Source organism: Neovison vison, chromosome 4, assembly GCF_020171115.1.
Source record: "Neovison vison isolate M4711 chromosome 4, ASM_NN_V1, whole genome shotgun sequence".
Taxonomy (NCBI): Eukaryota; Metazoa; Chordata; class Mammalia; order Carnivora; family Mustelidae; genus Neogale; species Neogale vison.
The window spans coordinates 64,062,330-64,134,418 of record NC_058094.1 but is presented as its reverse complement, the minus strand read 5'-3'; the positions used below and the strand labels follow the sequence as shown (position 1 = coordinate 64,134,418).

The window sequence follows — 72,089 nt, the reverse complement described above, 5'->3', positions numbered from 1 at the left end:
GTTAAGCAGCAGTTACAGAAAGCACAGGAAGGCTGGAGAACACGAATGAACTCAACCAAATCTTGACACTTTTCTAACAGATAAAATGCCCACAGCATTTACAGTGTTTCCAGTTGCAAAAAAAAAAAAAAAAAAAAAAAGAGAGGGAGAGAGAGAGAAAGAGAGAAGTTAACGAGTTCCTGATGGCCTTTTTAAATTTTTAGTCCACAAACCAGATACAACGATTGAATTGGGGGGTCATAAATAATTTTCCAGAGAAGGAAGATACATGAAGTTTGATTTCAGGATATTCTGAAGTCAATAGTTCAGAGCCAAATAATAAATGCAAAGGAGACATTGGCCAGAGCTGGGGTCTCTGAGAAGTTGGCTCTCTGAACCCTTACTTGAAAGCATGCTAAACTGGTCATGCCCTGCCCTTGGTACAGGAGCTAGGATGATGCAACTTTTAAATAGCATCTTACGGAGGTCTTATTTTGCCACAATAGCTTCCAGAGCATTCTACAGTACAGCACAAATGTTCCCAGATTCTCTGCTAAGTTTTATTTTCCCCTTCAAAATTTACAACACCAAACATCTGGATTATATTCTAGTCTGAGCAATGGGCAGAGGAGAGTCCAGAACCAAACTAAAAGTAGGGATAACTGTTTCTGGCTGGCATTGGAGATCAAAGGGAGACTCTGGATTTTAAGTACAACTCTTTAGGGTCCTCTGGAAAAGCAACATGAAGGACATTATCACATTTGTTTTATCCAACACTCTAATTGTGTCTGGCATAGAGTCTGTTCTATAGAAAACATGTAATAAATATTTTTGAGTGAAAGAGTGAGCGGACTGACTAGTTTCTTTCTCCACTCAAAATAACCTTCCTCATTTGTGCAGCAATAAAATGCAGTTTATTGAGTGGATAAAAATGGAAAATTTTATGATATGTTGGTGATGTAACAAGATGAGGATGGTGGTCCTTCCATTACAAGGCTACCAATATGGGTGGAGGTGTGACTTATGCGACCATTCAAATTATATCTCAGTTTTAAAAATGAACTTAGAATTCCTTAAAAACAATGTTACAGGTTAGATGGATGCCTCTGAGGCAGGGACAAATCCTAAATATAGCTGTTTGGGCATACAGGATAATTGGGTCTCTCCTTCCTATTAGGAGCACAGTCTGGTGGGAAGTTAAGGACTGTCCAGGCAAAAAAATTGTTTTGATACAGATGCAGTCTCACAGACATCCTGAGATTTACCCTAGATAGCTGAGAACCAGACAAAAATTCTCAATTTTCCTATGATTACTGTACTTTTTTCTTTGGCAAATCTTAGAATAATGTCACAATTGAGCAAAAGCAGCCCAGTGAGAATGCTGGTTTATGTTTCCAACACTTCAGTCCTAATACTCACAAAGAACAAAGTCTGTATTCCACAAAGAAAAAGTGACTGTTCTATTAAACTACATTGATATATAATGTAGTCTAACGAGAAACAGAAACATTTAACAGGATTTTTATATTCCAAATCTACTTGGGACTGCAGATAATCCTCTCCAAGCTAGCTGTCAAATTAGCTTTTTAGACATACATTTTTTATAAGAAAGGCCATTAAGAGATAATTGGGATCTTGCCTAGAATCCATGGCTGATAAAACTAGACTTGGACATGATTTCTAGTGATAATGGAAAATATTCAGAAATGCCAAGACTAAAAGGATGACTGCATAATCAATTATTTTATTATCATGTGCAACAGCCCAATAGAGGGAAGTATTAGTAATTATGAACAAAGTTCTGTGTTAGATACCAAACCTTTTCTTTCTAATACAACAAATATTGCTGTAGTTAGAGTAAATCACTATAATAAAATAGAATATAAATTAATATGTGGCATTTTATTTCAACCCTATAGAGACCATGGGGTTTTTTTCATTGCTGGGTTGACTCAGGGTACCATTCTGATCACTCATGAGTGTGGAGTCTGGAGTACATGAACAACTAAGGGGTCAATGTCACCCATTGGGACTCCAAAGAAAACAACAGATGCAGAATAACTTAAGTACTAAAGCTGTCCTGCCCGTGTAAGTCCCCCATACTTAATGTGGTCTGATTTAGGGAGCTCGCATAAGATTAAGATATCTAGGGATTAAAAAAGAAATATAGCAGAATATATTACTTGATCAGAGAGTAGATATCAAAGAATAGGAATTAGGCAAGACATCATTGGATGTTGACATTCCCTCTAGCCCAAAAGTAGTTACAAGAGAAGGCTTTCTGAGAAGAAAGCTGGCTCAGCTTTGAGGGGATGTGTGATTTTAGCCTGCTCAGGATGGTGGAGTGTCCAGAGAGAATCTATTTATGAAGTTGCCATATACACATATCTGTATACATTTTATAAATGCTGCATGAATAATAATCTATTCTAGAAATCTACGTTATTTTTGAAATGACCTTAGAAGCAAGTGAAATAGTAAGTGGCATCATAACAAAGAAAGAAAAAAACCTTTTATTTTATTTTTATTTTTGAGAAAAAAAATTAAAAGCATGCTGTATGTAATACAACCAGTCAACTAAATTATCTCTGACCCCTGAAGTCATTAGAACTTTTGTACAAAATTTTCAGTGGTAGATTGAAAGATCATTCTAAAAGTAGATACATGTAGAATAAATGTAACATAAATAATATCTAAAAGCCTATACTCCATCCATCTTCTCAGAATGATATCCTTAGGAATGGCTAAATGGAATGAGTTTTTAAAGTTATTTTGGAAAAAAAAAAGGCTAGGAAGGTTATCTCATGTATGGACATATTTTCATATATATTTTAAGCTTTTCTGCCACTAATTTGTTTAAACAGTTAATGAGCTTATAGTGCTGTTTAAAGAAACATTGATTAAAATCATTTGTACTTTTGCTATACAATGAAATTCATGCAACACTGTGAGTTTTATGTTTGGTCTCAGCTTGCAAAAAGTTTATAATTAAATTTTATATATAGTTGCAATCATTTTCTTAACATATAATTTTTTATTAGTGGAAAGAAGGCAAAATTAATTAAGCTTTGATTTTATACATATTAGACCTTATTATAGCTCTAAGTTTACTATAAGCTGCTTATCTTCAAGTAATTTTTTGAATATCAAGTGTGTATATCAATAAATATGTGTGTGTTCTATCAGGCTATGTAAGTAAAGCGAAAGTTACTCACTGACCTATCAGTGGATACGTACTGCATTTATTTCTTCAGGCAGTGGTGATCTAAATGTTAAGCCCTCTTTTTTGACACATTTGTCAAGTAACTTGCCTAAGTTATGGGGCAATTTGAGACCACACAACAAAAAGTAGGAATCATAAGGTCAATGAGTGATCAAACTTTGAACTAGACTCTGTTATTGACTGATCCCAACAAACCAATGTAGTGGGGCTCTGTGAATGTTTGACGACAAGAAGGAGAGTATCTGTATTTTGTGCTAGAGAAAACAGGCTTTGGATACTTCATTTTCTCCAAATAAAACAAAAATGGCCTGAATAACATGGTTTCATAGACATTTACAAAGTTCTTATAAAATGTCTCAACCTGGATTTTGAACTAGAAAAGTTTTGACATTTTTTTTTTCTTTTTAAGTTACAGAACAGTTGAAGTTTGGTACTTCCAAGTCCTTAAGAATCACATCAAAGAAGATTTATGATTAAACCACTCAGTAGGTCATCTTATCCTTTGATGATTTGTATTTATTTTAGACCTGAAATCACAATTGTCTATTAAATGCATGATGGAGACTGCCGTTGTCCTCCAAGCAAAACTGCAGCACAAATTATTCCACTTATTCTTGATGCCCAGAGAACTATTACTCAGAACATGATCCAAAAAGAGAAAAGAAGAGTTGAATATCTTTGTGAAAAAAACACAAAAAATAAAAAACGAAATGACAACAACAACCACAACAAAAAACTAAGAGGCATAGTTACACACACAATAAAATTAGGAGAAATTGCTATCAAGAACTCCAGATGGAGGGTATGTTTCTATTAAAAGAACAACACCTGCTCATCTGAAGCCAGGTTTCATTAGCAGCTGGCATGAGCTAACTTCATGCAGACATTGACATAAGAGAAACCCCCATCCAAGAGCTCATCTCCACTCCGATATTGAGAGGTAAGATCAAACGAGCCAACTGCTGAATGCGCTGTCTCCACAGGAATTAAGCTTACCTCATGCAAGCTTACTTGTCAAAAAATGAAAAACTCACCAAGTTATGTCATTAGGGATTTAATTTATACTCTACAACATTCACCACCACAAGCTCTTTTTCTAGTTTCATTTATGTTTTTCCACTCCGCAAAACCTAAGCCAGATACCTTTGCACACACCATGCTTTCAAAGAAAAACAAATAGTGTAAGTAAAATGAACAGACATTTCTGCCACTAACTGTTAAGATTTATAGTATTTGTAGGCAGATTACAAATTGAAATCTTTCGATGGTACCGCTCTTCGTATTCTAGAAAACATTTTTTAGCACGCATTACGATAATGGGAAACTACACATAGATTTCGATTTGTACTCGTAGTCCACGAGAAAAAGTTCGTTTTTTTTCTTTGTAACGTTTCACACATTTCTAGAAAGAAAGGCAAACCATTCAATATTGCCAAATCCATTCTAATGCTCAAAATCGTATTGCAGGACAGTCTAGTCTAGTCTAGAGACTAAAACAGAGGGTCTATGTGTGATGCTGCTCTGAAATCCTCCAGAACGAGCCAAGCAAATGGCTCTGAAACTACAGCAAAGAAAGCAACGAAGACGTTTCTGCGTTGTGTAGAGGTCGCATTGCTCTCTAACTGGCAGGCTTTCTAATGGAAACACGTTAACCTTAGTGACAGTTAATTACTAAAGTAAGCAGTTTGATTTTCTAAGTTGTGAATTCCCACCAGGCTAGCAAGCCTACATGATGCTTTCCTTCACTGAGGATACTATTAAAGCTTAGAGTTCTTATTAAATTATCACAGGTTATTATTAAAGCATAGAATTTTTATAAAATTATAAAACTGTTACTTTGAGAAAAAATGATAACTTTTCCTACATTAAAGATATGTCTTTTTTTTTTTTTTTTTTTACTATTGTTGAAGCTGTCATTTTACTGGTGACTAATTTGGAACAACTTTTATAAACAAAATATTACTCTGATGCTTTCTTTTTCTTGTTAACTTTTATGCTAGAAGTAAAGTGTCTCTGTCTTGATTTGTAAAGGAAATAGGTAAGAGAAATGTCTGTAACTCTGGGTATTTTTCTATTAGAGTTGTAAAAAAAGTTCTTTAGTAAGTGAATAGATACAGGAATGAAACCGTAAGAAACAGACACTCTCTTTTATTGACTGATTGATTTTTAATTTTTAAAAAATTTTTGACTGAATGCAAGTATTTTATGGGAAAGAGTTTGGATTTGAAGTCTGGGGAATGGTCTTTAGTATCTTGTTACCAAAAGGGAAGTGGTTGTTGATAAGTCATCTCATTTTATTCCCATTAAAGCAGTATCTTTAATGTAGAAATGAAATGTGTTTACATTCCCTGTCTTTGTGGCACTTACAAATGATGGCAGCATTACACAGGTGTCTCCGTTCAGAAGATAAAATATCAGAAGCACTTTTATGTAGAAGATCATTTTGGAATCAAGCAACTGTATGTCACCTTCAGATTTCAATGGAAATAAATATCTGACTTTGAAATTTTTTTTTCCTTGAGATAGAAGTAAATATAAAAGTACTTTACCTGTTGCCAATCAGCTGGAAGTTTCTTACCATGGGTTTACTTCAAAAATCTTTTCATGAGCTAAAAGATTAGCTAAAAGGTTCTCTGGATATTCTCCAGTTATTTGAAATATCATAACCAGTTTTTAACGCAACTTTGAAAGAGTCCTTTTAGGACAAGTTCTAAATGCAAGCACCTACTTTTTCAGCTTGTTTTTTGGGGTATTGAAAATATAACTGTCATTAGATATCTTTAAAAATTCCTGTGATTATAATGGTAGGGCACTTTGTAGTCTAGCAGACATTGACACTGCTTTCTACTCTTCTTCCTTTCAATTCTTTCAAGCTTCTTTTCAAGGCTGGAGGGAATCAGATGAAGTCAGATTTTATTTTCTTATAAGCCTATTTGTTCATTACTTTCCTTCTTCATTTGCCTTATTAAGAAGTTTCATTATTAGATTTCTGACCTTTGATAAACACCTGTTGAGCTGTAACTAAGCTCCAGGTAGTGTGGTCATCGTCCCATTAGTTCAGATGAATGTTTTCTGAGCATAACATATATCTGGGCTACTAACATTACTAAGACTTCCAGTTCTGTCTTCTGAATTCCTTATAGAACACGTCAGCAGCAGCTATCCCCTTTCACCATTCTACTTACCATATGTTTTCTTTGGGGGGCGGGGAGAAACATTGATTAAGTCTCAACATTGATCCATTGGACACAGCCAACCTGTGACTGTTAGTTGGCTGAGTTTGCAGACCTTTCTTAATTTCTACACTTTAATCATTTTGATATGATAACGATCTGAAGGGTCAAACTGAACCCTAGTTACGGTAATGACCCTTAACCTGGGTCCTTGGCATTTATAGTTGGGAGCACAGGGTGGGTGTGGGGGTACAGAGACTGGAAGTCCATGGAGAAGATTAGGAGGTTTCATGAACTTGAATATAGGCAACAAACCATCTGACCATTAGCAATGGTTTGTTGTTGTTGCTGCTGTTATTATTTTTATCATTTCCATTGTTGTTATTAATATAATGTTACAGATCTTTTGAAATACTTGGGAATTATTTGACCTCACACGACCTCTTGTGATTTAATATGTTAATAAGAAGCCCATAGATTACCAAATCTCAAAGGTGCTTGGTGATGTTTTGATAATTGCATTTCAGTGTAACTTGTTTCATTTTATAGTACTAGGTATTTTATTTTGGGAATTTAGCAACTTACTCTGAGAAAACACTTGTAGTTTTCACCAGCCAGCCAAAGAGATCCACAGCATAAAAGTGAAAAGCCACCTCAGTTAGAGGATCATTTAACTGAAAAATATGGGAGTTTGATTCCTGAGGATTTCTCATTGCTGTTAAGAATAGTGTCAGGGCGCCTGGGTGGCTCAGTGGGTCATGATCCCAGGGTCCTGGGATCGAGCCCCACATCGGGCTCTCTGCTCAGTGGGAAGCCTGTTTCTTCCTCTCTCTCTCTGACTGCCTCTCTGCCTACTTGTGATCTCTGTCTGTCAAATGAATAAATAAACTCTTTAAAAAAATTTAAAAAAAAAGAAAAGAAGAATAGTGTCAACAAATGTATATCAGGGTCCTACCAACCAGACATTTCCTTCATGCACAGCACACTGAAATTACAAAGTTATACTCACAACAATCCAACCTTAAACTAAACATCAGTGACTAAAAGCCTGAAGACCAAAGAAATTAGGGGACAGTACCCCCCTTTATCTGTGGGGGTACATCTGAAGACCCCTAGTGGATATCCAAAACAGGCATTACTAAACCCTATCTATATATACTATGTTTTTTTTCTATACATACATACCTATGATCTAGTTTAACTTATACATAAAGCATGGCAAGAGAGTAACAACAGTACAATAATAACAAAAATAGAACAATTATGAAAACATACTATAATAAAAATTAAACGAATGTGGTCTCTCTCTTTCATAATATCTTATTGTACTCTACTCCCCTTTCTTGTGATGATGTGAGATGATGAAATGCCTGCCCGATGGCATGAAGAGAAGAGAATGACATAGGCATTGAGACCTGGTGTGAGGCTACTACTGACCTGACAAAGCATTAGAAAGAGACTCATCTCCTTCCAGACAGTGGTTGACTCCAAGTAACTGAAACCACAGATAAGGGGGACTACTGTGTCAAAAAGTTGGCTGAAATGATGGACAATGGGTTCTTTCCTGAAGAAAGAAAGAAGTGAAGAAGTGGGAAGGCTAAAGGATTTGGAAGAAAGGAGGACTTTTTAGCTAAAGATCTAAATATCCTCATAGAAAATTAGTTACAGGACAGGTAAACAAAAGAGCTCTACATAAGGTTTTGCTGTGAAGCAGTTACATGCTGAGGTGTGACTGGGAATGTTTGGCAAATGTGGTGCAGTGAAGGGACAAAGACTGAGTGTTGGGGTGGGTCATCTGTGTGGAGATTGAGTCACATCGGATGACCAAAGTGTGTGGAGACAAAGATATGGGCAAATACCCTCGGACAGGGGAAACAGGGAGAGGGAGTAGAGTCCAATGGCATGAGCTTCAAAAAGATGGCTTTTAAAAGAGGATAGGATATAAAAATTATATTTTCAAGGAAATATTCTGAAACGAAATTTCCCTAGACTTACAGAAGGTTCAAAGAGGCAGGAGAAGCACAGTGGGTGCTTTTTAAAGGCCCTGGAAAGGCCAGTTGAGGGGATCATTTCTTTAATAAGAATGGCCACCTGGGCTCAGGAAAGGAGAAAAAGAGAAAAACAGTATGAGCTCCACCTCCCAGAGAAGCCTCATATAAGAGGCTACAAGTAATAACTAGAGTTCCTGAAGAAAAAACACTTCTCACATCTTCAAAATCTGGATTTTTTTTCTGAGATATCATAAGGAATAACATTGTGGCAAGAATATTGAAGAGAATATCAACATAAAAATCTTGAAACTTTCAAATGTCATGTGTGTCAGGAGTCAAAATTATTTACAAATGTCATGAACACTGCTGACAAATCCACCTACTACCCATTAAGTATTTTCTTTCACAAGAGATCAGCTTCACACCATGTCTATTTATGCAAAGTATTCTACATTTTACTCTCTTTAGTTGGAGGAATGATCAGTTTTGACAGCACTTTTTTTTTTTTTCACTTTTTCTGGCTCTCTTTTTTATTTATTTTCTTACCATAGCACATACCCTCCCCCATGTCCATCACTCGGCCACTCCATCTCTTCCAACCCCCTTGACAGCATGTTTTATAACTAACCAGGGAACTTGGGACTTGGAGGTAAATACGTTATATAGGTCAGGGGAGGCCTGTTTTGTCTAAAGGAAAGAGGGTGAAAAGAATACCCCTTAGTGGCCCCCAAACTTCTACTAGTGTTTGATCACTGTATTCCTAGCCTAGGAAGAAGAGCTAAATGATCTCAACTTTCAGCTCTCAGAACACTAACAGGCTTAACACTCACTGGGGAACTAAGAAGACAATTTTATGTATGTTTATGGTTTAAGATGCTTATATTTCCTACACACTATTACAATTACATAAAACCATTACTAGCAAGAACCATATCTTATAATTCTTTTGTCACCTGCGTCAGCATCTCAGTGCTAAAAACATACCCAGAACTCATTAAACCACTGACCAATTAAAACTTACAAAGTTCCAGGTTAGAAAAGCATTGATCATGCTTGCTTTGTATGGCTAGGACTCACAGCACCTCTTGGCTTACATTGGATCTCCTGTTCTCTAGTAAGGACTGCCTATCAAAGCTATCCAAATGCACATAGGAACCCCATTATTCCAGCAAGGTTTTCCATTGCCTAATTAATTCAATCCTACTCTTTCAAGATTGCCCTGAGTAGCACTATTGAATCCCAGTGACTTAAGAAGCTGGCTCTCTCAGCAAGTAGTTTTATGAACTGAGTGTGAACTAGAAGCAGTGATAAAATATTACCTGCCCCTTGCTCTGTTTGTACAAAAGCTCTTATTTTGAAATGGACTATTTCTGTCTAAATACCATTCACATCGAACCAGGTTTTAAAAGGGGTAGATTTTCTAAGAAGCCAGACATGTTAGATGGAAGAAGGGCAGTGAAATGATGAAACAGAAACTGATACTAAAATATGCACAAGGCTCTTAACCCCTGCCCCAAATAAGCTTTAAGGGTTGATTCTGTTCAAAATATTCAATTTTTGTGGTTCAGATGAATTGAATTATTGAAAGGCAAGCTGAAGTTTCCTCGCATAATAAAGATGCAAACAAGACTTCTGTTAGCTCATGATCTATGTCAGGATCATCTCCAGATTCAGAACCCAACACTCTGCCTGACCAATGGTGAGTGTTGTACACTTACTACTTACTGATCCAATCCTCTAGATAGTTTCAAAAGACTTCTCTGAGATGATATTAATTTCTTGTTTCTCTTACTTTCCCCTTCATGATAGGTTGGTTATTTGTCTTCCTGTCTCAAACATAAAGATTGTAAGTACTTGGAAAACTACCCCTCTTTCCTGATGGTTTTATTATGTCTCCCACTGTTAATGTGAGAAAGAGTAAACCCACACCATAGCCATTTACAGATCTGAAACGGTCTGGAGCCCCTCACGTGTAGGCTCTTATGTAGAAAGTTTCTCAGTAAAAAAGTAGTAGAATAACCCAGACCTGTAGAATATACTGACACATAAAGACATTTGAGAGGTAAAGAACAACCTCTGTCTTAAATCTGGAAGCTGAGTAGCACTTTCCAAAGCTCAAAACCAAATCCATTTCAATCTTACTGCCTGTTGAATGAGGACTTTCATTCAAAAACCCACTCAGTCATTCACCATTCACCTCATGATTGTTTTCTCCTCTTGTCCTACCACTAGGCCATTTTTAAATAAACTTCATTGAAGTATAATCTACATCCAATAAATGACATCCATTTAAAGAGCTTTGACGGATACATACACCACAATCAAAATACAAAATCCCCGTATCCATTACCCAAAAAGTTTTCTCATATTCCTTTGCCATCCATCCTTTTTATGCCCCTGCACTTGGGCTTTTTTTTTTTTTTTTGGCCACTTTAGCCTGCATTTTCAGTATTTTATATTAATGGAACTATACAATATGTACATTTTTGTTTCTTTATTTTTTTAAGATTTTATTTATTTATTTGACAGACAGAGATCACAAGTAGACAGAGAGGCAGGCAGAGAGAGAGAGGGAGAAGCAGGCTCCCTGCTGAGCAGAGAACCTTATGCGGGGCTCAATCCCAGGACCCTGAGATCATGACCTGAGCTGAAGGCAGAGGCCTTAAACTACTAAGCCACCCAGACACCCCTACATTTTTGTTTCTGACTTCTTTCAACTTAAAAATTTTAGATTCAGGGCGCCTGGGTGGCTCAGTGGGTTAAGCCACTGCCTTTGGCTCGGGTCATGATCTCAGGGTCCTGGGATCGAGTCCCACATCAGGTTCTCTGCTCAGCAGGGAGCCTGCTTCCTCCTCTCTCTCTGTCTCTCTGCCTACTTGTGATCTCTGTCAAATAAATAAATAAAATCTTTAAAAAAAATTTTTTTTTAGATTCACCTAATTTTGTGTTTGTCCATACTTTGCTATTTTTTTTTTTTTTTATGACTGGATAGTATTGTATCCTGTGGATATACTACTTTTGTTCATCCATTCACTTGTGGATGATCACTTTTGAGTTATGTCTAACTTTTGACTATTCGAAACAAAGGTTTGTGTAGATATATTTTTATTTTTATTGATTAACTACCTAAAAGTGAGATTGCATTTTTATATATCTTGGTTAACTACCCGAAAGTGAGATTGCTGGTTCATGGGGTAAATACATGTTTTCTTTTTTGAAAATCTGCAAAAGATTACCCAAGTTCCCATATAATGTTATATTCCCACTATCAACGTGTGCTCCATATCCTAATCATCACTTGGTGTATTCTTAATCTTTTTAATTTAATTTAATTTTACTATTTTTTAAAATAGTTATTGATTTACTTTAGAGAAAGAGAGAGAGCCCAGCAGGGGGTAGAGGGAGGAGGGAGAGAGCAAATCTTGAGCAGCCTCCATGCCTAGCAGAAACCCTGAGGCCAGGCTTGATCTCATAAGCTGAGATCATGACCTGAGCTGAAACCAAGAGCTAGATGCTTAACCAACTGAGCCACCCAAGCACCCCTTTGTCTTATTTTCAACATTCTAATGAGTGTGAAATGACATTTCATGTGGATATCATATGTAGTTCCCCAATGACTACACTTGTTAAGCATCTTTTCATGTGCTTATATGCCATTAATATATCTTCTTTTGAGAAGTGCTCAAATCTTTTAACAATCTTTTTTTATTGGGTTATTAGTCTCCTAATGACTGAGTTGTAAGAATTCTTTCTATACGCTGACGATCAGTCCTTTATCAGAAATATATATTGTGGGGCGCCTGGGTGGCTCAGTGGGTTAAGCCGCTGCCTTTGGCTCAGGTCATGATCTCAGGGTCCTGGGATCGAGTCCCACATCGGGCTCTCTGCTCAGCTCTCAAATGAGTAATTTTTTAAAATATTTTATTTATTTATTTGATAGAGAGAGACCACAAGTAGGCAGACAGGCAGGCAGAGAGAGAGAGAGAGAGGAGGAAGCAGGCTCCCTGCTGAGCACAGAGCCTGATGCGGGACTCGATCACAGGACCCTGAGATCATGACCCGAGCTGAAGGCAGCGGCTTAACCCACTGAGCCACCCAGGCACCCCTGATCCAAGCTTCTTAAGTACACCTTCTCAAGCATGCATGCTGTGTAAGCATTTTTGTTCTAAGAACATGAGGATTTTCTCCTATGTGTAATTTTTTCCAGGTCTTGTTAGAAGTAACCTCCTCTTACTCTGAAACACAATCTGAGGGGTTTGAAGTGGCGGTGGGTGGGAGGTTGGGGGAACCAGGTGGTGGGTATTATAGAGGGCACAGATTGCTTGGAGCACTGGGTGTGGCGCAAAAACAATAAATACTGTTATGCTGAAAATAAATAAATAAATAAATAAATAAATAGAACTAACCTCCTCTTTAGAATGATCTGGTTTTGGTAATCTAATATATCATTTATCCAATTTATGGATTTTTATATTTTTATTCAGTTATTCCAAGGAAGATTCAGAATTCCCAAGGGTAATAAAAGATCCATAGGGAAATACTGTACAGAAAATTAGGTCTTTGGTATAAGTTTAATTTAATTTTCTCTTTCTTTATTTCTCTCTTTCTTTCTTTCTTTCTTTCTCTTTCTTCTTTCTTTCTTTTGGGGAGGGTGGGGCAGTGACTCTAGAAGCAGTCAAGTTTTGTCTGTAGAATCTAAACCTAGAAGGAGCCTTAGAGATAGTCTAGTCCAGTTGCTCTCTTTTGTAACATAAGAGAACTGAAGCTTTTAAAAAGTAAGCAATTTTTCCATTAACATGTGGTTACTTCTTTGTTCTCTCTATACATTTTATCTTCCTTCTCTGAGGCATAATCTGAACTCTCATATGGAATTCTAAAGTAACAGTCTTATTGCCACTAATATTAATAAAATCACTGAGAATCTACCATAGTTTAAATTCCAATTTCAAATATATATCAAAAAGCTATCTGAAATTTCCCAATTTGAATGAAGAATTTGGTTGTCCACCCACCAGATAGTTTCTTTCTAAATTATGGGATGTCAGAAAAACTCTACTTATCAGAATGTTCTCTATGCACCCACTGGATTAGTTATTTATTGTTATATAACAAATTACTCTGAAACTTAGCAGCAACATTTATTTATTATCTCCTAACTTGTTAGGTCAAAATCCAGCTAAGTCCTCTACTTTAGGGTTCCTCAAAAAGCCATAGTCAAGGCCTTGGACAAATCTGTATTTGATCTCAAGGCTTGATGGGGAAAGGATCAGCTTCCAAGTTCACTCATGAGGTATTGGTTGGATTCAGTTCTGTGTTGGATGTTGGACTGAGGGTTTCAGTTCTTCACTGACTATTGGCCAGAGGCAGCCCTCTGTTCCTTGGCAAGTGGTCCTTTCCATCAGGACAAGCACCTAAGCTGAGCCAAAGAGAGAAAAGCCACAGTCATTTATAAGCTAACTCAGTAGGTCCAATCCACACTCAAGGGGAGATCACACTATGGTGAGAATACCAGAGACAGGGATTATTGGGAACTATTTTAGAAAGATACCTATTATACCCATATATAACAATATTTCCCACATCAGAGATTCATTTTCTTAAGTCTTAACTTTAAAGAATTGGCACTTCAAAATTGGCACTATCCAAAATGATTCAACTATGGGAGTGATAACATCTTGGTTCTTACGACAGATCCTTTATATGGATTTGTTATATAATTAGTAAATTGGGAAAGTAGATCCTGGTACATGGGACAATATGCATCTTGGATTGGGGCGCCTGGGTGGCTCAGTGGGTTAAGCCTCTGCCTTCGGCTCAGGTCATGATCTTAGGGTCCTGGGATTGAGCCCCACATCAGGCTCTCTGCTCAGCCAGGAGCCTGCTTCCCCCTTCCCTCTCTGCCTGCCTCTCTGTCTCTCTCTGCCAAATAAATAAAAATAAAATCTTAAAAAATAAATAAATAAAATAAAATAAAATATGGATCTTGGATTATCAAGAAGGGAGTAAAAAGTCCCATTTAAGTCCCAATTTCTGACCAGTGGAAAAATTCAAAGAGCCAAGCAGCCTCATGGACTAAAGAAAAGAGAAGGGTAAAATAGGGGGGTGATGGGAGAGCCATTATCTGGGAACCCTTGTCTAGACACAGCTTCAGCCTCAAGAAATATTCCTTCACTTGAAACAAAAATCAAACACACTGAATTTGTGCCATTAAGTTTAATCTGTAGAATGGTCATATCACTGACAAGTTGGCATGAGCTATGTATCAGCGGCTCTACCTACCTTGGAAGTTTCCACTCAGGTGGGATTTTTTAACCAGGGTATATTTTAGTCTATGCAGTTCCTCTGATAAGGAAAACTACTACTAATAATAATACAACCCCATTGGGAAAAAGATGTCTCTGGGGTCATGGCTGGGAGAGCAGAGGGCACATGCTGAGAAGAAACAGGTACCCTTTTCTTTGATCGATGTAGTCCTCTTTGCCAATATAAGGCACAGGGTGCAGACAGGAGAGCATGGACTACACATTCAGAAAGATTTATCTCCTCAACCAAGAATCTTTGCTCAGTGCATATACTCCACCACCAGCTTCAGCAGCCTGAATTTCTGATAAGAGGAAATCCAGCATTTTCCTTTTCCTTTGCAGTTGAAAGTTGAATTTGGGATTTAGAAGACCTGTGTTTGGTTTCAGTTTTGCTACATACTTCTATGGTGACCTAAGACACTCACCTCCTGAAGTTTCAGTTTCCTATCTTTAGATGAGAGTCAATGTGATATAGGAGAGTCTACATGACATAATCGTTGTGGTAATTAGGCGAAGCTGTATTTGGACATTTTGTAAGCTCTGAGTCTTATGTGGCCGAGTCATTTGGATTATCTTTTGGATAAGCCAGTGGGATCTGGGTCTGGTGCCATGTTTTCCCTATACACTCCAAAAGAGCTGGAGAGGCTAAAGTCCATTTGGCCCGCAGACTAAAACTGTGGGCTAGGAGGTCTTCAAACCTGTGTGTGTCTGCCATTCCTGGCCACAGCCTACACAGATGCTCATTATCATAAACGTACTGACAGGCATAAGTGTCCCAGGGCTCACAAGAAGGCCCATTTCTTCCGTGTTTCAGAAAAGCTCACATTTTTGAAAAAGAACTAACAGAAAGAAACAAAAGGATTGCAAATGTAAGTTACAGCATTTTGAAAATCACAGATATTTGATCTCTGTCTAAACATCTACAAATCCTGAAAAACAGGAACTACGAAAGTAATTAAGCACCCCCTTCTCTAGCTCAGAGCAGAGGGGTTGTAAGAGTATTAAATGACGGGACTCCTTCTGGGATCAGTTTTCTCGCACAAATAAGTCCACACCCTCAGTTATCTCGGTTATTTCCTTTTAAATACCTCCCCCCAGTCTTATCAATATCTTCAAGGCTGAAAAAAAAGCAGGTGGAGAGGGAAGTTATGGTACTAATGGCAATGACATGAAAGGGAAACCAGACAGAAAGAAAGATTACAAAGGAAAAATTTAGTTTAGATAAAAGATTAGATTAAATACTTAAGTATTTGACAAATTTGGCCTTGTCTCTGACCCTTAAAAAATCTGTGTGCTGGATCTTAATGGGAGAGGGAGGACAACACAAGGATGGCATGTTTTGCAGAGCAAGAAGGTCCTCCATGAAGAGGCAGCTGAGGTGGGACAGCCTTTGGGCTGTCCTCCCCAGTTCCCACAGGCCCAGAGTTGGACCAAGCAGGGAACCTTCCTAAGAGTTTCTGTAAATAAGCCAGCCAGTCGCTGGGGACTCTGGTCTCCCTCCCTATCCAAAAAAAAGATGTGAGAAAATCCATTTCAACCTACTACACCACCAACAAGATTAGTATTAAAAAAAGAAAAAAAAAATTCCGAGGGAACATAAAACAAAAAGCCCATAAAAGCTTGTCACACTGACTTTATCTTGGAAAACTTGAATGAAATAGAGACTCAGTTTAAGGGAAAAATATTTTGGCCCTGTCCCAGAGCATGTCTGGGTCATTTTTTTCTACTATCAAGGCTCCTCAGACCCCAGAAACACTGACTTAAGAAAAGGTGGATTCCACAGAAATGGCTTTCAGATGTGAATTCTTATTACAGTCAGTATTTATAATTCATATGTTGTTGAATTCTCAGAATACGTCTCTGGACTCCCACGCTTGAGAATAAACAACTAGTTATGCCTGGTGTTGAATTTCAGCACAAATATCTATTGGATCTATGACATTTTTAAAGTTATTTAAATATTCTGAGCTTAGTGGGATTAATACAGGAACTGGCATATGGTAGGTGCTAAATAAATTTTTCCATTTTGCTAAGTGCATTTTTACTATTCACAAATGACTTCATATTCTATCTTGCACTATAATCTAGGCAAGAACATTGGCTGTTTCAGTTTATATTTATTCCTTTGTTGCTTCCTTTTAAATGTTCTTCCCACTTTTTGTTTTGTGATTAAAAATCAGATTTCTGGGGCACCTGGGTGGTTCAGTTGGTTAAGCAACTCCCTTCAGCTCAGGTCATGATCCTGGAGTCCCAAGATCGAATCCCACATTGGGGGTCCCTGCTCTGTGGGGAGTCTGCTTCTCCCTCTACTTCTCCCTCTAAACCTTCCCCTTTCATGCTCTTTCTCTCTCTCTCTTTTGCAATTAAATAAATAAAATCTTAATAAAAATAAAAATGAAAATCAGATTCAGGAAAACATACTCACTTTTCTGTTTTAAGAAAGACTAAGTGTTAGCACTTCCAGATCTTGAAACATCTTTATCTCAGTGATTGATTTCTAGATACTGTGGAAGATAGACATCATCTATATGGCACCCCTTCAAAACACACAAAAATGTTGGATAAAATAGAATAAGAAAATAATTTTAAGTATATAATCAAGGTCAAAAGAAGGAAAGAAAAATCTCTTTATGACAAAAATGAAGAGTTACTACAAGCCAAAGGCTATAGCCACAAAGGAAGTAGACCTGGATAAAAGCCTTTGAGGAGTAGGGTTTAGGACCTAAGCTGGAATAGAAGAATAGGTCTCGACTGTAAAAAAGGGGATAGGATAGATCACAGGGTGCCCTGAGGAAAATTGGCAGCTTAAGGAATGTACCTTCCATGAAACTGGGACTCGAAAATTCTGCCTACTGCCTAAGGAATTTGATATTTTTAGGAACTGCTGAGAGGTACAGAGGGAAATTAAAGAAATTAGGCAGTAACGTATGCAAGAGTAAGGTGTGGATTTATACTATGCTAGGGCTTAGGATACTAAAATGAGCCGAATAAATAGTACCTGGTTTGGTCTTAGGACCCGGGAAGAATGCAGAAAGTATGTAGGAACGCTTTAGTGACTCATACATGTCAGTCCCACAATAAAATTAACTACACCAAAGATAAGTTCACTTAAAAAAAAAAGGTAGGAGGAGGAGTCAAGATGGCGGAGAAGTAGCAGGCTGAGACTACTTCAGCTAGCAGGAGATCAGCTAGAGAGCTTATCTAAGATTGCAAACACCTGCAAATCCATCAGCAGATTGAAGAGAAGAACAGCTATTCTAGAAACCGAAAAACAACCACTTTCTGAAAGGTAGGACTGGCGGAGAAGTGAATCCAAAGCGTCGGGAAGATAGACCCTGGGGGGAGGGGCCGGCTCCTGGCAAGCCGCAGAACAACGGAGCACAAAATCAGGCTTTTAAACGTCTGTTCCGCTGAGGGACGCCTGGGTGGCTCAGTTGGTTAAGCGGCTGCCTTTGGCTAAGGTCATGATCCCAGGGTTCTGGGATCAAGTCCCACATCGGGCTCCTTGCTCGGCAGGGAGCCTGCTTCTCCCTCTGCCTCTGCCTGCCTCTTTGTCTGCCTGTGCTCGCTCACTCTCTCCGTCTCTGACAAATAAATAAATAAACTCTTAAAAAAAAAAAAAAAAAAGTCTGTTCCACTGAGGGACATCGCTCCAGAGTCTAAACTGGGGCGAAGCCCACGTGGGGTCAGTGGGGCCTCAGGTCCCACAGGGTCACAGAAGGATCGGCACTGTCTGAGTGTCACAGAGCTTGCGGGTATTGGAACAGGAAAGCCGGCTAAAGAGAGAGAGCTGACAGTAAGCTCACAGCTCGGTGTTACCTTGAACCAGCCACAGGCTCGGTGAGCTCAGAGCGCAGCCGGCAGAGGGGAGGGCGCACTGAAGTGTGGGGCCCCGGGCTCTCGGCTCCTCTGGGCCGGAGACCAGGAGGCCGCCATTTGTATTCCCATCCTCCGGAACTCTACGGAAAGCGCTCAGGGAACAAAAGCTCCTAAAAGCAAACCCAAGCGGATTACTCAGCCCCGCCCCTGGTAAGGGCGGTACAATTCCGCCTGGGGCAAAGACACTTGAGAATCACTACACCAGGCCCCTCCCCCAGAAGATCAACAAGAAATCCAGCCAAGACCAAGTTCACCTACCAGGGAGTGCAGTTTCAATACCAAGGAGAGAAGCAGAATTCCAGAGGAGGATAAAGCAAAGCACGGAACTCATGGCTTTCTCCCTGTGATTTTTTAGTCTTGCAGTAAATTTAATTTTTTTCTTTTTCATTTTTTTCTCTTCTTCTGCTAAAATTTTTTAAACTTTTACCCTTTTCTTTTTTAACGTTTTTTAACTAGTTTATCTAATATATATATATTTTCTTTTTTATACTTTTCTTTATTCGTTTTCTTTTTAAAATTCTTTTCTTTGTTTTTTTTTTTTTCTTTTTCTTTATTTCTGAACCTCTTTTTATCCCCTTTCTCCCCCCCTCACGATATGGGAACTCTTCAAATTTGGTTAAAGCATAGTTTCCTGGGGTCTTTGCCACACTTTTAGTATTTTACTTCTCCTTCATATACTCTTATCTGGACAAAATGACAAGGCGGAAAATTCACCACAAAAAAAAGAACAAGGGGCAGTACCAAAGGCTAGGGACCTAATCAATACAGACATTGGTAATATGTCAGATCTAGAGTTCAGAATGACAATTCTCAAGGTTCTAGCCAGGCTTGAAAAAGGCATGGAAGATATTAGAGAAACCCTCTTGGGAGATATTAAAGCCCTTTCTGGAGAAATAAAAGAACTAAAATCTAACCAAGTTGAAATCAAAAAAGCTATTAATGAGGTGCAAACAAAAATGGAGGCTCTCACTGCTAGGATAAATGAGGCAGAAGAAAGAATTAGCGATATAGAAGACCAAAGGACAGAGAATAAAGAAGCTGAGCAAAAGAGGGACAAACAGCTACTGGATCACGAGGGGAGAATTCGAGAGATAAGTGACACCATAAGACGAAACAACATTAGAATAATTGGGATTCCAGAAGAAGAAGAAAGAGAGAGGGGAGCAGAAGGTATACTGGAAAGAATTATTGGGGAGAATTTCCCCAATATGGCAAAGGGAACAAGCATCAAAATTCAGGAGGTTCAGAGAACGCCTCTCAAAATGAATAAGAATAGGTCCACACCCCGTCACCTAATAGTAAAATTTACAAGCCTTAGTGACAAAGAGAAAATCCTGAAAGCAGCCCGGGTAAAGAAGTCTGTAACACACAATGGTAAAAATATTAGATTGGCAGCAGACTTATCAACAGAGACCTGACAGGCCAGAAAGAGCTGGCATGATATCTTAGAGCACTAAACGAGAAAAACATGCAGCCAAGAATACTATATCCAGCTAGGCTATCATTGGAAATAGAAGGAGAGATTAAAAGCTTCCAGGACAAACAAAAACTGAAAGAATTTGCATTGTTCATAGAACAAATAATCCTAAAATTTATATGGAGCCAGAAAAGACCTCGAATAGCCAAAGGGATATTGAAAAAGAAAGCCAAAGTTGGTGGCATCACAATCCCGGACTTCAAGCTCTATTACAAAGCTGTCATCATCAAGACAGCATGGTACTGGCACAAAAACAGACACATAGATCAATGGAAAGATTAGAGAGCCCAGAAATAGACCCTCAACTCTATGGTCAACTAATCTTCGACAAAGCAGGAAAGAATGTCCAATGGAAAAAAGACAGCCTCTTCAATAAATGGTGTTGGGAAAATTGGACAACCACATGCAGAAAAATGAAATTGGGCCATTTACTTACACCACACATGAAAATAGACTCAAAATGGATGTAGGACCTCAATATAAAAAAGGAATCCATCAAAATCCTTGAGGAGAACACAAGCAGCAACCTTTTTGACCTCAGCCGCAGCCACATCTTCCTAGGAACATCGCCAAAGGCAAGGGAAGCAAGGGCAAAAATGAACTATTGGGATTTCATCAAGATCAAAAGCTTTTGCACAGCAAAGGAAACAGTTAACAAAACCAAAAGACAGCTGACAGAATGGGAGAAGATATTTGTAAATGACATATCAGATAAAGGGCTAGTGTCCAAAATCTATAAAGAACTTAACAAACTCAACACCCAAAGAACAAATAATCCAATCAGGAAATGGGCAGAAGACACGAACAGACATTTCTGCAAAGACATCCAGATGGCCAACAGACACATGAAAAAGTGCTCCATATCACTCAGCATCAGGGAAATACAAATCAAAACCACAATGAGATATCACCTCACACCAGTCAGAATGGCTAAAATGAACAAGTCAGGAAATGACAGATGCTGGCGAGGATGCGGAGAAAGGGGAACCCTCCTACACTGTTGGTGGGAATGCAAGCTGGTGCAACCACTCTGGAAAACAGCATGGAGGTTCCTCAAAATGTTAAGAATAGAACTACCCTATGATCCAACGATTGCACTACTGGGTATTTACCCTAAAGGTACAAATGCAGTGATCCGAAGGGGCATGTGCACCTGAATGTTTATAGCAGCAGTGTCTACAATAGCCAAACTATGGAAAGAACCTAGATGCCCATCAACAGATGAATGGATAAAGAAGAGGTGGTATATATACACAATGGAATACTATGCAGCCATCAAAAGAAATGAAATCTTGCCATTTGTGATGACGTGGATGGAACTAGAGGATATCATGCTTAGTGAAATAAGTCAATTGGAGAAAGACAACTATCATATGATCTCCCTGATATGAGGAAGGGGAGATGCAACATGGGAGCTTAAGGGGGGTAGGAGAAGAATAAATAAAACAAGATGGGATTGGGAAGGAGACAAACCATAAGTGACTCTTAATCTCACAAAACAAACTGAGGGTTGCTGGGGGGAAGGGGGTTGGGAGAAGGGGAGTGGGGTTATGGACATTGGGGAGGGTATGTGCTATGGTAAGTGCTGTGAAGTCTGTAAACCTGGTGATTCACTGACCTGTACCCCTGGGGGTAAAAATATATGTTTATAAAAAATAATTAAAAAATTTTAAAAAATAATAATATTTTTTTAAAAATTGCACATCATCTGTTAAATTATCTTGAATAAAGACTAGAAAAGATTAAAGGTCAAATATCTCTGTTTTAGAAATAAAATAATAAAATAAAATAATATCTTAATGTTTAAGCACTGAGAGAATTTTTTTCCCTCAGATTTATGTTCTTTCTGATTCATTACAATAGAGGAGCTGTAAGAGATGTGAAGTGAGGACAGGAGAGATGGGGCAACACTTGGGATAATGTTCAACAACAAGGGATGAAACTTATTTTAATATCCATTATGGATTTCTTGACATGTGGCTTTACTTAGGGGTAAAACAAACTATATCTATTTTCAAATATCAGGTGATTGCTTTGTCACACCCATCATCAAATGATGTTTTCATTATCTTTATTTTGGTTTTAACTAGCCAAGATCCATTGAAATTCAGTTCAACTCTGTGTCAGCAGAGATTTTTAGACAGTGTTTAGAGGGAGAAGATAGGACATTTTATTCTGTGTTTAATGTACATCTTGCGCCGGTTTAAAAAAAAAAAAAATTGTACTAGCACCAGGAAAGCTTTTGCCAGCATGTATTCCAGTCAAAATGAAACAAAACCAACCAACCAAACAAAAAACAAGGCATAGTTTCCCTGTGAAAATGTTTCAGTTTTGAGATACAACCTGATAGAAGTTGTAGGGTTAAGAGAAATAAAGCAAGGGATCATCATTTCTAGAGTCTCTGTCTAAAGGTTCAGATTAGGTTATGTTCGCATATGAAAGCTGTGTCTTAAAATAGCAATAGTATTCAAATGCTATGGAAAATACCGACTTTGCCATAGAGTCAGTCCCCAGACTGGAGGAAACTAGGTATTGTTTCCTTGGGAATGTATATAAGCTAAAGTTGAAAGCTAAGAAGTACAATCCTGTGAGGTTTTAAAAGATTTTATTTATTTATTTTTGAGACAGAGAGAATTCACCAGCGAGGGGAGGGGCAGAAGGAGAGGGAGAGAAACAGTCTCTGTGCTGAGTATGTAGCTGGACTTGATCTCACAACTCTGAGATCATAACCTGAGCCAAAACGAAGAGTGGGCACCTACCCAACTGAGCCACCCAGGCACCCCAATCCTACAGGGTTTTTAATATTACCAGTTTTCGTTTTTTCACGATGGTGTTTAAAATTGACACAAGATTTTGTTTGTAAAGTTATTCTTTATTTCTCTAGAGACTATTGGAGAAATGATGATCACCTTCATCATTTTCCTTTTGACTATCATTTTCAATGAAAACTTATGTTAGAATATGGACTTATTATTGAAGTTGTCATCATAATTACATTATTATCACATGGTTAGAAGGGTATGTCTGTGATAAACTGTTTTAAGTAATTAACTCTATTAACTGTTAATAATGACTTTGTCATTTAAATTCCATATTTCTTCTTAGATTCCTAAAATGAGTTGCCTACATCTTAATTTCTCATGTAGCTAAAGAGCATATCGTGTGAAACTAAGAGTTTCCAAGTTTTCAAAGACATCTCTATGCCTCTTCTCTTCATTTTTTTACTAAATCAATTTAATTGATTTTTACTTTCAACATAAGAAGAATTATATTAAGCATAAAACTTGAGAGAAACTTTGCCTGGTATTTATAATATGAATAAACTCATTTGTTTTAGGTTTTTCCTATTGCATTCTTCTACTTGGTTCTTATAAATCAGCCTGCAAAAGAACATATTACTTACTTACTCGCACATTAACAAATTTAAAGTTACAAATTACAGGTAGGTTAGTCCACGTTGTACAGAAACAATTTTAATTATAATTAAGAAAACATTGTCATTCCTGCCAAAATTTCTCCCAAACATTCCTTGCCAGATTGAAACATTCATGAGGGCTCATGACATCCGAGGAAGAGAAGAGAAGACTCAAAAGAAGCATGAACACAATTTGGGGGAAATTTATTTTGAGAAAATATTGTTCCTTTTATTTTCAAAAGCATCTACTGCACATTGTAGAGGCTTTTGTGACTCATTAGGTGAAGATGCGGTAATTAGGATCAAAGTATATATTTTTATTGAAATTAATTACATTTTAAAAACTGACTTGTGAACAATAATCATTTTCTCACATGAAACACAGAAAGGGGTCTGAAAGGTCTGAAACTGAATTTCACTCCACAGCAGTTGGGAAGTCCTTTGGTAAAAGGCAAATGACTAAGGGGTACAGGATATCATAGAGGTTTTCTGGTTCCATGTAAACTTTCTTTTTGGTCTCTACAATATTAATCAACACAAAGTTAACTGTGGCTGAGCTGGATGTTCTCTTTCAATGTTTTGTTACCTTCTCTAAGCTGAGCAAAATACTTTGGCAGTTATTCAACATTAGACTCCAATGGTCTTAAGTCCAAGGGAAGTTGGTAATTGCTTTGCAAATATTAAAGATAGAAATGGCATTTTAAAAATTTAGATTTTATTCTTTTTGGTTTGTTATGGATTTTGCCTGGAGGTAGATTTTTTAAGAATTGTGGAAGCTGTATTTTGTGATTTTGCCAGGTATGTATTTGTGAACGTAAATTGAAAGAGATGGGACGATAAGACTGTGTTTGCATTTTAGGAGAGAATAAATGAAAATATGTGGTGTCTGTTTTCTTCAGGGTGCAATGTGTCATCTAGTGAACAATTTTCAAATATGTTTTGCAATCTATCATCCTCATTCTCCTAGAAAATAAAATTGTAGTTGGCTATACCCCAGTGATGTTTTAAGCTCACAAATTCACAAAGGATTCTGTCTTCTTGGACTTGACATAGGCAGATGTTGTTCATGAAAAGAAATTAGAAATAGAAGAAAAGGATGGGAGAGATGGATGTTAGAATTGAAAGGAAGGTGTTTTATTTGTATCAGGATGGAGTAGATTACATTTTGGTAATAAAAAACCACCCCCAAAATCTAACACAACAGAAGTTTCTTTCTCATGCACATTATCCACCTAATGTGGGCCAAAGAGAGTTCTACTCATTTTGGTTACTCAGGGACCTAGAATGGCAAAAGCTTCAGCCTGACAAAACTACTCTTGACAGTGGAAAAAGGGATGTTGGCAAACCTCAGTCTGGCTCTTAAAACGTCTACTTAGATTTCATTGGCCAAAGCAAGTTACTTGGCCAACTCTAACTTCAAAGAAGATAGAGAAGCCCAGTTTTGCTCCATACCCTGAAAGAGAAGAACCAGAAATATGCAATGAAGAGCCATATGGGCTCAAACAGCATTATAGATGATATTCAAGGAATGATTTGTTGGAGACCTAATTGATCATATCTTAGACAATTAGTTTTACTCCTAACACTTACTTTGGTTTCTTCAACTAGCCTATTTATTGGGCAAATAAGCACTATTTTGAATTGGAGAGTCCCCTGTGGTATATACCATTTCCATTTAGTCTTGTCATCAGAAATTATTTTGATTCTAATTGAAGAGAAGAAAGTGATTCTCAAAGAGCTTGGTCTTGCCCTGAATAATATTTTCATAAAATTCTCTGAAATAGGTCCTATTTCAGTAGGCATGAGGAAAGCACTTGATAATAATATTTTCATAAAATTCTCTGAAATAGGTCCTATTTCAGTAGGCACCTATTTCAGTAGGCATGAGGAAGCACTTGAATATTTTGCCTTGCACAGATAACTCTTACAGAATATAAATTGTTCTCACTATGTTAGGAGTGGTGACTTGTGGCCAGATCTTGATCCTTGAAACTAAACTAAATTACAATTAATAAAACAATTACACTCATCTGTTGTATCTGTTTATTAAATATCACATCATATTCCTATTATGGACCACTGAGCACAGCCTATGTTGTATTTTGATGCTAACTAAAGTTACCATATTTTCACCGCTATTGTTAGAATACTTTTTTTTTTTTTTTTTTTTTTTTTGGTGCCACTTCTATGCATAGGAGGTAGTCTACAAAATACAACTTGGGTGCTAAGGACACAGGAGGTACTCAATAGAGATTTGAAAATAAATGCAAGAAAGTTTAATTTTCTGAAACATTTTCTTTACTGGAGCAAGCTGTACTTGAAAGTATATATGATTATCTCCAAAAGTCCATGACCAATACATATTGCAACATCCATTTTTCAGCATTGCTAGCAAAGTAAAATGTAAAGAACACTTAAAAAAATTATTAATAGGTTAGTATTGGAAAGAAATCTGAAGTCAATTCTTCCGTACCTTTTCACAGTAGTACTCTAGCATCAAGGTAGGATGCCCTAAATAATCTCTGTTGCTTTAATGTAGGAAGTCCTTAAAAATAATGTTTAAAAACCCACAGAAATTGAAGATAAAAACCATTTCAAATAAATTTTTTTTTTAAATCAGAGATCCAGTCGGGAATTAATAAAACATCATTTAATGATATAGGATGGCAGGGTAATTCACCGTTTTTATGGTAGCTTTTATAAAATCACAGAGCCCCCTATATTGAACTAGAAGCTGAAAAGGAAACACAAATTTCTTTTGATTTGGGTGTCAAAGGAGTCCCAAGACTGAGATTTTAAACTCCCCAATAGATTTTTGGTTTTACAGTGGTTGGCAAAGTTATTTTCATATACTCCTGAATTAGTAGTAGATGTTTCATTTGAAAAATAGAGAAAAATAAACAATAAATAGAGAGTACAAAAATACTCATAAACTATTAAAATTTATGTAGGCTCTGAAGTAAAAGTCCCTTTGTCCTCTTCAATCCTAGTATTTTGTTCTCTGTGCTTATGCATACACACCCTCATGGATATGTAACTTTTAAAAAGGGAAAGGAACATATAACACACATTGACTTCTAAGGTTTGCTTGAATGCAATATATCATGTATTGCCTTAAGTTTGTATATCTAAGATTACCTTATTGAGATGACTCTTTAGTATATCACTATCCTGTTGCCCTTACTTACCCAGTCATTCTCCTATTGATGGACATTTTTGTGGTTTCTAATTTTATAGTAGTCCAAATAAAGCTAGAATAAGTATTTATATATTGTGAATACTTTTAAAATGTCTTAATTATAAGAATCAAAATGTCTTAACTAAAAGAAAATTTATTAATTACAAGAATCATGGGACCAAAAGGAAGAGAAAAAAAGATAAGAGATGGATAACAAAGAAATCTCTGTTGATTAGCAGTCAATTGGAGAACTCAGTACAGATTGCTTCTCTGGGAAATCATTTTCAGAATATTCTATATGTGCTATTATTGATGCTTTGTGACATTACTGAGGTAATATCTGTTTAATAGTCTCTAATACCGAGGTAGCATCATGCCACTGACCCTCTGGATTCCTAAACATGTGTCTTAATTCAAGTTTAAGTGAACACTTTCAAGTACCACATGATTTGGGAATGACTGTAACAGTGGGAGATGTGGATTAGGTGAGTTTCCCTAATAAAAGATAATCAAGGCTACTTGCTAGTCCCATCATAAGATTTCTGTTTGGTTTTAAACCCAATGAAGAAAATAACTCCTGTCCAGAAGCTACTTGAGAAAACATACACTTTATATTTTAGTGTCCAACACATAAACCCAGATGATATGCACTTCACTGTTAATCAACCAAGGTTTATATTGGAGAGAATCAGTTAATTTACATGGTATAATTATTTCTATATTTTCCATGAAGTTTTCTTTTCCAATTATTTGCCCCCAAAAAAAGACCAAAACTCAAACTGATATTTTGCTGTAGAGTGGAGAAAACTCTTGATACATTTAGAGGGATTTCATGATCAAGTCTGGAAGAGATTGGGTTATTTTGAAAAATTAACTATGGAGTTAGACTTTGCCAAAATCCACATTTTATTTTAAATGGATTCTGAAACATTTTAAATTATCTCAAGTTCGCCTAATTTTACTCCTGGTGACTGTGATGTGTAGGATAGCTCTAATTTTACCATTTATGGCTTACTTTTACATGTTTCTTCTACCACTAATTTTATTGTTTAGATCAGATTTCAGATTGCTGTGATTTTTTCCAAAATACTCAGCCACTTCACATTTGGAAATAGAGAAATTAGTTTATTTTTAGTTAGCTTTCAAGATCATAGTTGAATTCCTTGAGTATGATTATCAGGTAGAAACCATAGGGTATGGAAAGGACTTACTATCTTCTTAGGCATCAGCTTCATAAATAAGGAATTCTACAAAATCCTCTTTTGAGAATATTTGATTTTTGATATGGAAATATATGCATTATATTAACTTTTAATTTTCCTTATTTTGGCTTTAATTTTATGGCTAAGAGAATACCATTAAGCAAACCCATAGTTTATTGACAGGCTCTTAGAAGTTCACTATTCTTGTTCTATTTTTGTCTTACAGAGGGGCTGGCTGATGTAGGTCCTCCTAAATTAGGTGCATAAATGAACCATGCAAATAGCCATAATAAATAATATTGCCCATATTCACAACCTTTCAACTTATTAGGGTACTAGTGAAGACACGTTAACAAAAATTCAAAGACTTAAGCTATCCCAAGTCATGTGACTTAATTATTATGTATTACAGACTTACTTGAAATTCAATCCATGATTCAAAGCATCAGTTCACTTGGAGAAAATTACATACTAATCTTTTCCAAAATAATTGCAATTGACTGTCTTTAGATTAATCTTATGCTCTCCTGTTTGCAACTGCCACTAGCAGTCTCTATTTTTATTTTTAACATAGTCTCTTTCATTTATGTCTGACCCTTGTAAATCTTTTGACTCTGCTATTCATACTTTAAATAATCCTATTATGTTTCATGTGGTATCATACAAGGAAAAATGTCTATTAATTGACTCAATGCTATAGGATTTCCAGTCAGTTTAAAGTGGACATTATAGTTAAAGTTACGATTTTAGATTGCCCAATGTCTGAAGCCCCTTCTCATTTTTGGAGAATGCCCCATCTTGAAAATGCCAGATACTAATTGTCCTAGAATCCTTTGCAGTGAGGTAAAGCACATGAACTAAGTTTCCTCTAGCAGACCCACCGCCTCAGAGACTCTCAGGCAGCAGCAATAATCACAGGTGGCCTGAGTACTGGATATAAGCAGTGATGTTAGGGTTGGACTCCATTGGTCAGTGCTAATGGTATTAGCAGTGCAAGCTGCAATATTTATTTATTTTTTATTTTATTTTTTCAGTATTCCAAGATTCATTGTTTATGTACCACACCCAGTGCTCCGTGCAATATGTGCCCTCCTTAATATCCACCACCAGGCTCAGCTCTCCCCCCATCCCCTCCTTTCAAAAACCCTCAGCTTATTTCTCAGAGTCCACAGTTTGTCTCTCCCCGCCGATTTCCCCCAACTGACTTTTCCTTTCCTTCTCCTAACGTCCTCCATGTTATTCCTTATGCTTCACAAGTAAGTGAAACCATATGATAACTATCTCTGCTTGACTTATTTCACTCAGCATAATCTCCTCCAGATCTGTCCATGTTGATGCAAAAGTTGGGTATTCATCCTTTCTGATGGAGGCATAACATTCCATTGTATATATGAACCATATCTTCTTTATCTATTTGTCTGTTGAAGGGCATCTTGGCTTTTTCAACAATTTGGCAATTGTGGCCATTGCTGCTATGAACATTGGGGGTATGTATGGCCCTTCCTTTCACTGCATCTGTATCTTTGGGGTACATATCCAGTAGTGCAATTGCAGGGTTTTAGGTAACAAGCTGCAATATTTAATGCTAGTAGTGGTAACAGACTTGGTATCCTAACTGGGTCATTTCCAACAAAATTTTTAACATTATTCCTGTGGTGGGCTCTCCAACCCTCCTGCTGAGTATATAAGCTACTCAATAGTCATTAACAATTTCTTTTCTGTTTAAATCAGCAAGAAACTTGAGTAACTTGTCCTGACCTATAGAAAACATTTGGAGTCGCATTCTCTTTGTGACAGAGGTTGACAATTTTTTTCTGTGAAGGGTCATAGAGTAAATATTCTTGGTTTTACAGGCTATATGATCTCTATTACAACTACCCAACTCTGCCATTGCAGTGAGAACAATAATAAATGAACAAAAATAATATATAGTAAATAATAATAATAAATGAACAATAATAAATGGATGAGTGTGATGATGTTCCAGTAAAACTTTATTTACAAAAATAGACAGTGGACTGGATTTGATCTGCAGGTTGTAATTTGTCCACATCTGCTTTACTATTTTAATGACATATCTTGTAATGGATTGGACTCATTGAATCTGTTGATTGAAACTATGTCATCCGATATATCCATCTCTGACTTCTTCAACAACATTGAGTAACTCTTAACAATTTTGCAACTTCTAATATCTTTGCAACTTAGTCCCAATTTGACATTACTAACTATGCATATTCTACTTCTACCTCCCAAAATAAGTGTTTAGTTTATGAGTTTAGAGGAAGCAATTTCCATGTCCTATGACAGAGACACATTTTCTTTTTTTTTTTTTTAAAGATTTTATTTATTTATTTGACAGAGAGAGATCACAAGTAGGCATAGAGGCAGGCAGAGAGAGAGAGAAAGGAGGAAGCAGGCTCCCTGCTGAGCAGAGAGCCCGATGCGGGACTTGATCCCAGGGCCCTGAGATCATGACCTGAGCCGAAGGCAGTGGCTTAACCCACTGAGCCACCCAGGTGCCCCAGAGACACATTTTCTAAAATGCCTCTTAAAAATGTAATTCATCTTTGCATAGTAAAGCATAAAGTCAATATATTCTTATTCAAAAAAGTTGCTTTGAATTTATTCAGTAATGCAGTGAAAACATAGGTGGCAGTTTTAATTTAATGGGGAATAATATATCTATAAGTATATTGGAAGCATGATGTGTAAATGAACACTGAAAACCATAAGAATATGGTATATAAATTTGAGACACAGATTGTCATGTAATTTTAACAGAATCAATTCTGAAATATGGATTAGAATTTCTATTACAAATCTATCATGATTAATCAAATTATATGATTGCTGTAGTCTAAGACTTAAAATATTTATTAACATGTTTGCCATATATACTTTTGAAATGTCCTGATTATTAGCCAATGCATTTACAGTGATTTATTGTCTCTGACACCTTGTTAGTGTTCTCTTATGTTTGGTAACTTAAATTACTTAGCAAATGGAAGGAGGTACTTCTGAAAATACTCCTAAATTATTTTGTCTTGCTTTGCACGAGATTTTTTTTTTAAGTCAGACTTTGTTCAAATTTGAAAAGAAGACAAATTAGGATAACATTGTAGGAAATTTTCTTCTGATGCTCTTTTATACTCATCAGTATCCTTGTCAACCTACCTTAAATAACAACACTTGAGTGAATAACAAATATATCAACAAGAGAAGTTATTTACTATTGTTAGGAGACAGTTGTCCATGAGCCTTTCGCATTTCTACACTTCTTACAACCACACTGGAGAACAGTACATGACTGTCTTTGCTCTCAGCAATATTTTTAAGGACATTTGTAAAGCAAACAGACTTTGAAGGTTGAGGAAAGGACAGATTTGTTTACTGTTCAATATAATAAAGAAAAATCTTCTCTAAGGTCAAAGGTCAGGAAAGCTTGCTGTCCATCATAAAAGATTCGGTGTCCCTACGCTCAGGGTTCTTGTCCTATAATATGACCCTCTATATGTACAGGCATCACCAGGCGCTCTTAGCATCATCCTGGAAATTGGGACTCAAGGAAACAGAAAATTGTTGATACTCTGGATATTGAAATTGATGTGAATTATAAACTATCTTTTGAATTTGTCTCAGGAGTCTCATCTCTTTTTTCCAACATCCAAGAAACTGGCAGTCTGTTTTTCAGCTTACAAGAATAGTAAAAAATCTTTGAAACAACAAAACTAAGATTTATTATTTTTTAACATATGAGTCATGCTTTATTTAAAAAAACCCTTTAGTTCTTCAATGAACGCATATTATGTTCAATGCTACATGCTAGGTGCTATAAATAGAAAGAAAGCTGTTTCTACCCTCAGATAAATGAATGTCAGTGGAGAGAAAGACATTGTAATACAAATTTTTAAGTATAAAAAAGAGCTTTGAACCACTGAATGCCTAATTCTGCTTGGGTGAGAGTGTTTCACACAGAAAATTTCTTAATGAAGAGAAGACAAAGATAAAACAGGGACTCTAGAAATAGATTTTTTTAGAAAGTGACAAGCAGGAAAAATTTCCAGGCATTGAAAACAAAATAATGACAGAATTTATTTGTATGGCTGAAGCTATCTACAAAGAGAAATCAGCAAGGTCTGCTTGCATTGTATGCCAAGGAAAAGAGTTTTGATTTTATCAGGAAGGCAATGGAGAGTCATTGAAGGATTCTGATAAGCAGAATGATATGCTTAAGTATCGTCTTTGTCAGAACTTGACAAATTATATACTCATTTTATTGTCTACTACCTTAAAATATACATTTCATTAGAGCAAGATCTTCTTGTTATCACTGTTTACAGAGATCTGCAATGTCTAAAATAATGCCCAACAGTTTGTATTCTTTTAGTATTTCTTTAATGAATTAATAGGAGCCACATGGAATATGGATTATAGATGAAGAAGCATGAGATAAGAGGCATGGTACTCATAGTGTTTATTATAATACCCAGATGTGAGATTATAATGGTTTGAACAAAACATTCTTTGTAGTAGGTATATAGACGCAGGTTTGGAGGAGATAATAAATTTATTTTAGTGCGCATCAAGTTTGAGATACCAGTAAGACATCTATATGGAGCTATCCAGTAAACAGATAGATGGTGCTTGCACTCTGGTAAGAAATCTTGACTCAGTGTAAACATTAGAGAGTCATAAGTAAATAGGTGCTAAGTAAAGCCACGTCCAAGATTAAGATTGGCTACAGAGATGCCAGCTGAGAAGAAAACCAGTTAAGAATGTCTTCCTTTAAAACAAGAACATCTAAAGAGTGGGATGAAAAATAATCTGAGAGTAAGGAACTGGAGAGGTAGAGAAGTACGAGAAAATAATCAGGATTAATAAGTAATTGTTTCTTTTTCAGGAATGTATACTTTATACAAGGCAGAGAATATCTAAATAGGTAATCATTCAATTCTGAGGGAAAACCTTCTGGAAAAATTTTTGTGACATATTTTAGCCTTTGAAAGTGAAAAAGAAGAAATCATTCTGTTTTGGCTCTTAGGAGAACGTGTGATCTGATCATGTTAGATTAGCTATAGAGGAAGTGTATTTAGAAGACTCAGCTAGAATCCAGACAACCAAATGCCACTTGAAAAAACTTGAGTTCCTATGAGTCAAACTGACAGTGAAGCAATCACTTCGTGAGTCTATTTAAAATCTGAACCATGAGAGACTATGGACTCTGAAAAAATCTGAAATAATCTCTTTCAATGTGTTAATAAAATTCTATCTTAGCATTTACTGTGAACTTCTTAAATACTGAAGCTAACAACCATTCTCTTAGCTTGATATTCAGAATAGATTAATCTTGAGAGGATCAGTTCACTCAAGATAGAAGGACTAAGCAAATGAAAATGGAAGAAGGAGCAGAAAGGTTTTGGGTCAGTTGGTCAAATTCAGTTACCAGATCAAAGGATCTAAAGAATTTCATAGAGATGCCTCGTCAAGGTCAGCCTATATCAGGAGCTCTGAGCAAGCCTCTTCTTGAAGACACAGGAAAAGTCATTCCTGCTGAGACTGATAACTGGATACTGTCTTTTTAGAAATTCCTTGAAAACTTTCTGGTGAATGCATGAAATGTCTTACTCACAAAATTCTTTCTCATCAAAGTTGATCTATCAATATTCCTGCTGGCTTTACTTTTATATTTGATTAATATACCATCTACTGATTTGGGACCTAAAATTTTGTTAAAATCCAATTACTTTTGTTCTGTTTTTCTTAGTCTCTCCAATTCCCCTGTATTTTGTCTATAGTATCTGTTCATTGGCAGTCATCTAAGATTAGACCTCTGTCAAGGTCATTTTGGCAAGTGTTTTTCAAAGACAGCTCTACATAAAAAGTGGTAGACATGCAAAATTATTGTTGGCTCTTTGCCATGAGAAAAATATACAGAGTTGTCCACAAATACCAACTCAGACCTCATAATATTTCTGTCAAATGAGGTGTGAAGCAGTCACAGATATACATCAACTAACAGAGAGTCACTTTGAGTATTTTGTTTTACCAGAAACATAAGAATACTTATGGTTTAAATCATGAAACACTGAATGTTTGAGTCCTTGTATTAATGATGTCCTTTTTACAAATTGCAAAAGAAGTTTCAAGGTTAATAGTGGATCTGTGTTACTAATAAAATAGTAACAGCACAGTAACATTTTTACAACTGGAGTATAATGCTTATAATTTTTGTGTTTTAGAATACAGGAATTGAAAATTGTCCCATTCGTCCTATTCAAGCAAAATAGGCCATTTTTAAAAAAATACACAGCCTAAGTCACCTTTTCTAAAAGCTACAGATGGCAATGTTTTTCTTTTCTTTTCTTTTTTCTTCCCAGCTTTATTGACCAATGAGATTGCATATATTTAAAGCATACAGCATGATGATTTGATACATGCATACATTGTGAGATGATTACCACAATCAGGTTAATTAACACATCTATCACCTCACATGGTTACCTTTTCTCTTTCTTTCTTTTTTTTCTCCCCCCGAGGTAAGAATGTTCAAGATCTTCTGTCAGCAAATTCCAATTATATAATACAGTATTATTAACTCAAGTCACCATGCAGTACGTTAGATCTCAGAACTTATCCATCTTTATGTAAAGGTTTGTCCCTTTTGACCAGCATCTCCTCATTTCCCCCATCTCTCAGGCCCTGGTAACCATCATTCTATTCTGTTACTATGAGTTTGACTTTCAAAAACATTTTTTTTTAAGATTCCATATACAAGTGAGATCCTCTTTCTCACTTATTTTGCCTAGTTTAATTCCCTCCAGATTCATCCATGGTGCCTCAATGGCAAGATTTCCTTCTTTTTCGTGGCTGAAAAATATTCCATCTGTTCACTCGTATCTTCTTTGTCCACTCATCTGTCTCTGTCAGTGGAAAGGTAGGTGGTTTCCATATATTAGCTATTGTAAAATAGGCTATTTTGAATTGGAAAATATTTAGTAATTTCAGAAGTATGTCATTGGATTTTTTTTTATTGCTGTAGTACTCTGATTTTTCTCCCTAATGTTCATGCACTTGTCTATAAAAGATTATTAATGATGATGATGATGATGATGATGATGATTAATGGGTATTTGTGTTTAAACATCTTTTTTTAGATCGGAGATTCTAAATATCTGTGCCATAGATACAATTCATTTGTAATGACTATATCAATATCTGGCATTTACAAAATATGGGTTTGACATGTAATACTTTAAAATTGCTTATTTATATGCTCTGATGATACTAATTTTTAATTATACTCTGGGATGTCCACTCTGGATGCCCTGGATTTTTCTCTCATGTTAGTTGAAGAGGGAACTGAGCATGAAGATTCTTAGAAGATTCTCAGAGACTGAGCCAGCTCTGGAAATCAATCATTCTGGGCTGTGGAAGAATCTTTAACGGCTTCTACATAAAGTTCAGGTAGGTAGGATAAAGCTCATGTTCTCTAAGTAGCCAGTATAAGCTTAGTTCCTGCAGAGGCCCCCATAACCAAGCCAGTGGAGTGGAGACTTTCAGGGCCCTGTAGGGTGCCCTGATGGGTCATGGCAACTGTTGGATCACAAAAACTCTGACTCAGTAGTTGTCTCTAGACTTCACATAGGACCATGCTTCCTTATTTTGCATCTCTCAACTGTCTCCCTCTTCCTTACAGATTTCTACTTTTAGACCATGTTTAAAGTCCATTTCAAATGTCATTTTCCTAAGAAACATGAAGAAAATTATTTATGAGCACTGCCAAGATTTTGACTTCTACTTCACATTCACCAGTTTCAGAATATCATTTATGCAGTTTTCCAATGACACCATATAGATTAGAGAGATGTATTTGAAATATTTAGAAAGTTGCAATGAAATATAAATTCCATGTGTACCTTCTAATTCTACTTGATGTATTTCCCAACATCTGCTGTGTGTTGGCCCTGGTTACATTTGTTGAATGAATGTAATGTTGATAATTTAGCTGAATAAGGCAATGAACCCATTATTGAAATGTGTTAGGAGGCAAAACTTTGAACTTTAATTTTAATTTTTTTTGAACATTAGTTTTTAAGTGCAACAAAGTTTGTACTATATAAAGGCAGGTGAAGTTGTAAAGAATATACTTAAAGCCTCATCATTTCATACAGATCAGTGAATCAGTTGTGAGAATGACTATGTCTGCCTCAAAACTAATGAAAGTTACAGAAATTTTTAAAATATTCTATTTATATATAAGTATTTTTTTCTAAAGTCAATAAAGCTTGAGAAATTGAGGAAAGACCACATTAATATATTATGCTGTCTTTTTAAATTCAAAGTTCTTAATATCAATAATTTGCATTATTTACCATTTATGATTTAATAAATGATATCAAAGTTTATCATCAATAAAATGAATTTGAATGCCAAGGAGTGATACCAGGCTACTGTGAACAGTATGGTCAACTCCTTAAATGTTGACTGAATGATGGATATCTTTGGATTCTTATAAGTGCCAGAAATTAACAGCTACTTTAAGGCCCAAATCCAATGAAAGTGTTATTCCTGTACTTTTGCTATGTTCTGAAAAAAGAGAAATGAATGGAATATAGGCACCCAAATTCTACAGAGCATTTAATACTGAGCCCAGGGATAGTTAAGAGTTCAGGCTACTGGCATTTAGGTAAAGATATATCAAAATTTAACAAAGAGACTTAGATTCTTTGTGGATCTGAAACAAATGACCCTAAAAATTCACACATGGACTAATTTAAGCAAAGGTTTGCTTGTTTTGTGTAGAGAGACAGGAATCTGAGAAGAGAGGAAGTTTCAGGTCAAATGGGAAAAGCACTTGGGAGTTTCAAAGCTCCAGGATATTGACAAATATATAATACTTCTCTGAGGGGTCTTATTGGGGCTCAGGAAGTAAACGTGATGGTTGACATGGTGGTGATAATAAATGCACAAATATACGAGGCAATCTGCTTGATTTTCTGAAGTAGAGACCGTTGGTTATGAAGAAATGCAATCTGAAGTTGAATCTAAATTTTCGCCTATTAGATAGGATTGTAGAATTACATCTAAAAGTGTTTGAAGAACAATCATATTTCCTAGAATGAATTAATTTTTTGCAATGAACTGCAGTTTTGAGAGAGACTGATACTATTATCCAGTATACATTTAGGGCACAAAATATATTAAGCTAATTGCAAAGAAGATAAACACAACTGGTAGCTTTGTGTTCGTGTGTACTTGATGGAATGAGAATACACTTCAACAGAAGCATGGTGAGACAAAGGGGCACTTGGTCTGCAATTCTAAAGCTCTGAGAATTCCTGTAAGTGACAGCTGAGATTTTCATCTCCCTATCCTCACGAGATTAACCCTTTATGAGTGAGACAAGGTGAACTGGGTGTCCTGTCTACATGTGACCCATTGCAGTAGCTTCTCAGGAAATCCAATGCAGACTCTCCTGCTGGGACTTGGAATAGAAGGAAAAGGTCCCCTTTTCTACCTGCAAATGGTATCCTTGGCTTTCTTCTTGTTCTCCAACCAACTTATTTAAAGAAAAATGTTCTTAAATACATATTATGTGTTGGAGGATAAGGGATGGTACCCCTCCAAAATCTGATGGAAGAGAAATAAATGCTGTGTAGGAAAGAAACCACTGATGATCACTAAACTTGGAGCAAAGAGTCTAATTCTAGCTTTGAGAGCTGACATGGTACTTTAGAGCCTAACAAATAGAAAATAGAAGACGTTTTAAAATAATTGGTAAGTGACAAATTTTGCGTGTCTATTACTTTTGGTTCTGGTACATAACATATTTACTGATAAGGGTTTTTGTGTTTTTTTTAAAAAGAGATTTATTTATTTTTAGAGAGAGGGAGAGGGAACACAAGTGCGAGGGCCAGAGGGAGAGAGATTCTCAAGCAGCCTCTGCGATCAGCATGGAGACCGACATGGGGCTGGGTCTCATGACCCTGAGGTCATGACCCGAGCCAAAACCAAAAGTCAGACTTGGATGCTTAACTGAGCACACCACCCAGGCATCCCTATAAGGGGCTTTTGATATACAAAAAGCTGCACATAATTAATGGACAACATTTTGAGCATTTGGAGATAAACTATGTCCCTGAAATCATCACCACAATCTATGCCATAAAAACCTATCCTCCAGAAATTTCCTCCTCCTTCTTATTTTATTACTATTTATTAGTGCTATTTTATTCTGTGGTAAGAATACTTAACATAACATCTATCCTCTTAGCAAATGTTCAATACTCATAAGCTTTTATAATTAAAAATTTTGTCATCGCTGTGATTAAGAACTGGCTTGCAAAATTCCTGAGGGTTGGGCAATCAGCTCTCTGAGGCCACTGAGCGGTAGCACCAGGATGTCCCCCCACTTCCCTCTCCTCCTGTGGATGTTAGACAAGTTCGAACTCTGACAGTATGCGGAAAGAACCCAGATTCTGTCTGGAGGAAAAGAATATCTCCAAAGTGGGAACTCATGAGATCAGTCACGTGAGCCTCAGTTTTAAGGGAGACTGAAATGATTGCTATGACTTCTCCTAGGACCATGGGCAAATGGCGGGTCATAGGAACCACGCTGAAGGAGAAACACTTTGCAAAGTTATGTGAATTGTGGGAACAATACATATGGCTCTCTAAGTTGGTTTGAATTCACTCAAACAAATTATGGAAATGAATAAAAAGTACTTTTATTTGTGGTAGAAATTATGTTTAAAAATGACAAATACTTGACTGGTGCCAGATCTAACTCCTGCGTCTGAAAATGAACTCCTATAAATAGCTGAAATCCGAGAACAGAATCAATTTCAGAGTGTTTTTGTATCTGTTATATTTATCTCTGTGTTTCCCTATAATTGTTCAACGTCTAGACACATTTACTTCAGTAAATTAGAATATAAGTTGACTTCTATTTGTGCAACATATGAAATGATATGAATTAGATGAAAAACGTGTTATCAATTAAAATTTCATTCCTGAAATCCTATACATGATCATGACATAAATAACTGCTTGTTTTAATTTTCTCAGGCTAACTTAAGTTAAAATGAATCCCAGTAAAACTGAAGCTGTAAAATATTTTATCACGTATTTTATGCCGATACTGGATGCGTTAAAACGAACAGAATTCTAACTCTAAATATTTCTCAGGCAGCATCTGTTACACAGACATTTATAAGGATTCTGCATCAATACTGTGCACAGTATAACTTAAGAGGAAGTTCTTTGATGCTGTCACTGTTGATTTGTGTAATCCCATCTATCCTCCTCTGCCTTTGTTTATTTCTAGTTCACAGAGTTCTCTTTCCTCTTTTTCCTCCAGTTTATTTGCTGAATTCTCCATAACATCCGTGATACAGTCAGAGATTTTTTAAATATCACCAAATAAAAGTCAGTTTGTTCCAATATCATATCAGATTTTTTTACACTTGATTTCGTAAAAGTACACTTACTTCTGGAAAAATTTTTAATTAATAATGGCTGAATCTTTGGCACAGATCGATAAAGTGCTAGCTTTGTGAGGCAGGTTGTTTGCATTTGAGCTAATATCCCACTTAAAGCTGTGGTCTCTCCAAGGGCATTCTCATCAGAAGGTGAGCACTCCTTCTGAAGGTGAACAGATCTTGTGAAGGGCCAAAAGAGTCAGCTATGGTGGTGAAGCGACAGGCAATAGTGGGGTGATAGGCTTCTATTTTGCTAAAGGGGCCACAGCAAGAACCACTCAAGTGAAACCACATTATAGTCACCTGCTCCTCCTACAAATGAGATCACCCTTGATCAAAACCCAATTCTGTGACCACTAAGCTGAACTGGCTAGAATCCAGTGAAGAGTGATGTTGGGGAGGGATGCCATGAGCCCATCAGCCGAGGCTGGCCTCTGTGTCCTTTTGCATCATCTCTTGACATTGCTCTTTCCAAGTCATGAAGTATTTTTAAATTATTGCTTATTAGTCATCAATATACTTTGAAAATGGTCTATGCTGCAATGACCGTGATTAGAGTTGATTGTGATGTTCTTATGCCTGGTGTTAAAATACAGCTCTGGGAGAATGACGGGACGTGGAGCATTGCTGAGGTCTGACTGAATTCACTCTTTCAGACAATAATCATGATGTACATGCACAAGTACGCATGTCGTGGTCACTCTCCAGTAATAAAGTTGTGGAGTTTTTTTGGTATGAGTTGGCTGTATTTTATATAGGACATGTTTATTTATTCTAGGAGACTTCTGAGATGTCAAGGTGAAAGGATCCTGCAGATATCCTCCAAAGTAACATCTCCCCATGAAGACCAAGTGGTGTGGAAGACAGAGCATATTAATGTAGGACAGTTAACTATTTCACTTGCTGCCATGTCAGTGGGGAAGATTTTTCCACCCATTAATGAGCCCCTTGCCATGATGAGAAGCAGTTCATGGCCCCCAGAGTGAAGCCTGCATCGTTGCTCTTCTGAAACAGGTGACATTGGGTTTGTTTGATTCAATTCTAAAGCAGTGAAGCAGCAGTTCTAAGTGCCATCTCCTAACCAGTGGCATCATTATCACCTAACAGCATGTTCGGAATACAAATTTCCTTGGTCCCTCCCCGGACCAATTAAATCAAAGCCTCTGAGGCTGGGATCCTGCCATCTGCGATCTAATAAAGCCTCCGGGTGATTCTCCCATAGATCAGTTTGAGAACTGCCTTACAGCACCCCATTCCATCAGGAAGAGGCTAGGAGGCAGTTGATTGGCAGCTGAAGTTTGTGGGAGATATGGAGGCTCATTGAGACCACACTGATGCTGGTTTAGACTGTAGCTTAAAAGCCATCTTAGCTTTAATGGCTCAGACCTGGTGTTTTTCCTCATCCTCTCCATGGCTGTCTCATAAATTGAGAATTTACCATAGCCGAGGCCTCACCCTGCCCTTGAAGACTCCATGCATTGATTTGACCTCTGGTTCCTGCCGTTTTGTCTAGTTCTATTCCTTGCTTGCAGACATTCTCACCTTGCACGAGCTCTGCTAAAATCCCAGTAAACAAAACTTCAAACTCAATCCCTCTGTAGGTTCCCCCTGCTCTGCTACCACGCATGCACCATTATTGCTGGATATACGGTGTGCAAGGGTAGCTAGTCAACACTTGACTGGAGAATCTAGGAAGACAGGAGCCTTATCAAACCTTTAGTTACCCCTCCATCTGGTGATATGCTAGCAAATGTTTAACAATGGACTCTGAAAAAACAGCCCCATGGTGTTGCTGACTGTGGTGATGTCAATACTCCCACTCTAGTTAATTTCAAGTTACCCATATGACCATACTAAACACAGGGTTGGGAAGAGATGAATGTAATTGGATCTCACATGTCATCTGTAGGAGCTGGGCCCTGGACACTGTGGCCTCCATTCCCAGTTCCTACCTGGGTCCCTGGTGCACAGTAGGGGGTCAATAAATAAATATTTAATGAATGAATGAAAATGGGTAGATCAGTGTGGCCCTTTCTTCACCACCCCTGGAAAAAGCAAATCAACATGCATGGGCCAAGGGTGACGAAACACGACATCTATACATGTGGGTAGCACATTTCTGGTTTTACATTCCTATCCAGCCTCAGAGAACAAACGGGTGATATCAAACTGCATAAACATGTGTCACATAATCAAAAACATTTATGTTGTTGTAAATAGGTATAACTCGGCTCTTCTAACTCATTCCTAAATAATCCGGACATGCAAATTAATCAGAGTTTATAATTTCAAACCAGAAATTGTCTCTATTTTTAACATGCTTAAGTGTTTGAATTCATCAATGAAGTGTATTCATTAAATTGGTGAAACTGACATTTGTAGACATGACTTTTCTTTTCCCTTTTAGCTCTTATTAAGGGTATGCAATGTGATATGAAATTCACTAATAAAGCTCTAGTTGCCTTGATTCAACATTACCAAGTACCCTGGAAAAAGAAGTCATATTTCAAATTTCAGTCATATCATTTGATAAGGATTTCCCCCCTGAGCTGTTTATGAAGACAAGAGTATTGTCAAATGTTTTCAAAATAAATGTCTCTTATTTACTACAAATTTATAACTTTATTGGAAAGAAAAGTTATGCATTTCTTTCTGCAGTAGAGCTGATTTTTGTGATTGCAAAACGTACATTTTGACTACAAAGCTTTTGTTAGCGTCTCTGCAATTAGATAATAGAAATCACTGTGGTTCTTCAGTTCCCCGCTCTGTTCTGCCCTTTTTAAAGGCTCCCTGTGGGTGTTCATGTTCACTGGTATTTTCTTTCAACAATTCCTGTAAGTTATCCTTTCTTTGTGGATAAGTAAGAGTTTGCAAAACTTTACACCCTTATTCTTCAATTAAATACTGACACGGAGCAGCAGTGTGAAGCATGCTAATCAGCAGGACCTCCCTGTGGGAATCTGTGCTAGAAGACTGGGTCACATTGAAGGCAGACAGCGCTGTTGACACTGGCTGTCAAAAAGGCCTCACGTCTTTGAAAGGAAATCTTAATCTTCTTTATTCATGTGTGAACAGGTCCAGGCCCCCATCCCGGGATTCAGAGGCATTGGCTGTTTAAACTCCAGGTTGCTAGGTTTTGGGGTAGAGTCTGTTTGCTGTGTCTAGTTCCCCCGAATGGATGAGGACTGAAAATTAAAATCTGTCTGACACAGACCATGGTTTCCCGTCTCTGTTTGAAGAGACATGGCAACCTAGGGCGAAATGAAAAGGAATTTTATTGAGCGCAAAACCACTCAATGTTTAAATGTTGGATGGGGAGCCAAATGGTGATTTGGGGCAACCGGTAGATTGTTTATAGACAGTGGGATGGCTGTCAATCAAAGCACAATGGTAAAATTTGTGTCAGGAAAAAAAAAAAGTGCTTTTCTAGTGGCTGAACTCCCATTTCCTGTTGAAATGCTCGGCTCCAAATAAAAAGCTTTTTTTTCTTAAGTTTCCAAGCACAAAAAATCCAAATAACAGAGATGCTGTTACTGTTAAACATCATTTGATCTGGGTGGCACAGCACTTATTAAGAGTTTGAAGCTAAGTTATATCCCAAAGATCTCCCATTCAGATTCTCCCCCGCATCTGAAGTCTTTTCCTCTTGGTTTTATCTCTTTTTGCCACATTTTTCACAAATGGGAAACAGAAGAAACAAAGATGTAACCCCCAATTGGAAATCATCAAAGATACTTGGGAACAATACGTACTGTAACATTTTGAAAACCTAATACTAAAGAGACCTTAAGCATAATTTGATTTTATTTTGGGAACCATTTCTTTCTAGAAATCTGAAATTTTTCCCGAGTGTTCTTTGAGATCATTTGATACCTTTTTATTGCAGATGGTGTTTGGAAAAGCATATATAATAAAGAAAAAAACCCAACCAATTAGCAATGCAAACTAGATTTTCAAAATAAGTTTTGACTCTATGTTTCCACAGAAATCTTAGGGCTTGCAAGTAATATACATTGCATTTACCTAGTGTGTTAGTCAAATGAGTTTTTTAATTTAATTTTTTTTTAAAAGGCGGGAGTTGAGATCTTATTAGATAATAATAGAGCCTCTAATTCTCTGAGTATTTCTTAGATTTCTGTGTATCTATAGAAGGCTAATCCTACATATAATGGGGATAGTAGTGCTGAATCATTGATAAGGAGACACACATCCCTTGGTGCTATCCTAGGAGGGAGGATAGTTAATTTGCTGTGTTGGGTTGATGACCAGCTCCCCTTTGGATTCATGTCACATATTTATAAAATGACTACTCAGGGACATTGGTCCAGCCTTGATGAAGGAAAGGAGCAGATCTACAGGAAAGAAGGCCAGCATAAACATTCTTTTGTCATTTTTGGTTTGGGGGAGTGCTAATTCATCATATTTCTTACTCCCTAACAGCTCTGAACAGCTTTAGAAATAGTCACAGGACTATTTATTCCTGCAATTAAAAATTTGGCAAAGCCAAAATAAAGAACATGCTTTATTCCCAAGTCTGAATCAAGCTTGTCACTACTTCCTTTGAGAGCACTTCCCTGAGTAGACTAAAATGTTGGTAAAAGTTTATGCCTTATAGCCCTGAGTTGGTGTCCCAGGCAAGGAAATCAGAGTTCCCCAATTACAAGAAATTTTATGAGATGAAGCCAGGCGGGGTGGGGGAGGAGGGGTGGTGGCAATAGTACATCCTAGGAATGCTTTGGTTGTCCTGACAGCCCTCACAATCACTGGAAAATTGAATGGCTATTTATCCAATATGGCCATTTTTGCTGATCATAAAAATAACAGTGGGAGAAAGGGAGCCATGTGTCACAGTCCCAACTCCAAAAGAACCAAACACCCAGATTCTTTGGGTGCCCTTCCCACCCCCTCAAGCATCTCTATCAGTTATCTGGTAGGAAGAGGTTAGAACACTACCCTGTCTCACCGCAAAGCATAGAATTATTGGCCTCGCAACTCAGGCACTGAGACTCTGAAAGTAAAAGTAGGTTTTTAAACATAATCTCAGTGTTGATAAGCGTGGCAAGATGTGGCCTATATATACTGTTAGCTCCAAAACAATAAAGGATCGAAAAATCTTTGCAGTTTTCTATAGTCCCCCCAGACTTCCAGAGTAAAGATAATGTAAATGGCCTGTGTATACATATTGCCTCAGGAATTAGGAACAGCAGAGTTATCATATCTTTATGTTGGCGCTCGGGATTATTAGCGCTGGCCAATTTGAAGTTCTTAAATCACCTGGGGCTTCAAGGAGGGCAAAAAAAAAAAAAAAAAAAAAAAAACCCCAAACTGTGAATGTAAATAATGTTAATACAGTAATAATAATATGGACGCCCTGGGGATTAGGAGGAAATATTTGAAATGCCACAGCACAAAAAGGTTTTTGAAACATACATTTCTCTTTAGGGCGGGGAGGGGAGGGGGTGTTGTTTAACCAAACTGTCTTCTGCCATTTAATTTCCTTGTTCCAAGGCCATCACTATATCCTTCAGGTGTTTTAGCTGCTAGCACTCATTGCTTCCCTGAAATTAAAATTCACTATGTCATTACAAAGGACTGAGAGAGGCATACAGTCTTGGACAAGAAAAACACTCTTATCTATTTTCTGGAACTATTTTATCTGTCATTACTGGGCTTGTGTCATCTTCCCCTGCCCTTGTGGCACGGAAAATTTTTGAGTGATGCAATAACTATAATTTCCTGGGCTTTTTCAGATTTCAGCCCTTGATTATAAATCAACCTTAACAAAATTAACCCAACATTTGAAATTGTCTATGACATTACTATTGATTCCACCCCATTTTACAAAGGTTACTTTTTCCCCACTGTAGATACTCCAAAGAGCTTCTGAGTAGCCATATCAGAGACTGAAATGAAAATAAAAATAAACTACCTTAAATTGCAAATGCTAGAAGGGAAAAATTATATTAGGTTTCCCATGTTTCAAATAAAATGCAATAAATTTGTCTTAAAAACAAAAAATGGCACTGGGTGTGGTGAAAAAATAATGAATACTGTTTTTCTGAAAATAAATAAATTGGGGAAAAAAATGGAAAGGAACTTCTCTCTATTTCAAAACTGTAGGATATGGTAGTAAAATAATGTTAAACGAAATGATGACTTGGAAGTACATACATGCATGTATGAGGAAATAATCTTGACCTCCTTCCCACCCCTGTTCCCAGCACACACACCCCCATCCAGACTTCCCTGAATAGGAAAGGGAGGAAAAGAGCATTTTTTTTTTTTTTTTTAAATAATCTCTACATCCAACATGGGGCTATAACTCACAACTCTGAGGTCAAGAGTCCCATATTCACCCGGCTGAGCCAGCCAGGCATTCCAGCACTTTGTCTTTGACCAACCACCACATTTATTTATTTAGCTAGTTACCTATTTTTTTTTTTCCTTGACCCTTGGTTTCTGGTTTTTTTGTTTTCTTTTGTTTTGTTTTTATCACGACTTCCATCAACATTTTCCCCAGTATCTTGAGTCTTCTCTTGGCTTCTGGTGTCTCTATTTACTCATTAGGGAATTTCCTTAAAGTTTTATCCAATAAGACACTGATTTTGATGCAGCCAAATACCAGGTCCTCATACAGTCAGTTTTGGCTGGATTTGGTGAGACAATGGCATCATTTCTCAGATTCTGCAGATGTCTAGTTAGTTCTTAAGAAACTCCTGTTTAATACTGAAACTCTTTCCTCTGTGTTCACAAGAAAAAGAAATGAATAAGTAACTAGTGTAAAGTCTAACTTCCTAGTGATAACCCTCCCCCATAGACAAAATTTCAGAAAGGTCTCCGGCTTTTCTTGCTCCTTTCAGTCTCAGGTTAGGTTAGTCTCATCTTAATGTTGCATTTCAAGTTTTACCTGATGGAAAGTTCCTTTCTTCCCCAGTTTGTGGTCAGTTTTAGCTTGAAGGCTTGAGGTAAGTGAGGGGGTGGTCAGTAGTCAGCATCCTCTTTCTTCCTGGTTCTGTGCTCTCTACTCCCTTGGCTGCTCTTGGTTTGGAGTTGGTGGAGTTGAAGGAGTGAGGGAGGGGTTAATAGCTGAAATTTAGGGTGCTGAAATTCACGGGCCATTCTCATGGATGCATTGGCAATTCATGCAAGGAAATTCTGACTACAGTTCCCTTGTCCCAGCTGTGCTTCCTCAGGCTCTCATTTCCCTGGTCCTTTAGCATCTAGACTTCTAGATCCTCGCACTCACTCCGACCCAAGGATTCACAACCTCCTAGGTGGGGCCCAGGCATGGAGGGGTTTTCTAAACTCACAGGTGATTCTAACCTGCCATCACACTTGTGATCTATGGATTTATACTGAGCAGACTTTCCTTATCTCTCCCCTTTCCCCTCTACTACCACACTCCACAAAGCAAAATCTCACCTCAGTGAAATGGTTCCATCTCAATTACATACAATAATTTTCATTACCAAAGAGGACACTAAACATCATTCTAAAACATTGGCGTTCACTTTAATGGTGATCCTCTGCCCCCCACAATAAAGGTGCTTTAATTTTTTTTTTTTCTGAATATTTGACATGAAGGTTTGGGTAACTTTCTCAAAATAAATAAACAGTTATTTTTAGGGAAAGCAAATTGCTTGCAAATATTAACCCCTCTCCCAACTTGCATTCCTCCAGTCACTGTTGATAAAGTTTTAAAAAATTATGGGATCTGACCTCAGTGAGGGTACTCCAAAACTACTTATGGCTGGTGCTACAATCACCAAAGAAGAACCAAAGTTCTTCTGTCAAGGACACAGAGATGACCCCGCCTCCATTTTGGCTTCTGCCAAGCTACAAAACAAAAGGAAAATCATCAGTTTGATGACTGAAAGTCCCAGAACCTACATATTTGATCATGAAGCAACATCTACATCATTTGCCCTCTAAAAATGAGCATTGTATGAACTATAGCCCATTTAAACCAGATATTCTTATGGAAGATCTCCTTAACCCATGAAAGTAATTGAGATTCGTTGATTATGAGTGCTAAGGAACCTCAGAAGCTATAATAACCTTTCTGGAAATACCAAATGAGTGAAAACCTTGATTTGTTTAATAGTAAATTATTTGTTTAATAATTTGTTTAAAAGGTACTTTTATTTTCTTTTTAAAGATTTTATTTATCTTTTTTTTAAATTTTTAAAATTTCTTTTCAGTGTACCAGAATTCATTGTTTATGCACCACACCCAGTGCTCCATGCAATATGTGCCCTCCCTAATACCCACCACCAGGCTCACCCAACTCCCCCCTCACTCAAAACCCTCAGATTGTTTTTCAGAGTCCATAGTCTCTCATGGTTCATCTCCCCCTTCAATTTCCCCCAACTCCCTTCTCCTCTCCATCTCCCCATGTCCACTGTGTTATTTCTTTATTTATCTATTTGAGAGAGAGAGAGAGAAAGCATGAAGAGGGTGAGGGGAAGAGGGAGAAGCAAACCCCACTGAGCAGAGAGCCCCTCGAGGGGTACGATCCCAGGACACTGGGATCAATCCCAGGACCTGGGGATCATGACTTGAGGGGAAGTCAGACATGTAACAGACTGAGCCACCCAGATGCCCCAAAGGAAACTTTTAATGTGAGAATAAGTGCCATGTCAAAGACAGCATCAGTACTATTTATTTTCCCAAATGTGAGTTTGCAGTAAGCATTGAAAGTACCTTAAACAAAGGCAAAAGATAGAATATCCCCAGATACACACATAGCTCTTTCCATATGGTCCTAGGCTAAACATGATTTTAAAAGCATATAAATTGCTGGCAGGCTTTAAAGTGGATTGATCATAAGTTTGTAGACAGCTGAACCGAACTGTTCAAATGCTCTCCCTTTGGTCAAAACTTCAAATGAGAATTCATGATTTGTCAAATTGGGATAATCCTGGAAAAGAAAATACAAGAAGAGATTCACCAAATTCAAACACGAAATGGAAACTGGCTGCTGGCAGGGACAGCTCGAGCCGGATGCATTTTATAGAGCAAATCAAGATCTGGCTTCTGGGTAAGATGACATCAACATAAAAAGAATGAATGTAGGTCATGGGATGTCTGGGCAGGAGATATCAAAGGAATGTAGGCCATGGAACCCCGGCCATTTGTTGCATTCGAAGCAGCCAAGTCATATGCCATCTCTTTCCCAAACGTTCCTTCCTCTTCTGTCTTCTCCTAACACTCCCTTCTTCGCCCGCAGACATCTGCTGTTATGTGGAATGAAACTTGGGGTTTTTTTCAGAGTGGTTGGGTTTAAGTCAAAAGTCATGTGGAGCCTGATCCAAGACACACTTCTCGGCGTGAAGAGATACTTTCCCTGGGCAGGCCAGACTACTCCTTAAATATACAAAGGAGCCAAGGCTCAAAGATTTCAAAACATTTTTTAAAATGCTATACAGTCCCAGGTGCTTTTACAGAAACAAGGACCTCGGTAATGAACTAATCTCTGTGAAACCATGAACCTTCAGAGTCAACTTAATCCGAGATGGCAAACCTGTGCCTCTTGGACCAAGGCTAATTTCTCTTCTTTTGGGATCATTATGCATCTTGCTATTTGATATGATGATGCTGTCTGATGGCTATCTGTTTTATTTGTCGAACTGTAAATACCAGAAATGCCTAGTTCTGAAAGGAAGAGTTGAGTTGTCTCAGATGCCCCACCTCAATTTCAAGAATGGGGGAAAATTTGGTGAATTCCCCTATAAGGCACTCAAAGGGTCTCCCTGATTTTCCTTTTCAGGTTGTTGAGCAGCATTTTTCATGGATTTTCACAGACACCGTGATCAGTTCTTCCAGCAACATACAAAGCATTGATTCGTTAAGAAATCACCTCCCTGTTAAGTCATCCAAAACCACTGTAAGGAAAAATGGGAAATTTTTTTGAATTAAAAGAGTCATAGATACTAAATAAAGAATAATTCCATGCACTAACACTTACTTTTTGCCAATGTCAGGCACAATCTTGTAAGTATTTTAATGTATTGTTTCTTTTATTGACTAAAACACCGGTGAGATTGGTACTTACTTTCCACATGTTGGAGGTGGAAGAGATGAGATATGTAAGAGAATTAACTCATCCAAGGTCAGACACTAGGGAGGGGAAGAGTCATGATTTTATTCCAGAGTTGACTTTCATATAAATGATGCCCAAATTTGGTTGTTAATTATGGAACGACTCACACAGAAAGTTCTATTAGGGTAAGATTTAGCTTAGTCTTAAAACAAAGGGGAAAAGTGCTTCTGTCATGTGGGTTGGTTGTGAGAAAATAATAAAATAAAATAAAACATAATTCCTGGTTTAATAAAGAGTAGCTACCAGAATTTTAGAAGAATCAAGACAATTATCTTCACAAAGGGTAAGAAGGACATTTTAGTCTAGGTTATTGATATTGGAAAGCTTTGATTCTTCATTTATTTAAAGGTTCATAGTGCTGTAGAGAGTTGAGCTTTGCAAAGAGGAGTGAAACAGACATACTTTAAGGAAGAGTATAGAGAAGGGAAAACTAAGAAAAGTGTGCCCTTAATTAGAAACTAAAGGTGCTTGGAAAGACAAGAATTGGCCGAGGTGAGCATTCTGGTGTTTCTGACAGTGACGCAACTCCTTCTTGGAGCACAGGGCTTCCTCTGTAGGTTCAGCTAGTACAAACTAGCACCTGTTATCTCCATGGGTACCCATGCGTGTGTTTGCCACTTAAAACAGTGATTACAATAAAGCACAAATTTATTTGCATTTTGAAGCCAAGGGCATATTTGGCTCTCTATTAAAATGTAAAGGTTTTTGAATCTATCATTTTCCCAATATTTCACAGATGATTTCTTTTAGGTCTTCTGATAATCTTTCCTGAATGGGATAACTAACCACATGTAGTGACATATACACTGCTCCTCTAGGTGCTTATATTCTTTTTCTCATTAAATTTAGAAATGAGTTGTAATAACAGATGGTTCATAGGATCTAATAGATGTAGGAAATACACATTAAATCCCCACAATGGACTTTTTACTAAAAGAAAATAAATAGTAGCCTCTGAAAAATTACTCTCCTGGTTTGTTTTTGTTTTTCAAACTCCTCTCGTTAAGTTAGAACAAATTGATTTGATGATATACTAATTATGTTTTAAACTAGCCAGTATCAGTATCTAGTAAAAGGTCCAATTTTATCATGTATCAGAATGTTCAACTCCCTAGAATACAGTCTCAACACCGAATTAAGGATCAGTGATTGTTCCAGAAATTCTATGCTAACTAAAAGAAGTTCCTTAGGGATTAAAACTGGATGGCAGGGGATCTTGGGACTTTTCCTGAAGCTGTGTTAATAATCACACCGTTTTTAAGTAAATATTTGTCAGGGTATGTTCATAATGGAGATTATGGATGATGGATAATGGAAATTAATAGTAATAGATTAATAAATATAGATAATGGATATTGGAGATTGTGATAAGGAAATTGGAGATTTGGGCTGAATTCACTGTTCAGCCCAAATATTCCACAAAACTGCAACTCTCCAAGGCCCAATGTATGGCAGGAACCATAGATGAGAGTTTGCAAAGGATGTGATCACATGCTTCTGATGGCGATATTCTCAGGTGTTGCCTGCATCAGTGAAGAGTATGGCTGGTTTATGGGGCGGAATGTGCTGCCAGCTCTAAGAAGTTTGTGAAGACAAATCAAGAAATCGGGGCAGAGCTGAAGTCTTGCCAGAAGAACTGAACCTGATATTCTCTGACTTTGCCAGACCTGCCAAGGGTAGTATGTTGGTTTTTTTCAGCAACAGATCTTTATTTCTTTTTTAGATGAGTTATTCTAAGTTTTCTGTATTTGTTACATGGAAAAGCGAAATGTACTTAAATAAGTGTACCCATGATTGGACAACTGTGTTTGTGATGAACGCAGTGCAGTCGAGAATGAGACCACGTGAGGTCCCAGCACATGTTCTGAGTGTCACCGCTTGAGGTTGAGTTTATGCTTTGGCAGGGCCTTTCTGTGCTGTCAGCAGAGTCTGGTGACACAGTGGCTGTCACGTTGGACACCCCAATGCTCTGGGAAAAGTTGTTGGATCATGTCAACCTTAGCACGCTCGTCAGTTAAATAGGATTAACAACATCCAGGGTTGTGATAGAGTCAATTCACACGAACTTTTGAGACTCCTGTGAGTGTTAAATTTTCAGGAATTTTGTGAGCTGGTTGATGTCACTTTGGCAGCTCTTGGTGGCAAGTCTCCCAACAGTTACATCATAGAAGTCGGCAATAATCAGATCAGGGCTTCCCTACTCCCCACTCCCACCCAGCGCCCCTAGGGTCCGTGGCTAAGGTTTACCTACACAATGCTGGTAAAACCAATCTCATGAGACCACTGTGAGAATTGAATGATATGATGTATGCAAAGCAGTGTCTGATCGTAGGAAGTTCTCCAACAATGACAGTCATTTACTTGGTATTAACATTATTAGTCAACATAAGCTGCATGACAGACTGTTTTAGTTTCCCTAGTTTCTTTGGTTTTCCCAGCTATCCTTTCCTACTGTATTAGGTTCTTAGAGCTGCCATAACAAAGCACCACAAGCTGGGGGACTTAAAATAACAGAAATTTATTGTCTCATAATTATGGAGTCTAGAAGTCCAAAATCATGGTATTGACAGGGGCATTTTCTCTCTGAAACATGTAGGAGAATCTTAACTCTCCTAGCTTTCTGGTACTTTAAAAAAATATTTTATTTATTTATTGGAGAGAGAGAGAGTGAGCAGGAGGAAGGAGGAGAGAGAGAATCCAGAGCAGACTCCACGCTGAGCACAGAGCCTCACACGGAGCTCCGTCTCAGGACCCTAGGTCATGACCTGTGCTGAAACCAAGAGTCAGACACTTAACTGACTTAGCCATCCAGGATTTCTATGATTTTGTTGGCAATTTTTGACATCCCTTTGTTTTCAGCTATGTAACTCCCAACTCTGCCATCATTGGCTCATGTCATTTTCCATGTGTGTCTCCATCTTCACTGGCTGTCTTCTAATAAAGACATCAGTCATCTTGGATTAGGGGTCCACCCTACTCCACTGCAATCTCTATTTTAACTAATTGCATCTGCAACAATCTGATTTCCAAATAAGGTCACATTCTGAAGGCCTAGGGGTAGGACTTTAACATTTCTTTTTGAGAGGACACAATTTAACCCATAACATCTTTCTTGCATCATTCGAAGTTGTCTTGCCATCTGCCTCACAGCATTACTCAGGTTGTCTCTGCTTATAGTCAGTCTGTTTCAATTTGCTCTGAGTGTTTATCGGTAACCTGATAAAGTTTTAAGGTGTATGTTAAAGCAAACATTGCTTTAGGTCACTACTGCAGTGATTTACATTGAAGAAACAAAATACATTCATAAAGCAGTAAATAGTAGATACTGTTCTGAAGGCACACATTATAGAGAGGCATGAAAGATGGATTAGCCTTCAAGGAGCCAAGTAGGGGAAATGGATGTACCAAAAAAACCCATCTGCCCAATATGCTATGGTAGCCACATTCATGTACATGGGGCCTGAGCCACATAGATAGAGGGCTTATGGATCCCTGGGCAAAGGGGGTAAAAGGCCAGAAAAGCTTCTCTGGGATGGGGAGGAGCAAAGGTAAGTATTCATGTTCCTTAGCTTCCAACAGATAAGCAGATATCTTATCTTACTAAAAAGCCATTTTTTAGTGCTTGTTTACATCCATCTTTGGAAGTCATGCTGCCCAAGTAGTAGACACAGGTGGTCATTACCTTTTAACCCAGTGAAAATCAGAGATGATCAAGCTTCTTAATGCATGCTGGCAGTGTGAGTCATGGGTTCATTGAGTTGTCCTCTAAGGAGATTTTTAGGGCTTTCCATGTATTTATCAGATGCATAACCTACAATTAATGGCTCCTTGGTACCACCTCAAGATTGCTAATAATTTTCTGAGTGCATTGAGTTAAATAACCAAGAATGACAGAAAAGTTAACAACTAGCTTATTGGAAGCCTATATCCACATCTATGAATGGAAAAAAATAAATTGGATAGCACACATTTAATAGACAATCGTGAAAAATTCAGTAATAATATAATAAAAGAGAAGAAGCCTTAGAGTTGGAGAGAGCAGTTGAATTCTGGCTCTGTGCTTTACGAGCTGTGTGTATGTACTGATATAATCCATTCTCACATGACAACCTAGACTTGATCATGAGGTCTCTGTCACAATTCCTCAATTCTGCTGTTGTAGCAAGAAAACAGCATAAACAATATGTTAATAAAACATGTTGATGTGCACATGTCGATGTTCCCCAAAAAACTTTTGAGCATTAAAATTTAAATTTCATATAATTCCTATGTGTAATGAAACATTCTTTTTTTTTTTCATCCATTTAAAAATGTAAAAAATCTTTCTTACCCATAATTTCCCAAGCTGTGTTCTACACCATTATGGAACAACCCTTGGATCTATGGATATGACTTTTGGTTGGTGTTGGTGAACCTGCATGCTATTGAATTTTTAATTTACTTTTTAAGTAATATTCCTGGAGTATTTTCCATGTTTCAGATTCTGTGATAATACCTACATTATCTTATTTAAAGTGTTTTTAAGAACACCAGGAGGTAGGCAGTATTTCTTCTTAGTTGATGAATAAATTAAGGTTGTAATGGTTAAGTAAATATTTATTTATTACTCTATTCCAGGAAATTCTTGGTAGGGTGGAAAATTTGGCCATATAAACAAGGTTACTGACCTCAAAGAACTTAAATTCTGGGGAGGGGAGAAATATAATGAAAAAATACAAAATCAAATTGTAGGATCCTTGCACATTATAACAAATTTTATGTAGGGAATAAGAAGGTAGATATGATAGTGAAAAGTAAAACATCCAGATAAATACTTTAGATAGAATATTCTAGAAAGATCTCTGCAGTGGTGACATTGTTGCAGAGTTCCAGAGACTAAGAATTAACCAGCCATGGGAAGAGTTAGGGCAAGCCCTCTGAGGATGGAATGGCTTGAAAATAACAGGTCATTGCGTCAAGAATAGGATGCAGAAAAGGAGTAGGGAGAAGTGAGCTTGGAGAGGTAGGCAGGGTCATTTATGTAGGGTCAGTGAGCCATACAATTCACTTTGCTTTTTCTTACAAATGCAATGGGAAGTTATTAATGTGGTTTACAAGGCAAGTGTCTGCTCTGCAATGAATGGTTTACACGGGGTCAAATTTACGAATTAGGACAGTGAGAAAGCTGTTGTATCCCCAAAGGGGATACTGGTGGTTTCAACAAGGAGGTGAGAGCAGAAGCAGAGGATTAAGTAGATATAAGGTAGAGTTTGACATAGAACTGATAGGATTTGCTGACAAGAGTGACTTTTAGGAAAAGAGAAAAGCAGTAAATCAAGGATGAGCCATAGGCTTCTGGTTTACACACTTGGTTGGATTGTGCTATGATTTATTGATATATCAGTAGATCAGATTAGGAAAATAAAGACTTTTATTTCAAAAGTGGCACTAAAGATGTCAATTATATATTTGTGTGGCTATACCAAAACAACACTAGACTGTATGATTCTGGAATTAAAAAAGAGAGGTTAGAACTGGAAATACAAATCTGGGAGTCATCAGCTGATAGGTGATGGTCAAAACCTTTGGATCACATGGTATCAGCCAGAGAAAAGATAAATGGGAAAATCTCAGGACATTTCAAATTAAACTCTTGAGAGTGAGGATTGGCCAATGTGGTAGCAGCACGTGGTGTCACAGAATCTACAGGCAAAAAGTGTTTCAAAGTGGAAGAATTAGTTATTTAGTTAGTTCTGGTGAGAATCATACCCAATGTAGATATTTGCAAGAGGCCAGGCTAGGGTTTGCAATCACCACTCCCTCTCACTCTATATCCTATGGCTTTCTACCGTTTTGTGTTTCTAGATTAACAAATTCCCCAGTTCACTGGTGTATGCAAGTTCTGTAATTCAAACTCTAGTATTCCTCTTAATGCCCATGGTTGCCTCTCAATAAGGTTACTGATTTTTTTTTTTAATTTAAAGAAGATTTTCTTTATTTGAGAGAGAAAGAGAGGGAAAAGCAGACTCACCCTGAGTGTGGAGTCTGATGTGGGATTCAATCCCAGGATCCTGAGATCATGACCTGAGCTGAAATCAGACACTTAACCGCTTGAGCCCCCAGGTGCCCTAATAATGTTTTATTTTAACTAGAGATTCTAAATTATGCAGGATACTATTGACTTTAAGTCACCTTTCTGCCTTTGCATTTGGAGCTGATTTATTTAAACTCATATTAATGCATTATCTGAAATCATTAACTCAACTATTTCTCTAGTTTTTTAATTTCATGATATAACAAAATATTTTATATGTTTTGCTCCAACTGTGTAGTTTTATTCCACTTAGATATTTAAAACAAGAAACATGGAATTGCTTCTTACTCCTTTGTTAAAAGGGAGTAAAATCAAAAGTAATTATAATGATTCTAGGAATACAAGAAAAAAAGAACTTTGATGTTGTCCTTTAAGACTAAGGAATATATTTTACAGTACTCATCTATAATTAAGAATTACATCTTGGTTTTGTGATTAAACTGACACTGTGATTTTATGATTTATGATTTGTGATGATATGAGCTATGTGAGTTAAATACTGCAATTCAATATAAAGGTTATATACTTATAAAATAGATTCATAATTGGAAAGTAAGGTTAATTGTATATATGACAGGAGAGAAAGAAGAAAATTATGAGATGCTGTAAGACTGATTTCATGGGCTATTGTAAATCTAGTAGGACAATGATGTAACACAACGCTTCAGACTTAAAATACTATTAAAGGATTCTAGTGATCCAATGCATGAGCAAATAGATTTCAACTACTAGTAAATTACTATTTAGTTTAAAATGGTCTAAAATATATACAAAAATATTAACAATTAAGAATTTAGAAAATTCACAATAAACACGTAAAATAACTAGGTTAAATGTTTAATACAATGTAAAAAAGGGAATACAAAAAAAAATTCACATACACACACTACCCACCCAAAGCCCTCTAATACAAGTTTATTTGTTTAAATTACTAGCACTAATCAACTAGGAAAAACACTTAAGATCTCACACTCACCCTCTACCACTTAGGTATCCGTATGTGCGTATATGTGCATGTTGTATATCTTTGCATGTAGCTTAAGAAACATTTTATTCCACTAAAAATTTAGATCAACCTCTGCAAAAAATAGTTTTCTAGTTAACTGTTTACACTTCTATTTTTTACACCTCTATTTTCTATTTTTCTATTTGAGGTTTACCTAATATGTTTTACCCTTTAAATACTTAGCCAGCTTTTTTTTTTTTAAAGAAAAACACAAATCTTATAGCATCTTTATTTGTACAGCTTTTCTTTTTTAAAGCCTTATGTTTAAAAAAAAATTTTCAACATATAATTTTTCTTTCAGCCTTACAAAATAATCTCAGGCACCAATAGGGTTTTACAGGGCTAAATTCCAGTAGCAAATAGAATTTGCAGCATTCAATTCCTGCACTTTAAACATATTTGCAAGAGAGGTAAACTTAAGTCCGCCAAAATTTATTTAAGGTCAATCAACATTTATTGACTCTTAACTGTGTATGTAGATATCTATCTCATCCTTGGCATCAAGTTTACACAATCCCGGCATACCATGGAGACCCATGAAATAGCCTAAGGAACATTTACTGAACAATAAATTAAAAATATTACCTAATAATGTAGCTGGGAATTTGAGTCCATATATGCTGAGGAGCATCGAGCAGAAGAATAAATAAGAGACCGCTGATGAAGGTATCCAGACCTCTGAAACTGTTCGGCCCGTATTTCTACGTACATTAAATTACTAATAAATAACATTAGGGATTTTCTTTTCTTTGCATGTTTAACATTAGAATAGTATGTCTTTGCTGTTAAAGCACATTTGCTATATCTTAATTTATGTAGACTACTTATTAATTAAATAATGTGTTTAGATTTTTCCCCAAAGATTCCTTATAAATTGAATCTTTTGTCCAAAATTTTCTTAAAAGTGTATTTTTGTTATTTTAGAAAAATTAAGGGAAATCAAGATCAGTAAGTAGTATTTATGGATAAAGTGTCACTATACATAAAGTAGTATCTAAGGAATATAATGCAGTTAGTGGTTATGTTCTAGAGAAAGGAACTAAGCAAGTGTTGATGTCTTGGGATACTACAGAACTACAGTGTTCAAGGGGAAATTTACAGATTATAAAACGTGATTCTTGTTTTATAGGTGAAAAAACTGAGGCACTCAGAAGTAAGTTGTATGTCAGAATTGGGATTAAAACTGAGAGCGCTGGCCTCCTGTTCTGAGTTTTCACCATATCATGTGATCAGTAATAAATCTCTGGTGAAAAACTGTTAATCAAAACAATGAATGCTTATTTAGTTTGCCAATGAGAGACTTTTTAAAAATTAAGTATTAAGTTCACAAAGTGCACTTCTATTCCAAAATGCATATTAATTTTTCGTTAAACTCTACAAATAATGACGGAATTTTGTGAATTTTCATATTTGTTATGTATTAAAAAGCTGTGAATGGGTACAGATCTGTATATACAATAGAGATGGGGCAACAGGGCACCTGGGTGGCTCAGTCGGTTAAGCATCTGCCTTTGGCTCAGGTCATGATCTTGGGGTCCTGGGATTGAGCCCCACATCAGGGGTCCCTGCTCAGTGGGGAGCCTGCTTCTCCCTCTTCCTCTGCCCCTTCCCAGACTACCTCCCTCACATGCTCTCTCACTCCGTTTTTCAAATAAATAAAATCTTAAAAATTAATTTTAAAAGATGGGACATGGTCCCTCAGTTCAAGCAATGGTTCGTGGTAAATTTTATTACTTTATATAAAATAAACAGTTCTCCCAGCAATCACACTACTGGGTATGTACTCTAAAGATACAAATGTAGTTATCTGAAGGGGCATGTGCACCCAAATGTTCATAGCAGCAATTCCACAATAGCCAAACTATGGAAAGAACCCAGATGTCCATTGACAGATGAATGGATAAAAAAGATGTGATATATTCATATATATATATATATGTGTGTGTGTATATACATATATATGATATATATATTATATATATAATGGGATACTATGCAGCCATCAAAAAATGAAATCTTGCCATTTGCAATGATGTGGAATGATGGAATGTGGAATGATGGAACTAGAGGGCGTTATGCTAAGTGAAATAAGTCACCTCAGAGAAAGACAATTATGATATGATCTCTCTGATATGAGGAGTTTGAGAGGCAGAGTGGGAGTGGGAGGACATGGGGGCTAGGGAGGCAAAAAGGAAACAAGATGGGACCAGGAAGAGAGACAAACCATAAGAGACTCTTAATCTCAGGAAATAAACTGAGGGTTGCTGGGGGGTTGCGGAGAGGGACAGGGTGGCTGGTTATGGACACTGGGGAGGGTATGTGCTATGGTGAGTGCTGTGAATTGTGTAAGACTGATGATTCACAGAACTGTACCCCTGAAGCAAATAATACATTATATGTTAATAAAATGTAAAAATTAAAAAAAAATACCAGGTCTTCCTGTAAATCTTGTCAGTATTGGGCAGTTTAATTATCCATTAGGACCACAATATAAGATTAGTTAGTGATGAGCACTCCACATGCGGATTTCTATGAGGCTCTAGGAAAACCCATATGCAGGAAGAGCTGCAAGTTCTGTTTTATGAAAAACCTCACCAAAAAAACAAAAAAAGGCAAAAACAAAACACACACACACACACACACACACACACAAATCTCACCAGGTAGGATAAAGAGGAACACTCTGACAAAGTTTGGGGTCTTTTTCTCAAAATGTTTCACCATCTTTGTAAGAAAACATCTTTTTCAGAGTTCTGCTATAGTTTGATATCATATTTTTATACCTTTGGTCTTCCTATGCTTGCCAGAGAGATTTAGAGAGGCATATGTCCAAATGTAATTTTGTAACACCAACACATTAACATATTTTACTGAAAATCTACTCAACCTTTACTTTTGAGTGTCTATGGAGATGACATTTTTGTAGCTGAAGGTTCACGCTCCTTTAAAAATAATAAAATATCCAGGAGTAAATTTATTCATGTATGCCTATAATGAAATTGATAATGACTTATCATCCTATTTAAGAGTCACAGAGGAATTTTATGATGGTACACTTTTTCCATGTTTAAAAGAAAAGAACAAAAACACATTAAAGGGACTCTAAATAGAAATATGATTTACATCTGATATGTTTGGATGGTATCCAAACCACAATAGAATCTCTCTTCCTCTGATCAACTTCTGGTGCTGATCTTGCCATCCTTTAGTTATTCAATGACTCAAATTCTCTTGTCAAAAGCACATTGATCTATCTCAGAGCTGCTCTGTGTAACTCATGGCCATAATTTTAAGTATTTCTTAGACAGCATGTTGCAAAATCCTTTGTGTGGGAAGTATATGATGAGTATCTCTACTTCTCAGTTGAAAAAAAAATAGTTATTTTAAAAGACCAAGATATAGCCATGGGAATCAGACCGCATTTCTAAGTACTGCATGACTTAAAGAAGAATTTGCTAATTTAAATGCTGTGTATAGTATGCAAGGGGTGTTCCAGTCTTTAGGGTCAGTAGGGTATAACTTGACATTTGCTTAATTAGACAATAAGGAAATTGTAAGTTCCAATGCTTGGAGCTTAGACTTTGGGCCAGAAGGTCAATAACTATATTATCTCGAGTATGGATCTTAAACTCTATAAGCCTCAATTTACTTAGCTGTAAAATGGGGGAAACATTACCCAATTCTTAGGGTTATTGTGAAGCTTAATGATAACCTATTTATCAATTGATTAGCAGAATGCCTAAGACAGAATAAGTATTCAATAAAAGTCAGTTGTTTTATTATTATTATTAATTTGTAGATATCAGCTAGATACTTCTAGATGTAAGAGTGCCAGTTGTTAATTAAACAGGAGAAAAGTTCACTGAAAGGAAATTTTTTTTAATCTGAAAAAAGATGATTAGAAATGTTCTGTCATGTAGCTCCTGTAATCTAGTTTATTGATATAAATTCTAGAATTGTGTAGTGTTCAGAAAACTCAGAACAAGATCTTAGTTTTTGAAATACTGCTATAGGCAAGAGCCCTCAGAAAAAATTTTGACTATAAGAGGGTTTTGAGTATATGCCTCTGATAATAATTTCTCCACAGGAGGCCATAATTAGCATTCCAGATTATAAGGAAAATAGTTGATGCCACTTTATCCAGTGTTAACTGGACAGACACTCATATATATATTAACTGACTAAGTGTTCCTCCTGGAAGAAAACACCTCTGCTAAAATCATATTTCTTGGATGGGGTCTAGCTTCACAAAAGAGGGAAAGAGCATTTTCTCTGTGCAACATATTAAATGCCTGATATTTCTAGACCAGTTTGTGTGGGAGTTTAGACATGTCTCTCCCACCATTACCCAAACTTTCTGGGTCTCCAACCCAGGATAAGAGAATGCATTTCTAGTTACAAAGGGTGAAAAGAGACAGATGCCTCCCAGACGATCAACATCAGCCCCAGAGAAAGATTTGCTGTCCTTCATTCTGAGGACGGAACTGGAGGGTCAGTGTTTCTTCATGCCATCCTCTTGGGGGTTGAAGCCACAAACCCCCATCCTCCCACTCCTAACTTCTACCAGTTCCCTCAGGCAAAAGCTACTTGGAATTGGTTAAGGGACAGCCTAAGGATGAGTCTGAAAAAAAGAAGAAATGAGCAGGACTTGTGAGAAGGTAAAATGGTAGAAAGACAGGACTTTAGAAGAGAAGGAAAAAAAAAATGACGGTACACTAGTGGGGAAGCCCTTTCTGCCACGAACCTGAGATAGATAGGATAGGGCTTGAAAGGTATGTTTATATCATTGGGATTCCTTGCAGGTACTTCACTTTCTTTGTAAGCATGTCTTTCCAGTTATTAAGAACATAACTAATGACATTCACTTGTATTGTTATATTCTTCAGCTCAGCTACTATAATATTTACTTCTCACAGAGAATTATAAGATCAAGATGCCGGGATATCTGGTTCTCGGTGAGGGCCCTCTTCCTGGCTTGTAAACAGCCAGTGTTCACATTATGTCCACACACACAGTACTGAGAAAGGCGAGTGGCGCTCTGATTCCTCCCTCCCTTTATGAGGGCACCAGTCCCAACCAGGGAGCTCCACTCCCATGACTACAAACTCAAAGGCTCCACTTCCAAACAGCATCGTATTGGGGATTAGTGCTTGGACATGTGAATTTTGGTGGCAGTGGGTGGGAGACAAATTCAATCCATAGCAATGTGACTGGCTCAGGAAAAGTGAAAGCTAAAGGGTAGAGGCAGGACTGGGGACAGGGTGCTGTGTGTTGTTGATGTCAGAGGATTGACCTTTCCACTTTCCATCCTTGGTTTCCAGTTTTCCCATTGTCTTTCTATAGTGATGTCATATACTGTATACAAATAATACATTTAATTATAAAATATGAAACTATTTCTTCAATAGAGAAATATCAGAGAGGAATATTTTATTAAGTCTCATCTTTTCTGGTTTCCTTCTAGAATGTAATACTTCTTTTTTTTTTTTCACATTTTCGAAGATCATTAGTGTACTTTCTCTTCTCTCTCCATTTCAGAAATTTAGTGATCCCAGAAGTATTATGTAAGCTGGATAGAGTGTTCAAAACATTGTTCAAAAGTGTTCAAAAACATTGGACAGACCCAGTTTCAAATCCTAGCTCTCTATCTTACTTGTTGGTTTGACCTCATTCAAATTGAGAAAATTGAGTAAGAGAATTTAACACCAAATATGTATGCATTAAATGGCATACAATAAACCCTTACTGGCAGTTTTGGCAGCGTTTTCTGCTTTCCCGTATCTGGAAAGATCTAGTATTAAAAATTATAAAGGGATGCCTGAGTGGCTCAGTGGGTTGAGCCTCCGCCTTTGGCTCAGGTCATGATCTCAGGTCATGATCCCAGGTCCTGGGATCCTCTGCTCAGCAGAGAGCCTGCTCCCCTTCCTCTCTCTCTGCCTGTTTCTCTCCCTACTTGTGATCTCTCTCTCTCTGTCAAATAAACAAATAAAATCTTTTAAAAATTATAATAAAATCATAGATTTGTTCTACTGAGATTAAAGCTGTTTAAGTTGAGAAAATTTATAGTCCCCCTGAAAAAGCATCCAAATTCATATAAACACACAAGAGCCCAGAAACCGTAATCACATGTAAAGGTTACCTTTGCTCAATCAAGATGCTTTATTCTTACTCTTAGAATCTACTTCTTAATGATTTCCTGTCTTATTGGATGATACCATGTTTTCTAAAAATCCTCATCTCTTTCTCTCTTTCCCTCACCCTCTGACAATCAGTCATTGGGTCCTTTTAATTCTATCCTCTGATTATTTTGGAAACCCATTGTCTCTTCTCTATACTCACTGCCCTTGTGCATTTCTTGTCTGGGTCACAGTGACCTCTCAATCGGTTTGTTTGTTTTTTCCACTTGCCTCTCTAATCCATCCTTTGCACCTTGGCATTTTAAAAGAACAAATCTGATCATATTTCTCCATCTAAAACCTACCCAGTGGTTCTCTATGCCTTAAGCAATTCAGTAAAAGATTCCTAAGTTGGGCTGCCACATACCACTGTTGTCTTCTAATTATCCATTTCCCTCTTTTTTTAGGTAATAGAACCCCTCCCCCATTTTTAGGAGGCACACAGCTGTCCTCACTGAAGGTTAAATTCCCCAGCTTCCCTTGTAGTTCATTGTGACCATTTGCCTCAGTTCTGGTCAATGGAATGGAAAAAAGTGTCACATACCATTTCTGCTAAGCGTCCTGAAAGTGAGGCAGAGTGTCCTACTTCATCTCTCTATTTCCTGATAAATAGATTGTAGTATGACAGTTGGAGCCAGATTCGCTCTTTGAACTTGTGAGGTGGGATGATAAAGACAGTGGGCCAGCAAGAGAGAAACTATATTTATTTATTTGAAAGATTTTATTTATTTATTTGACAGACAAAGATCACAAGTAGGCAGAGAAGCAGGCAGAGAGAGAGAGAGAGGAAGGGAAGCAGGCTCCCTGCTGAGCAGAGAGCCCGATGCGGGACTCGATCCCAGGACCCTGGGATCATGACCTGAGCCGAAGGCAGTGGCTTTAACCCACTGAGCCACCCCAGTGCCCTGAGAAACTATATTTAAAGAATCCGACCTTCCAAACTTACCCTAGACTGGCTTCCTCAGGTAATAACTTATGTATGAGAGAAAGCAACTTCTGCATGTCAATATTATTTTGAATTATAGACACACTTAGGCAAAGTAAATCCTAAAATATATAATATCCACTATCTTTCAGTTTTTTTTTTTTACTTTTCATGTTTCATTTTCCATCCCTTTACTGCCAGACATCTTTCTACAATACTGATCTCAGAATGGTTTCAGTCCAACTGTTTTTTTCATGTTGTTCCCTGGAACTTGCAGTTCTAGTCCTCCTTATTTGGATTTTAGAATTCTTACTTGATTTTAAATACCCTCTCCGAACATCATCTCCTGTAAGCAATCACTGACAATCTCTGTTATGCCCTCAAAATAATTTTGCTTTCTCTCGGTGCCTTATATCTTCCTCAGTTGTACAAAATTACATTATTTCACCATTCATATACATTGACAATTCCTTGTTTTTACGTGTTCTTCCCCCCTGCCTGGGGGGCAGTGATTCTATTGTATACATTTGCTGTGTCTAGCAGTAACTGGCAATTAGTAAGTAATCAATAAAAATTTGTTAAAGTATGGTTTTGGCTGTATAGGGCATAATTACATTTCTGGAGTTTTTAAATAAAAATAATGTTGCATAGTCACTTTCTCAATTCAAAGGGAAAAATGCACATTTAGTGTTCCATTAAAGCTGTTAAAAATTTTCAATTTTTCTGTTTTATGTTATTAAAAAGACTGCATGACTTTATTTCAGATACTCTATTCTGTTTGGAAATGCTTCATAATAAAGATTGTGGCCTCAAATCGATGTCAGAGCATTAAAGTAACATTTACTTCCAGTGTAATAAAATTGACTAGAATTGTAAAAGCAGAATTTTAGATACATCTATTATCTTTTTAAAACAGAACTTTCTAGCAATGTTTCTTTCTTGTATAAAATTTTGTACCCAACTTTTGTCCCCCTAAATGTTCAGAACAGTTTCCCATGTTTTTAAGTTGTCCTTAAAACCATTCAAAACTACCTGCATAAGACTCACTTTATGGCTTCTGTACTTTATTTAACTATGCTACTTTCTGTCCTCATGGATTTGCCGGACATTTCATAAAACTGACATCAGGCAATAATTGGTCTTTTGCAACTGTTTTTTTTTTTTTTTTCATTTTGCATCAGGCTTTCAAGGTTCATTGGTGTTGTATCAGCATATTGTCAGTACTTCATTCCTTTTATTGCTTAAATATACCATCACATGTCTATACCACATTGGGTTTATCCATTCATCAGCTTACAGATACTTGGAGTGTTTCCATTTTTTGGCTGTTATGAATAATACTGTTGGGAACATTCATGGACAAGTTTTTATGTAGACAGATGTTTTCATTTCTCTTGGGTATATACCTACAAATGGGATTGCAGAACCCTATAGTGACTCCATCTCTAGCATCTTGAGGAACCATTAGACTATTTTCCAAAATGGCTGCACCATTTGACATGGCCACCAGCAATGGTTTATGGTTCCAGTTGCCCCACATTCTCACCGATGCTTGTTGTTGTCTGGTATTTTGAGGACAGCCATTCAGGTGCATGTGAAGTGGTATCTCATGGTAGTTTTAATTTCTTCTCTCCAGTGACTATGGACGTTGGGCATTCATCTTGTGCTGCTTGGTCATTTTTATATTTTCAAAAACTCTTTATTTATTCCTACAACAAATCTCACCAGTGTGTTTTTGTTCATAGAATTTAGTGTGTAACGCTCCAGTGCTAGTGCATTCTGGAGAGATTCAATGTCACGTAGCAAAATGGAGTAGGAAGGGACCTTAAGAGTTTTCAAGTGAAATACTCTTAATTTACAGTTAAATGAGTTAATAGCTAGAGAGGTTAAGTGATTGCCAGTTGAGGTGAAACAGCCTAGAAATCAAAAACAATGATTACTTTCAAACCACTGTGGTCTCCTTGCAAATCAGGGAGAAGCGGGGTACTTTGTCAATGATATAAACTCATTTTACACTTGAATGCTTTGGTAGCAAGAGAATTGAATATAATAGATAGTTGAAGAGTATTCTGCTCTACTTTTAGCTACTGAAAGAAACTGGTAATAGTTTGGATCTGTACAATTTATCTCAGTTGATGACCTAGACCTAACAATTTTGTCCATAGTAAAGCACAATATTAATAGGTGGCAAACATATCACTCAAGGAAAGATATTGAGCTTATCTGTTGCTGGATTAGGACCAGGATATTAAATTCTTGGATTTCTGACTCGCTGGGTTGGTAATCTTTTAACTAAATACTACACTGCACCTTCTTTATTGGATCTTTCCAGGAAGCAGGGTTGTCTGCCATCCGTGGTGCAATTACTCTGGGAGTTGTTCATTCTAATAAAATCACACTCGGGAAATATTAAAATACTTACAAAAAAAAAAAAAGGTTGGCTCTATAAATTGCTGTTTCTGCAGATGATGTTCTATAGACTACACAGAATATTGCAATGCAACCCATGACAGTGTATTACTGACTTGTTCTTTCCCAAATGTTAGTGTTCAGAATGTTTAAACCTAAGACATATCTGACACACATAGCAGCAATGTCATTGATATGCGGTGTTGTGGTTATCAAAGCCGTTTCACATCCAAGAGGTAGTCATTTGATGAAAAAATGCAAAGTATAAATAATTTTTCAAATTATTACTAGTTAATCCAAGGTCACATTTATCTAAGGGGACTAATTTAATTTTTTTGAAGTTTTTATTTAAATTTCAATTAATTAACATACAGTATTGTATTAGTTTTGTATAAGATAGTGATTCAACACTTCCATACAACACCCAGTGCTCATCACAGCCAAGTGCTCTCCTTAATCCCCATCACTCATTTTATGCCCTCAACCTCTCTTCTGGAAATCATCAATTTGTTCTCTATACTTATAAGTCTGTTTCTTGGTTTGCCTCTCTCTTTTTTCCCCACTGCTCATTTGTTTTGTTTCTTAAATTCCACATATGAGTGAAAGCATATGTTATTTTTCTTTCTCTGACTGATTTATTTTGCTTAGAATAATATTCTCCAGATCCATCCATGTTGCTACAAATGGCAAGATTTCAGTCATTTTTATGGCTGAGTAATATTCCATTGTATATACACCACATCTTCTTTATCCACTCCTCATCAGTCAGTGGACACTTGGACTGCTTCCATAATTTGGCTCTTATAGATAATGCTGCTATAAACATCAGGATGGATGTATCCCTTTGAATTAGTATTTTTGTATTCTTTGGGGATATACCTAGTAGTACAATTGCTGGGGTGTTAGGGGAGCTCTATTTTTAACTTTTCCAGGAACCTCCATACCATTTTCCATAGTGGCTGCACAAGTTTGCATTCCTACCAACAAGCAAAAGCATTCCTTTTTTCCTACACCCTTGCTAGCACCCATTCTTGTACTGTTGATTTTAGCCATTCTGACAGGCATGAAGTGAGATCTCGGAAGTTTTGATTTGTATTTCTCTTATGATCAGTTATACTGAGAGATTTTTTGCTATATCTGCTAGGCATTTGTATGTCGTCTCTGGAAAAATGTCTACTCATGTCCTCTGCTCATTTTTAATTGGATTGTGCATTTTGGAGGTGTTAAGTTTTATAAATTTTTAAAAATATATTTTGGATACTAACCCTTTATCAGATATGTCATTTGCAAATATCTTCTCCCATTCCATAGGTTGCTTTTAGTTTTGTTGATTGCTTTCTTTGCTGTACAAAAGGTTTTTATTTTGATATAGTCCCAATAGTTTATTTTTGCTTTTGTTTCTCTTGCCTCAGGAGACATACCTAGAAAGAGGCTATGGCTGATGTGAAAGAAGTTACTTCCTGTGTTCTCTGGGATTTTGATGCTTTCCTGTCTCACATACAATTTGAATTTAGTTCTGTGTATGGTGTAAGAAAGTGGTCCAGTTTCATTCTTTTGCATATTGTTATCCAGTTTTCACCAACACCATTTGTTGAATAGTCTTTTTCCCTTGGGATTGTCTTTCTTGCTTTGGTAAAGATTAATTGACCTTATAGTTGTGGGTTCATTTCTGGTTTTTCTGTTCTGTTCCATTTATCTATGTATCTTGTTTTGTTTCAGTATCATATTGTTTAGATAGCTACAGCTTTGTAATATAACTTGACCTCTGGAATGATGAGGCCTCCAGCTTTGCTTTTCTTTTTCAAGAAAAAAGTGATTTTGGGTTTTTTGTGGTTCCAGACAAATTTTAAGATTGTTTGTTCTAGCTCTGTGAAAAATGCCATTGGCATTTTGATAGGGATTGCATTAAATGTATAGAGTGCTTTGGGTAGCATAGACATTTTAACATAATTTGTTCTTCCAATTCATGAACTAGCTTTAATGTTAATGGCAGATAACATCTTGTGATTGAGTAGTGAAAGCGGCCTGGGTGTCTTGTTATTATCCATGGCAAAGCCACCTGAGAACTACATATTTTAAAAGGGCAGGTAACTAGGGATTTTTGCCTTTGAATAGAAATAGCTACTGATGGATAATATGTCTCAATGATTATACTTGATATTGGAAAAATTAGTATATATCTCACACTATATATATTACATATATATAACATATATACACACATATATATGTATAGTAACCTAGATATCAACCATAAAATACTAGACTGAAATGAATAAAAATTTTGTTATGGAAGAGATGTTCAGGATTTAATTATATTAGTACATCATTTCTTTTTTCTGTATTTTTGCATTATTTTATCTTTTTCTTTTTCTTAACATAGAATAATTTGAGTATAAAGTGAAGAACCATAATTGTCAAGGACATTTGAGACAACTTAATTATTTTTTGTGTGTTTCTCTGAAATCTCTTAAATATTATTTATTCTAGATCTTTAATGTTATTGAAATCAAACTAGTCACACAATAAAGTCTTCTAAATAAATATGTTGAAAAATCTCCAAGCTTGATTCCTTTTGTAGGCCTGCTTTCTCTTTTGTGACCAGTGAGAATTTAAAACAGAAGATTCAATTTCATCCTCTATGCTTTCTTTTATGAACACTTTTTATATTAAAGTCCATGAAATACAGAAATTATTGTTTTTATTAAAAAATTTTGTATATTGTGAATCTAACACTGAAAGATGAAAAAATTCTTAACTTGCATGTACTATTCATAATTACAAGAGAAATACTGATACTGATAACAGATAAAATCCATCATGATCTAAAGATACTCTTTAAAAGTTAAATGAATTACTACCTCTCAGCCACTATGAGGCCATGCCAAATCTATTTCCCTTCTCAAGGGAAATTTCATTTCCAAAATTCCATTATAAATAACTGAAATCTAAGTAATAATTATTTTAAAATATTTAAGGATTGTGCTCTCAGAAATGGTTCTTATTCTTTTCTCTCTATGCTTAATTTTACTTAAGTATACTGAAAGGTAAGTACCAGTTTGAATTTTTTTGTTTCTTTGCTCAATTTTTGTTCTTTTATTCATTTAACATTTATTGACCATTTAAGATAACAAGAAACTGTACTGGGGCACCTGGATGGGTCAGTTGGTTAAACATATGCCTTCAGCTCAGGTCACGATCTCAGGACTCTGTGATTGAGCTCATCAGGGAGCCTGCTTCTCCCTCTCTCTCTGCTTGTGCTCTCTCTCTCTCAAATAAATGAATAAAACCTTAAAAAAAAAATCTTTACTGAAATCTATGCAAGACAGAATTAAATGCCAAATTAACCCTGCTCACAATCTACTTGGATAACTACTTCACGCATAAGTTGAAAACAAGGAAAATAAATACTTTTCTTTCTACTGATCTCCTGTGGCCAAGAAATAGACAAATCATAAATGAGAAAGATATTAATGTTATTAGCTAAAATGAGAATTTAATTCTAATTTATGCTGGTGCTAAATACTGTGCTATGATTTAGGGGTGTAATAATTTGTAGAATGTATGCCTCTTTTTTTTTAAATATCTTATTTATTGTTTACTTGTCAGAGAGAGAGCAAGCACAAGCAGGAGAGCAGCAGGCAGAGGGGGAAGCAGGCTCCCAGCTGAGCAAGGAGCCTGATGCAGGACTCAATCCCAGGAACCTGGGATCATGACCTAAGCTGAAGGCAGACACTTAACCAGCTAAGCTACCCTGGTGCCCTGTATTCCTTCTTTTACTTAAAAGAAAGGTCTGTTGTGGAGTCAGATATATGAACAGGTATATTACAGATATATTACAGGTCTGTTGTGGAGTCAGATATATGAACAGGTGCTCACTACACAATTTGACAAGTAACTGAATAGTGGAAAATCCAGAGTAATTAGAGAACACATAGGAGAGAGACTGCAGTGGCCCAGATGCTTTTACTGGAGGACAGAACTTTTAAGTGTGGCTCTCTAAAGTTCTGAAGGTAAACATGAATATATATCCAGGTGGACTGAGAATGATTGAGGGTGGAAAGAACAAGTCAGAAGAATAGACATGGTACTTTTATGTAACTAAATGGATGGAAATGCCCCCTCCAAACCTGGATAAAATATAAAAGCACTGAGGGTTTTTTGTTGTTGTTATCTAGAAATAACATAATGGACACTCCAGAATAAGCCCATGGAGCAGTTTTCACTCTCAATTTTATTTCTTTGTGAACTGCATGAATTTGTAAGTACATATTTCTTTCATGTTAAGGAAATAATTTCTTTTTCCCTCTAATTTATTAGAATTTATTAGTGTTAACCTCTAAGGAAGTACCTTTCATAATAGAGATCCTGACTCAATCATTGCCTATCTGTGAGGGCTGGGAGAACTGTAGAAAACTGTAGAAAACTGAGGGGATTGGACAGAGAGAGAAGGAATAAATGATGATAACAAACATCACTGATATATGCCTAACCAAAGAGAACTGTAAGTTAGGAATCCTACAAAAGCAGAAGTGTTGTCAGTTGAACGTGTTCAACATCTGCAGTCATCAGGGAAATTTAGATTCAAACTACAATTTTTCACTATATGCCACCAGAACGTCTAAAATCAAAAAGTCTGACAATAGAACATATTTTATGTGATCCAGGTGGAGATACATTATGAAAAGTTTTTAAAGGTTAATACTTTTCCTATCTGTTTGGCGATTACAAACCTACCCCAATTTTCACCCAGCACACTTAAGTTCGGCATTTAAAATTACTCACCATACTTTGATAGATGAACAGAACTATGAAAAATGAAATGCTGATGATAAATAAGGAATGCACGCCTTCACTCCTCATTTTGGCTTTGTGGTTCCCCCTTCTTATCACTTACCAGGACTATCCAATTACATCACACATGTTCAGTAATCATGATGGTAATGAAGCATTGCACAAGTTATTAGATTAGATATGATGAACAAAGCAGTTTTAAAAATATTGATATAAGAATGAATTAATAGAGAAGTAAATTTATATGTATTTCCAGGATAAAAAAAAAACAAGAAAACCAATATTATACAGAGAAATATTCAGAATTCATTTAGTTTGTAAACCTAGCTTTCCTAGTTTGATCTTAAAGCATAGTTATAAAACATGAAGTAATTATGGTAGAGTAGGATAAAAGCCATTATCTCCATTTTGTGGTGGCCACTGATTTCTCCAAGGAGATGCTGAACAAAGTACATTGAAATTTTATCCACATAAGTATTGATTTTGATATTTCACTAAATTTCTGGGCTTTAACAACTAATTTATAAATCAGATATGAGAATTCAGATGTTTTAATTCAGTGAGTATCATATTAGGAATGAATTCCAGTGGAAATCCTTATAAAATTCTTTAAGAAGAGAACATGTGGCAATGGTTACCACTAAGATTTTTTTCCTTTAAAGAGGAACATGAACACGTTCATGAAACATCAGTCTATGGCATTAAATGTCTTTTACAATACCAGAGTTGATAGACAGCTTTAGGATCGTGAAATCCATTCACAAATGTCTGTATTAAGAAACCATGGTTTATAAAGTAGAATCTGTAATATGGAAAAATAGTCTTCAGAAGTAAACAATCCTCCTCTAAAACCAAAGGATCAATGTGTTTAGTGGTAAGAAGAAGAAATTCTTTAGGTTTTTGAGTCACCCAAACATTCTTTTTTTTCATAAATTGGGAACAATCGATTTTTAAGTGACATTAACATCTACTAAGCAATAAATTTCTGCTAAAAATCATAATTGGCACTTCGGTGAGGAAGGAATGTGTTTTTGCCTCATCTTACAGGATATTCAAATCACAAACACTCAGTTGAATAGATTAAATTTCCAAAACTTCTAAAAAAAAAAAAATGGAACAAGATGCACAGAGATAGGCAGTTCACAGCCAGTATTCGTGACTCTGGGATGCCATCAATGACACAGCACCACTCAGCTCTCCATCTGGTACCCTGTGGGGCAACATTTAGATTCATGGCTTTCGCTCCATATTCACTGATTGGATTCTCTACATTTAGCATTTTGGGGAGGAAAAAGTAGAATA

General features: G+C 36.7%; 1 long non-coding RNA gene across 1 annotated transcript; it reads left to right on the top strand.

The window, feature by feature from the left end:
* Window positions 1–17,936: 17,936 nt before the first annotated feature.
* On the top strand, window positions 17,937–49,268 carry LOC122903944. Its single transcript, XR_006384118.1, has 4 exons — window positions 17,937–17,957; window positions 35,170–35,286; window positions 40,081–40,316; window positions 49,072–49,268. It is a non-coding gene; the product is annotated as an uncharacterized LOC122903944 (long non-coding RNA).
* Window positions 49,269–72,089: the final 22,821 nt, after the last annotated feature.